The sequence below is a fragment of the Oncorhynchus mykiss genome, chromosome 5 (genome assembly GCF_057628025.1).
Source record: "Oncorhynchus mykiss isolate SJ-2025 chromosome 5, ASM5762802v1, whole genome shotgun sequence".
Taxonomy (NCBI): Eukaryota; Metazoa; Chordata; class Actinopteri; order Salmoniformes; family Salmonidae; genus Oncorhynchus; species Oncorhynchus mykiss.
The window spans coordinates 33598529-33670617 of NC_143026.1; the positions used below are offsets into that span (position 1 = coordinate 33598529).

The 72089-nt window shown below is 41.1% G+C and overlaps 1 protein-coding gene across 2 annotated transcripts; it reads left to right on the forward strand.

Annotated features, from left to right (window-relative positions):
- The first annotated feature begins 13063 nt into the window (after positions 1 to 13063).
- Positions 13064 to 49604, forward strand: LOC110522917 (hamartin). 2 transcript variants are annotated; one of them, XM_036977308.2, is made up of 22 exons: positions 13064 to 13388; positions 27739 to 27985; positions 28143 to 28246; positions 28418 to 28570; positions 28754 to 28898; positions 30057 to 30211; positions 30381 to 30454; positions 30606 to 30784; positions 31091 to 31209; positions 32335 to 32500; positions 33879 to 33994; positions 34110 to 34203; positions 34355 to 34462; positions 34646 to 35270; positions 35922 to 35965; positions 41168 to 41334; positions 41685 to 41867; positions 41980 to 42090; positions 42293 to 42415; positions 43445 to 43632; positions 43857 to 44030; positions 44384 to 49604. In XM_036977308.2, the coding sequence occupies exons 2-22, from the start codon at positions 27877 to 27879 to the stop codon at positions 45057 to 45059; spliced, it is 3813 nt and encodes a 1270-aa protein (XP_036833203.2). In that variant the 5' UTR covers positions 13064 to 13388; positions 27739 to 27876; the 3' UTR covers positions 45060 to 49604. The 2 variants fall into 2 exon arrangements, with proteins under 2 accessions (XP_036833203.2, XP_090090680.1); XM_090234554.1 differs by having other exon boundaries at positions 13368 to 14398.
- Positions 49605 to 72089: the final 22485 nt, after the last annotated feature.

Sequence of the window (72089 nt, forward strand, 5' to 3'; positions counted from 1 at the left end):
GTATAGATAATCCCCTGGTTACCTAAAGAGACCTGCCAAGAGGAAGGATGTTAAGTGACACATCTTTCAATTCATGACTTTGAACACCTTGAAATGCATTTGTTGAAAGAAATGTGCTATATTGATGACTGACATTACTGCTATAGAGGACATGTGCAGTTTTTCAATACACTTAATTGATAACTTGGGATTTTATCACTTGACATATCAATCATATAGTGGGAAGGATCCTATAAATCAAAGCTGTGTGAATGGATTTACCAGTCCAAATAAATAAATACTGTGCTTTTGAAGATTTCACTCTGGTCATGAAACTACAATACAGACTAGATGTCTAAACAAAGTCAATTCTGAATGTCATTAGATTTTTAGATTCATTCTCATCAATGACAACATTCTAGAACTGTTATCACTCAAGTCTGGTATCCGGGGTAATCTGGTTATTGATTATACAGTGCCTTGCGAAAGTATTCGGCCCCCTTGAACTTTGCAACCTTTTGCCACATTTCAGGCTTCAAACATAAAGATATAAAACTGTATTTTTTTGTGAAGAATCAACAACAAGTGGGACACAATCATGAAGTGGAACGACATTTATTGGATATTTCAAACTTTTTTAACAAATCAAAAACTGAAAAATTGGGCGTGCAAAATTATTCAGCCCCCTTAAGTTAATACTTTGTAGCGCCACCTTTTGTTGCGATTACAGCTGTAAGTCGCTTGGGGTATGTCTCTATCAGTTTTGCACATCGAGAGACTGAATTTTTTTTCCATTCCTCCTTGCAAAACAGCTCGAGCTCAGTGAGGTTGGATGGAGAGCATTTGTGAACAGCAGTTTTCAGTTCTTTCCACAGATTCTCGATTGGATTCAGGTCTGGACTTTGACTTGGCCATTCTAACACCTGGATATGTTTATTTTTGAACCATTCCATTGTAGATTTTGCTTTATGTTTTGGATCATTGTCTTGTTGGAAGACAAATCTCCGTCCCATTCTCAGGTCTTTTGCACACTCCATCAGGTTTTCTTCCAGAATGGTCCTGTATTTGGCTCCATCCATCTTCCCATCAATTTTAACCATCTTCCCTGTCCCTGCTGAAGAAAAGCAGGCCCAAACCATGATGCTGCCACCACCATGTTTGACAGTGGGGATGGTGTGTTCAGCTGTGTTGCTTTTACGCCAAACATAACGTTTTGCATTGTTGCCAAAAAGTTCAATTTTGGTTTCATCTGACCAGAGCACCTTCTTCCACATGTTTTGTGTGTCTTGTGGCAAACTTTAAAAGACACTTTTTATGGATATCTTTAAGAAATTGCTTTCTTCTTGCCACTCTTCCATAAAGGCCAGATTTGTGCAATATACGACTGATTGTTGTCCTATGGACAGAGTCTCCCACCTCAGCTGTAGATCTCTGCAGTTCATCCAGAGTGATCATGGGCCTCTTGGCTGCATCTCTGATCAGTCTTCTCCTTGTATGAGCTGAAAGTTTAGAGGGACGGCCAGGTCTTGGTAGATTTGCAGTGGTCTGATACTCCTTCCATTTCAATATTATCTCCTTGGGACGTTTAAAGCTTGGGAAATATTTTTGTATCCAAATCCGGCTTTAATCTTCTTCACAACAGTATCTCGGACCTGCCTGGTGTGTTCCTTGTTCTTCATGATGCTCTCTGCGCTTTTAACGGACCTCTGAGACTATCACAGTGCAGGTGCATTTATACGGAGACTTGATTACACACAGGTGGATTGTATTTATCATCATTAGTCATTTAGGTCAACATTGGATCATTCAGAGATCCTCACTGAACTTCTGGAGAGAGTTTGCTGCACTGAAAGTAAAGGGGCTGAATAATTTTGCACGCCCAATTTTTCAGTTTTTGATTTGTTAAAAAAGTTTGAAATATCCAATAAATGTCGTTCCACTTCATGATTGTGTCCCACTTGTTGTTTATTCTTCACAAAAAAATACAGTTTTATATCTTTATGTTTGAAGCCTGAAACGTGGCAAAAGGTCGCAAAGTTCAAGGGGGCCGAATACTTTCGCAAGGCACTGTATAATTGATCTCTTGTAGAATGTTGACAGCTGTATAGAATGCTTTGTATTGCTAAGATGCTCAAACTTAACTTAATAGCTACACTCACCGACACAGAATAAACGTTATCTCTCACGATGGCCCTGATCAAACTGGTAAGTTGCCACTAAACTATAGCTGTACTTATCCAGAATCCAAGACTTATAGTGGTCTTCTCCCCTTTTAAACCTCTTATGCTCATCCTTAAAAAAAATTCCGGAAGGTCTGAAATAGACACCAAAGTCGACATACTTTACAAACAATTACCTAGGCTAAGTAATCCCAAATTATTTTTTGATCTGCTGCTCTGCTAACTAGCTAGCTATAGTGTAGTTAGTGACTATCTAAGACAGAGAAAGGAGATGGAAGATGTTCAACACTTTATTCACTTAATTTCAATGCAGCACATGGATTCATTATGTATTCGGCACAGCTCTCTGATCGCACTGGTGAACGGTAGTTGACAGTGCTGGCTAGAGATGACATGCAGGAGCATCCTGCAGAAATGTGTGGTCTTGCAGAGGTCTTCTCTGTTGCTAATTAGCATTTAACATTTTTTAGTGTAAATTGGAGCTAATATATTAATAAAACTCACCTTGTCTGAGAGAAAATAACACGGTTATCATGACATCACACCAAGGTAAGCCTACACCAAACACATACTTAATTTGAAGTGTCGTAAAATTCACTATGTGAAAAATGAATGGTGGAAAGATGATTGGAACGATTTCCGTGTTTGACCGCTAGGTTTTATGGGTATTATGACATGTCCACTGTGGAGCTCTTATAGAGCTGTTCTGATCTCTGAACCTCTTCTAAACAGATTTAGTGTCACCAGTGAATTACGCGATGATGATGTGATATGTTTATTTATATACAGTAACTTCACTCAAATTTAGGCAAATTGTAAATTATTTTATTCACACTTTTTAGTTTTGGTTTGGGTAGCAACACGCATCACATGAGGAAGCACATGCCTCCCAGGCAGTAGTTTGGTTAGACCCGATTCAGTGATTAAGATTCCACATAACTATGATTGCATTTAGATCTCATGATATATGTTAGAAATACAGTCTAGAAGCAAAGAAACATCTAAGCACTTTATAAAGGCACAGATCTGATTAAAAGCAGAATCTTATTAATAAAGCCATGATTGGACTTTTGTTATTATCATGACCTATTGTCAAATATGATCATGTATAAGATCTGAATGGTCATGATTTTAATTGAAGAGCTGATTCAAATAGATTGCCAATACAAGTAATTACTTGATTCGTTTCATCTTAATATACAGTATTTATCCCATATTGTAGACTCAATTAAAGTTTAACATACTGTTTCAAATATGTACCATTATTGAACATACACATACATCGCATATGTAATAATTAAGCAATAAGGCCCGAGGGGCTGTGGTATATGGCCAATACATCACGGCTGAGGACTGTTCTTAGGCATGACGGGGCTCAAAGTGCCTGGATACTGCCCTTAGCCGTGGTGTTTTGACCATACACTGTATCACAAACCCCCAGAGGTGCCTTCTTGCTATTATAAACGGGTTACCAACATGTACTGAACAAAAATATAAATGCAACAATTTCAAAGATTTGACTGAGTTACAGTTCATACAGTATACGGAAATCAGTCAATTTAAATAACTTAATTAGGCCCTAAATCTATGGATTTCACAAGGCTGGGAATGCAGATATGCATCTGTTGGTCACAGATACCTTAACGAATTTGCCCTATGCTGCGCAACACATCTCCTTCGCAAAGAATTGATCAGGCTGTTGATTGTGGCCTGTGTAATGTTGTCCCCACTCATCTTCAGTGGCTGGATATTGGTGGGAACTGGAACACGCTGTCTTTCACGTTGCTCCAAAGCATTCCAAAAATACTTAATGGGTGACATTTCTGTTGAGGATGCAGACCATGAAAGAAGTGAGACATTTTCAGCTTCCAGGAATTGTGTACAGATCCTTGTGACATGGGACCGTGCATCATCATGCTGAAATATGAGGTGTTGGCAGCGGATAAATGGCACAACAATGGGCCTCAGGATCTTGTCACGTTATCTCTGTGCATTCAAATTGCCATAGAATCTTTTTTAATTGTGTTTTCTAGCTTATTCCTGCTCATACCATAACCCAAATGCCAGCATGGGGCACTCTGTTCACAACGTTGACATGAGCAAACCATTCGCCTACACGATGCCATACACTTGGTCTGCGGTTGTGAGGCCGGTTGGAAGTACTGCCAAATTCACTGAAGTGGCGTGGCTTATAGTAGAGAAATGAACATTCACTTATCTGGCAACAGCTCTGGTGGACCTTCCTACAGTCTACATGCCAATTGCACACTCCGTCAAAACTTGAGACATCTGAGGCATTGTGTTGTGTGACAAAAACGTAACATTTTATAGTAACCTTTTATTGTCCCCAGCACAAGGTGCATGTGTGTGTAATGATGCTGCTGTTTAATCAGCTCCTTGATATGCCACACCTGTCAGGTGGATGGATTATCTTGGCAAATGATAAATGCTCACGAACAGGGAAGTAAACAAATTTGTACACAACATTTTGAAGAAATAAGATTTTTGTGCAATGGAACATTTTATTTTATTTATTTAAGCTCATGAAACACTTTGCATGTTGTGTTTATATTTTTGTTCAGTGTAAATAGAACAGTAAACAACTATTTTTGTGTCATACCCAAGGTATATTGTCTGACATACCACTGCTTTCAGCCAATCAGCATCCAGGACCCAAACTACATTGTTTATAATCGCATTTATCCCATGTTGGAGACTCAATTAAAACAGTTTCAAATATGTAGTCAGAATTGATTAATAGTAGTTGTTCTCTATGATTAATAGAGAACAACTACTCATTTATCTATGGTATGGACTAGAAGTATTTTTACTGTACCATTTAGAAAGTAAGTACTGACAGCTGCTATAAATAGGATCCCGGATCCGGGTTTGCTCGTCGCAACTGGTTCACACCAACCACCTATCATCATTACCCATACTGTGAATCATTACCTGACTCCTGATCAATGGCTTCAATGTTCTGAGTATACTACTCTATACTACTGCCACTGGAAGGAAGGATGTTTCTGGGTCCTTGACAGTTATTTGTTTTATGTTCACAATGCTGGTGTGGCAGGATTATTATTTGTATTGTTAAATTAATACAAATTTAAAAAAATGTTTGGACGGACTGATGAACCTTAATGATACGTTGACATCCTTCTGCCACACACACACGCACACACACACACACAAACTCAAGCACATTCCTTGGTCATTACACTGCAGGACAACTTGCATCTCATGATAGGGCTCTGAATGGTGGTTTAGCTTACCTGGTACACAGATGTTTGCAGTTTTGTAATAGAAAAATATTTGAAAATAATTTTACACTGAGGTACTTATGTCACTCATATTTGGCAATGTTTTTATCATTGGGATAAGTCTGTTGCAATACTTGTCATAAAAGTGTACTAATACTTTCTTTCTTGTGTTATAGAAACTCTTTAGAAAACAAACTTATCCTCAGGGAAAACAAAGTTCAGCTCATCTCATCTTTTCATGAATAGTGCCTTCGGAAAGTATTCAGACCTTTTGACTTTTTCCACATTTTGTTACTTTACAGCCTTTTTCTAAAATGGGTTAAATAAAATCCTCAACAATCTACACACAATACCCCCTAATGACAAAGCAAAAACAGATTTTTTTGAACATTTTAATACTGGTCTGAATACTTATGTAAATGTGATATTTCAGTTTTTTATTTGAATAAATTAGCAACAATTTCAACAAAAAAAAAAACGTTTTTTGATTTGTCATTATGGGGTATTGTGTGTAGATTGATGGTTGTTGTCAGTTCTTCTGGTGAAGGTATAGAATAGCAAGGATTTCATCTCTGATTTATCTCAACAATCACTACATTATGCTTCAATAAAACAGCATAATATTTGAAACTGACTTTGAATTGTGTCTTGAGTCTTTGAACTTTGAATAATCGATTGAGTTTGCTGAGTAGATATTTGTAACGGCACTTTAATTTAGCATTTACACTGAACAAAAATATAAACGCAACCTGTAAAGTGTTGGTCCCGTGTTTCATGAGCTTCAATGAGTCGGACGGGAGGGATATAATACAAACTCCCGACCAGGCCCAGATCCCCATTGATCCCCAATCCATTGAGTTTGCTGTCAAAGTATTAGAAAGGGCCCTTTAATTGTGTCTCCAATATAGGATAAATGCCATTATCACAAATGCAATGTAAATAGGTTTGGAGGGGTGCATTTCCAAAATGTTAAAGTAAAAATGCTTCTAGTGCATAACATAGATAGTGGAGTACTTGGAACCCTGACTTGTTCACCGGACCTGCAGTTTTGACCTTCTCTCTCGCTCTCTTTCTCTCACTCTCTGTTTTTCAGCTGTCTCAGCTTCTGAATGCTCGGCTATGAAAAGCCAACTTACATTTGCACCCTCTTTAACCACTGTGATTATTATTTGACTCTGCAGGTCATCTATGAATGTTTGAACATCTTGAAGAACGATCTGGCCTTAATGACCATGTACTCTTATAATTTCCTCCCTGCACAGTCAGAAGAGGGAGTTTTCTAGGGAGTTTTTCCTAGCCACTGTGCTTCTACATCTGCATTGCTTGCTCTTTGGAGTTTTAGGCTGGGTATGGTTATAAGCACTTAGTGACAACTGCTGATGTAAAAAGGGCTTTATAAAATAAATGTGATTAATTGAGTAGTTGCTGACTAAGTATTTGAAAATGTCCTTTAATTAAGTCTCCATTATGAGATAAACTCCATTATTACCTATGTGATGTATGTGTATTTTCAAAATAGTACATATTTGAAAAAGTATGCTAAACGTTCATAGAGTTTTCAATATGTGATACATACGAGATGAAACTAACCCAGTAATTACTTATATTGGTAATATATTTGAATATTGAACTCTTCAATTAAAATCATAACCATTCAAATAGTATACAGTATCATATTTGACAATAGTTTATAATCACTATAACAATCTAATCATGGCTTTATTAATCAGAATATGATTTGTATCAGATCTGTGCCTTTATAAAGTGCTTAGATATTTATTTGTTGCTAGACTGTTTTTCTGACCTATTTCATGATTTCCAAATGCAGTCATAGTTATGTGCAATCTCAATCACTAAATAGGGACTATCCGAACTACCTCCTGGGAGGCATGTGCTTCCTACCATTTGGGAGGCATGCAGACCCGGCGTCAGAACGATTCAGTTGGATGGGCCTTTGATTTCCATAGGCGGGCTCATTTTTCCACGCGACCTCCTATGTGTGCACGTGTTTTTGAAATGGATATAATAGTACTGTCACGCCCTGACCTTAGTTATCTCTGTTTTCGTTATTATTTTGGTTAGGTCAGGGTGTGACGAGGGTGGGTATGCTTGTTTTGTATGTCTAGGGTTTTTAGGGGTTTTGTAAGTCTAGGTAATTGTATGTCTATGGTGGCCTGAATTGGTTCCCAATCAGAGGCAGCTGTTTATCATTGTCTCTGATTGGGGATCCTATTTAGGTTGCCATTTTTCCTTTTGGTTTTATGGGTTCTTGTCTATGTGTAGTTGCCTGTCAGCACTCGTTTAGATAGTGTCACGTGTCGTTTGGTTTTGTTTGTCCTGTGTTCATTCGTTAAATAAATAGAATGTACGCTTACCACTCTGCGCCTTGGTCTCCTCCATACAATGACCGTGACAAGTACAAGACAATAGGCAGCTCATGAGTTTCAAGTTTGGGGATTTGATTCATCCTACCATTTCTACCATGCATGCCAGGTATGATTATTTTTATATGCACATTTTTGTGGAACAGTTTCATTTCAATAATAGGGCCTAACATTTTTGTTTCTCAATCATTGTCACGTGGTTAATCTTACAGATCTGAAGTCAAATCTAAAGTAAAAATGCAACTATGGTGAGAGCACTAGACCCTGCCATATGGATGCATTAATCCTCTGTGATCCATTGGCGGCTAAAGAAATGAGAGCATAGAACTCAGAGAGCCTATAGGCCAATGCAGCAGTAGGCTCGTAACTTCCATCAACGAACTAAAATGCATAGGTCTAAAGCTGACAAATAAAAACAGTAGAAAATATCCTGATGAAAGAACCAGAATTTTCAATCACATGCATCTCTCTTCTCCGCCTCCCTTTCTATCTGTCTTGACTTGAGCTATTGCTAGTGAAGTTCAACATTGCATCAAATCATCACAGGGTCCAGCCAGAAGCTGTTGCTAATGAACTTGCAACATTGTATCAACTAGCCTATTCTGGGCTCTCAAAGTTTCCTGCACCATCGGGACGGAAAGCTTTTTTTGTTTTCAATGAGTGGTGACCGTGGTGAGTTAAGACTATCAGAAATGAAACTGCCAAATGGGCATCTTCCGTCATATACATTCTGGAGAGAGATGCACCATATCTTTCCCCCCCACACACCTTCTTGATGCAACATTTTAAATTATACTCAAGCCACATGATCTTCACACATTTTAGATGTTTTTCACTGACAGACGCAACTCAATACTACCCAATTTGCGGGCTTCCCAAACATTTGAAACAATCCACAGCTATTTTTGGGGTGAAATAGGCTAATGAACCTCTGTGGCTAAGTCATGCTCCCTGGTGAAGTATTTTGAATGATTTTATTTAGACAGGAGTAATCATATAATTTTGGTGAACCAATTTACTTTAGGGCATTCCAGCATCCTAACAGGGCACACTGTGCACCCGGCAACTTTCCTTTCTAATTCGCAAGAGGCTGAAACCAGAGATTTTTGTATATAATGAAGAGATGCTCATGTCTCGTTGTCCCAAAGGTGGGAAGGCAGGCGACCTGCTTAAGTCTGCATATTAGTCCTATAAAAATGCATTGGGCTTATACTGGACAGATTTTAGCGGGAGCCTCTTTGTCTCTTCCTCTCTGCTGAAACTATATCACCGGAGAAAGCATCCCAGCGACCGAAACAGCGCCCCTCTATATGTAGCCCATTTATCTGATGCTGTCTGGTCAGAAATGGTATGACATGCCATGATATTTTGGTCCAGACTATCAGATACAAGGTCTACACATACTGAGACGGGCACTTTCGCTTGTTCGGATGATTGAACTGAGATTGAGTCTTTGTCTGCGCACGTCTTGGTCAAATAAATTATCAACATTTTATTTGGATGGGCAAGGAGGTACGGTAGGGTGGGCCAGGCACCCTAAAGCCCACTCTTAACTCCGACACTGGAGGCATGTGCTTCCAGGGATGATGCATGATACTACCAAACTGAAACCAAAAGAGTTTGAATTAAGTCAATACAATTTGCCTCACTTTTTGAATGAAGTTACTGAGTATAAACATCACATCATCATCCCACAATTCACTGCTGTCAATTATAAATTACTCCTGTCAAGCTTATTCCCCGTGATACCATAATGTGCAGTGCATGCGCACACTAATTCTACAGTGCGGATGGCTTGATCGATCATTTTCGTTTGCAGGATTGGTTGACCGCTGTTGGCTATTAAGTGTAAAAAATAAAAATAAAAAATAAAAAAAGATATTTGCTTGCAAACATTTGAGTCTGCTTTATTGCTCTGTGTATAGACTATTGCATTGGTTACAGAGCAGTAGGCCTATAAAGTGAACTCATAGGTTTAAGAGGCTTGATGACTAGTAGCCTACAATTCTGAGTTAGTTGCAGGATGGTTTGACTGACACAATGTCTGAAGAATGTTGGAAGGAAGGATTGTGAGATTAGGCCTTCATCAAGAGATATAGGCCCAGCCTACATGATGTCTTATGTGCCTTCTATTTCTATTGCCCAGTTAGGACATGCCGTGAGAGCACCAATTATCCTGGGTGGTTGATTGTAAAGGTGACCAAGTCCCAAGGGGAAGTGTACGCTATCACAGTATATTACTGCTTAATGCAGGGTTCTACTTAATTGAAGAATAGGGTAATTGTGGATGTGTAACCTTATTTTTTAAATTAAGATTCCATGCTTAAACCAGAATTATTGATTGGTTAATAATGGTATGGTCCTATTGATTGAGTGTTCCAGCTATGCTATTAACCCCAGGTCATTCCCTTTCTGATGAGACAGGGGTAACGTTGCCACACTCAGGGTATGTTTCAGGCATGAATGAAGCCTGTTTGATTTATTGACTGGTGAACTTGTTTTTTAGTTTGAGTGTACTTTCATAGTCCTGTTTGTTATTTTTGTTTTAAGTGTGTAGTTTGTTGCCTTTAATTCTTCACTAATAAAAGCCTTCACATTGGGCATTTCACTGGATCCATCCATTTGTATGCCTCCACTGAAACCTCCACCGCCTAGAGCGCCTCTGTCACAGACTCAATGTTTTTATTGACAATATCTTGATCATCTCGGGATATTTTCTGGTCCCAGAAGAGGGCAGTGCAAGCATATTGAATGGTTTGATTTGGTTTATCAAGGGGCATTTTGGGGCAGTAGCGCCTTATGTGCAAGCCAATAATGTACTATTGGGTTTTGGTATCTTCTGTATTATTTTAAGCTTCTTTTTAAATATACAAATTCATAAACAATATTAACAACATTATGCTGCCATTGTTTGTTCACTAATACATGTAGCCCTTGCCTACTGTGCACTTTTCAAGACAACATTTAGTTAATCAAATGTAATGTCCATAGAAAGCTACTAATAGGCTAGAAAGAAGGGAGGCATTGTTTTATAGGGAGGCAACATCTGATGGAACAGTTCAACAATGCCTCCCATAAAACCATGTCTCCCCTCCAGCAAAACCTGGGCTCTCCTACATTGGATTTATGTTCACAAATCTGTATCTAAACTAATAGCTGTGGTCAAGGAAATCATATTGATAAACTGCTTTGAGTGGTAAATAAGTTAAGAAATGCTTAGTTTGTATAATGTAGTAACACCATCAGCTAACATTTAGAAAATATTTATGTGTTGCACATTTCAATTTGTGAGCACAAGAATCGGCTATAATTCATTGATTGGATATGGATATGTTTTATAAAGAAAGTTTGCCCTGGCTACTATTATGATTATGGTCTTTCCGGTATCCTTGGGATAGCACCATACCCTAACCATAACTTTAACCATTTTACATTTCTACTTCAATGGGAGTCGGAACTAGGAAACTCGTACATTTCCGACTTGCTAACTGCTTGTAATTATACACGTGTGGCGTTCAATCAGTTATCAAGTCTGGAATTTCCGAGTTTCGACTAGCTCGTGAACCCGGCATTACTGAGGGGATTATTTTAATCTAGCCCGGGAGTGTTTTGCAACGGGTGAACGTTGATTGTATTTATTTTGAAACCGGGCTGCCTCCCGGGCGTGAACCAGGTGCCCCGTTCAAATCTCATGGCGAAATTGACTCAAACAAATATGGCGTAGTTAAGAACCTGGAATAGCCTAATTAGTAGGATTCTGTGTTTTCACATGCATGTGATTGCTTTTTATAAAAACGCGTTATCTGCCTTCCTAACGAAAATTAAGTTGAAAATTCAAAGATGTATTTTATGGAAAAGAGATGTTTCAGGACGATGCGGCATGCTCCCCTTTTGACGGAGATATGCAGATTAGGCTACTGTTAGATTTGAGATCGGTGCTCCTCCTTCACCGCTTTGCCTGTACACGTCACGGGCCATTGAACGGGGCCACGAAGGATTGGGTTTTGATGTTGTATATGGAATAATGGGGACATATTGTGTACAAATACTTCTTCGTTTTTAGAATGTTGGTTCCGAAATAATATCCTATTGGTGAGCCAACTTGTAAATGCAGAGGGTCTTTTACTTCATTATAAGGCATTCTTATCACTTTACAAGATCCTTGCAACACCTAAAGATGTTGCAATTGTTTTAGATACCATTCCCTCAGGTGCAACCCTGTTGACTCATCAGTAGGAAAAATGTGTTTTTCTTTAAGTCCATTCAACAACAATAGAGCTATACGAGCCTTGTTTCAACAGGGTGTTGTATCTATCTATACCATATGCTATGCCTTATTGGAATGGTTTTATTGATAATATATGTTGGGGAAAAGTGTGGATGTTGTCACACACATACCTACTTTTTTAAACAACTGAAGGAGGTTTCCTTTAAAATTATTCATAAATATTATCCTGCCAACCACTAAAAACACATAAATTGAAATTGTACCTTTTGTAATGACCACACAGAAATAGTTGCATCTTTTTTTAAACATTGTATTATTGTAAGGAATCTGTGGCATGACATCAGTAGATTTATAATTGAATTCATTTATGAAGAATTGACACTATTATGGAGAGATGTACTGATTGTTTCAATTTATTTCTATCATAAGTAGGCGGCAGAGTAGCCTAGTGGTTGGAGCGTTAGACTAGTAACCGGAAGGGTGCAAGTTCACACCCTTGAGCTGACAAGCTACAAATATGTCGTTTTGCCCCTGAACAGGCAGTTAACCCACTGTTCCTAGGCTGTCATTGAAAATAAGAATTTGTACTTAACTGACTTGCCTAGTTAAATAAAAAGGTAAAATAAATAGTCAAGAATCTTATGTAATTCATTTCATTATTCTTTTGGCCAAATTTCATATTCACTAGAAACTAAACACCACATTTTGTTATCTTGCAAAAATAAATTGAACTATATTTTAAGACAATTAAATACTCTGCCAACAAAAATCTGTTAGAATTATAAATGTGTGTATGTCCCTTAAGGTCCTTGTGTATTGGGATATTGTACCCCCTAGCAGATGTCCTTTGCCTATTCTTTATACATACGTGTGTTCCCCATGTACGTTTTGTATTGATTTGTTGTTAATAAAAAAAAAAAAAAAGGATTGGGAACTATTTCAAAATGGGAAGATTTTTAAATGACACTGCGTTTTAGCATAATCGAATCCGGCCATTGTTAGAAAGTTGCCATTATATTCAGCGCATGCGCTCACTACCTGACTCATGCCCGTCACGCGAAAACCGCAGTACAGATAAATTCATCCCTCCACCTATGAGAAAAACAATGCCAAGTTTCTCGTGGATTGAGGACATGAGTGCGGTGCACTGAAATATGACTGAAGCAGAATGGAAGTATTTAAATGAGCCTAGCTGTAGCATTATTTATGTAAATAGACTAGTCAGTGTCAGATTCTGAATGGCTCGCTAATAAGGGATTACTTTGCGTGCGAGTCAGCGGAGGTTGATTAAAGAGGGATGGGCTGTGATGTGTTCAAGATGGCGGCGCCCTGTGGAGTGTAGAGACTCTAACAGGTAAACAGGTCCATTTTATTGATTTATAGAAATATATACTGGTTAATTTCAAACGGGAAAAAAATCGTTCGTGTAAGGTGTGTGCATTATTAGGAATTTCTGATGCTCTTTCATGACTGTCAAATATATTTTTTTTCTCTAGGTAGTTGTCGGTAATGACTTGTTTTTCTGAATGACAGCTACCGTTAGCTATATGACGTATTTTATTTCTACAGACACTGACAATAATGGTTTGAGTCATCGCTACTTTCATGAACATGCATATGTTGAAATCGTTTTCAGCTTATCAATAATAATTCATGTAAAACAATCGGCTAAAACAACAAAAACCCTGGCCATTGTTCCCCTGAGTTGTTTACGACAGTCAGTGGTCACTCCAGATAGCTGGCGACACAGCCAGCTAGCTAGCATTTGACAGTCATAGTGAGCTTAGTTATAGTGAATGATGTTACTAACCATTTTGTATTCAGCTGCAACTTCTTGAAATGTTGCAGCTGCTTTCTGCGTCACCTCCTGAGCAAATATTGAGGCGTAACGTAGCTACATCATGTCAAGCTAGCTAGCTAGGCTAAAGCTAACCCATTCATAGACGCTAGCTAACTACCTTCAGCGCCCATTGAAGATAACTTCTCCGGCCAGAAGATACTTTAAGAGCCCGATGTTCGTTCTGAACGTCAAAACGCATTGAATTGGTACAGTTTTGGAAACATAAGGAACCTATTTTTCATCATCAGCTATACTTTTTTTATCTCGTAACTGTGCTAATTGGCTATCTGCGTCTTCGAACACCTGTGTGTAAACGAGGACGGATGCCGACTTGTCCCTGAAAAATACTGTGTTAAAACGGCACAGTGGTTTGCTGAGGGGACGATTGCTCATATTAGTGGCTGGAATGGAATTGTATCAACCAAATGGAAACCATGTTAATGTATTGGATACCGTTCCATTATTCCGGTCATTACTATGAGCCCGTATTCACCAATTAAGGTGTCGCCAACCTTGGCTGTACAGTAAGTGTATATTTTGTATTTGTGAAATCATTTTTATGTGATATGGTAGTAGAGTGCTTTGTTTTTAGGACAGTACCGCAATTGACAGTCGATTCACGTTTAGATTGAGTATTAGCCTGTTTTGGCTGTCAGCCAATTCACCTCTAAACAGAACATGTAAGGTCCTTGGACTATAAAGAGTAATGTTAGGCTCCTTTAGTCCATTATTAGGCTAAAGCTACTGCAATCCTAATTTTACTAAGCATCTTCTGTTACCATACCAAAATTCTGACTTCGATACCAGGTTTAGCACTAGGATACTTGATACCACAGCAAAAAAAGAAGGCATATTAGCCGAAGTCACACAATATTAGTTCAATATCATTACATTCTAATTTTTTTGTGTCAACATTTCAGAGGCATGTATGCGTTAATGAATCAATTCAACAACCAATTTGACTTTGTTTTTACTAATCTAACTACAACACCCAATGGTAATTTATTTGAATGGTAAATCTTGTTTTGGCTTATTTCATGGGGCTACAGATGACAATCTGTTTCCCTTCCTTTTGGGTCTTTTATTGTACTGATCAACAACCTTTGCATAGATTTATATAAAAGTGTATGCTGTCTCTTTAACCAGTAATGATGTCATTCACGAGGTAATAGGGGGTGGCCCATCTGAGACCTATTCTCTTTTCACTCTCTCTCTCACACACAGTCTTGTACAGCTAAACTTGTGGGGACACACAATTCCGTCTCATTTAAAATCCTATTTTCCTTAACCATAAACCTAAGCTGTACTCTTACTCTAGCTCCTAACCCTAAAACTAACCCTAGCTCCTAACCCCAAAACCTAACCCTAATTCTAACATCAACCCTTTAGAAATAGCATTTGACCTTGTGGGGACAAACAAAATGTCCCCAGTTGATACAATTTCAGTTTGTTTACTTTTCTTGTGAGGACTTCTGGTCCCCACAAGAATAGTTAAACACGTCCACACACGCAGCAATCATATTGCATACTCTTCTCGCCTCCTTAAAACCCATTGGAGGTGGTCAGAGGAGAGGGACCTGAGGAGGGGAGAGGAGTTGAATGCAATTGAGATTCTCTGTCAGTTCGCTGAGACAATAGATCATCTTTGGAAGAGACGTGAGCGAGCAACTGCAAATTAATATGGTTTTGGTGGCATTTTGCGTTATGGTATCCCAAAATACTAGGATAGTGAATAGTTTTTTTTAGCTTCAGCTGTGAGCTAGCAAGGAAAGTTACCAGTAGCTTCCAGCTTTGTAGGCTGGATTCTTGCATTGTAAAGTAACATTCTAGTACCAAACAGTTTTTTATGTTCTAGTATTGAAAAAGTACCGAAATGTCAGCATACTGTGCAATACTAACTACAGTAGATGACCATACTATAGCTAATTAATTCATTGCATTCAACTGTAAATAAAAGGCTTAGCTAGCTACCATAACATAATCATTTTATTTTATTTGTGTATTTGGGATTGACAGTGCCTTCAGAAAGTATTCATAACCCTTAACTTATGCCACATTTTGTTGTTACAGCCTCAATTTCAAAATTGATAAATACATTTTTTTTCACCCATCTACTCACAAAATACCCTATAATGAAAAAATGAAAACATTTTTATAGAAATTCTAGTGAATTTATTGAAAAATCTAATTTACAGATCTAAATTACATATGTATTAACACCACTGAGTCAATACTTTGTAGAAGCACCTTTGGTGCCTGGATTGTGCAATATTTTCCCATTATTCTTGAGAGAATTCTTCTAACTCTGTCAAATCAATTGTTGATCATTGCTAGACAACCATTTTCAGGGCTTGCCGTAGATTTAAGTCAAAACTGTAACTCGACCACTCAGGAACATTCACTGCCTTTTTTGGTAAGCAACTCCGGTGTAGATTTGACCTTGTTTTAAGTTATTGTTCTGCTGTAAGGGGAATTAATCTCCCAGTGTCTGGTGCAAAGCAGGCTGAACCATTGTTTTTGCTTGTGCTTAGCACCATTACGTGTCTATTTTTTTATCCTGAAAAACTCCTCTGTCCTTAATGATTACAAGCATACCCATAACATGATGCAGCCACTGCTGTGCTTGAAAATATGGAGAGTGGTACGGTAATGTGTGTCATTGGATTTGCCCCAAACATAATACTTTGTATTCAGGACAAAAAGGGAATTGCTTTGCCAGATTTCTTTTTTACAGTATTACTTTAGTGCCTTGTTGCAAACAGGATGCATGTTTTGGAATCATTTTATTCTATGTAGGCTTTCTTTTCACTCTGTCAATTAGGTTAGTATTGTGGAGTAACTACAATGTTGATTCATCCTCAGTTTTCTCCAAATTTGTTATTTGTCACATGTGCCAAATACAATGCCAGCTGATGAACAGTGACTCACAGTGCTGGATTTTATTTGTTTATTTTTTTCCCATTTGTTTTTCAGTTGACATCACTGACATCACTGTAGTCATGCCTTATGCCACCACCGCTTCCCTTTGACACAGACACACACCGTCTCACGACGGTCTAAACTGATGGTCTAAACCCAGCTCACGTTCCCTATTAGTGGGTGAACCATCCAACGCTTGGTGAATTCTGCTTCACAATGATCGGAAGAGCCGACATCGAAGGATCAAAAACAGACCTTACAGTGAAATGCTTACAAGCCCTTAACCAACAATGCAGTTTTACAAAAGAAATTAAGTAAAAAAAATAACAGTAGCAAATAATTAAAGAGCAGCAGTAAATAACAATAGCGAGGCTATTTACAGGGGGTACCGGCACAGTGTCAATGTGCGGGGGCACTGGTTAGTTGAGGGAGGATGAGGCAATGCAAATAGTCTGGGTAGCCATTTGATTAGATGTTCAAGAGTCTTATGGCTTGGGGGTAGAAACTGTCTAGAAGCCTCTTGGACCTAGACTTGGTGCTCCGGTACCGTTTGCCATGCGGTAGATGGAGAGAACAGTCTATGGCTGGAGTGCTAGCGCTAGCGTCCCACCTGGCCAAAAGCCAGTGAAAATGCAGAGCGCCAAATTCAAATAAATTACAATAAAAATCAAACTTTCTTGAAATCACACATGCAAGATACCAAATTAAAGCTACACTTGTTGTGAATCCAGCCAACATGTCAGATTGCAAATAGGCTTTTCGGCGAAAGAAAACGATGCTATTATCTGAGGATAGCACCATAGTAAACAAAGAAGCATATTTAAACTCTGCAGGCGCGACACAAAACGCAGAAATAAAAATATAATTCTTGCCTTACCTTTGACGAGCTTCTTTTGTTGGCACTCCAATATGTCCCATAGACATCACAAATGGTCCTTTTTGTTTGATTAATTCCGTCAATATATCCAAAATGTCCATTTATTTGGCGCGTTTAATCCAGAAAAACAGTTTCCAACTTGCGCAACGTGACTACAAAATATCTCAAGTTACCTGTTACTTTGCCAAAACATTTCAAACTACTTTTGTAATACAACTTTAGGTATTTTTTAACGTAAATAATCGATCAAATTGAAGACGGGATGATCTGTGTTAAATATAGGAGGAAAACAAACTGTAGCTAGCTTTCTGTTCACGTGCCTCTATCTAACAGTACATTTCAAGTTACCCTCGTTCTGGATGGCCGTACTTCTTCATTACACAAAGGAAAAACCTCAACCAATTTCTAAAGACTGTTGACATCCAGTCGAAGCGGTAGGAACTGCAAGAAGGTCCCTTAGAAATCTGGATTCCCAATGAAAACTCGTTTGAAAAGTGACGGGTATCTGTAGCAATGGTTTGTCCTCGGGGTTTCGCCTGCTAAATAAGTTCTGTTATTCTCAGACATGATTCAAAACAGTTATAGAAACTAAATAGTGTTTTCTATCCAAATCTACTAATAATATGCCTATCTTCTGGGGAGTAGCAGGCAGTTTAATTTGGGCATGCTTTTCACCCAAAATTAAGAATGCTGCCCCCTACCCTAGAGAAGTTAACGAAAGCATGAAGATGCTATTATTAGTTACATTGTTTAAGTTTGAACGTGCAGACTGGCACTAAGAGCGGGAACGTTTCCTTAGTCAGCGCCATTATCAGTGCAATGCCCCTTAAAGTGTTGCCAGTGTGGCGGGGTGGGGGTCGACCAAGTACATTTAAACTCAGTTTTTCACAATTCCTGACATTTAATCCTAGTAAAAATTCCCTGTTTTAGGTCAGTTATGACCACTTATTTTAAGAATGTGAAATGTCAGAATAATAGTAGAGTGATTTATTTCAGCTTTAATTTTTTTCAACATATTCCCAGCGGGTCAGAAGTTTACATACACTCAACTAGTATTTGGTAGCATTGCCTTTAAATTGTTTAACTTGGGTTAAAAGTTTCGGGTAGCCTTCCACAAGCTTCCCACAATAAGTTGGGTGAATGTTGGCCCATTCCTCGTGACAGAGCTGGTGTAACTGAGTCAGGTTTGTATGCCTCCTTGCTCGCACACGGTTTTTCAGTTCTGCCAACACATTTTCTATGGGCTTGAGGTCAGGGCTTTGTGATGGCCGCTCCAATAGCTTGACTTGTCCTTAAGCCATTTTGCCACAACTTAGGAAGTACGCTTGGGGTCATTGTCCATTTGGAAGACCCATTTGCGACCAAGCTTTAACTTCCTGACTGATGTCTTGATGTTGCTTCAATGTATCCACCTAATTTTTCTTTCTCACGATGCTATCTATTTTGTGAAATGCACCAGTCCCTCCTGCAGCAAAGCACTCCCACAACATGATGCTGCCACCCCCATGCTTCACGGTTGGGATGGTGTTCTTCGGCTTGCACGCCTCCCCCTTTTTCCTCCAAGCATAACGATGGTCATTATGGCCAAACAGTTCTATTTTTGTTTCATCAGACCAGAGGACATTTCTCCAAAAAGTACGGTGTTATGGTGGTTTTGGAGCAGTTGCTTCTTCCTTGCTGAGCGGCCTTCCAGTTTGTCTATCGGACTTGTTTTACTGTGGATATAGATACTTTTGCACCTGTTTCCTCCAGCATCTTCACAAGGTCCTTTGCTGTTGTTCTGGGATTGATTTGCACTTTTTGCAGTTTGGTGTGAAACAGCAAAAACCGTTTGGAACGCGCCCTTGTAGGGCCCCAGTGTGGAGGATCAGCGGGGTGGAGATATTTCCTACCTTTAGGACCCAGTTGCACAGGGCAGGGTCGAGACCCAGGGTCTTGAGCTTAATGACGTGTTTGGAGGATACTATGGTGTTAAATGCTGAGCTGTACTCAATTAACTGCATTCTTACATGGGTATTCCTCTTGTCCAGATGGGATAGGGCAGTGTGATGGCAATTGCGTCGTCTGTGGACCTATTGTAGTGGGTCTAGGGTATCAGATAGGGTGGAGGTCATATGATCTTTGACTAGTCTCTCAAAGCACTTCATGATGACAGAAGTGAGTGCTACGGGATGATGGCACAGCAGATAGGGATTGATTGAATATGTCCGTAAACACACCAGCCAGCTGGTCTGCGCATGCTCTGATGACGTGGCTAGGGATGCCGCCTAGGCCAGCAGCCTTGCGAGGGTTTTACTCACGTTGGCCACGGAGGAGGAGAGCCCACATGCTTTGGTAGTGACCGTGTCAGTGGTACTGTATTGTCCTCAAAGCGAGCAAAGAATTTGTTTAATTTGTCTGGTGTCGATGTCCGACGGGGCTGGTTTTCTTTTTGTAATGTGATTGACTGTAGACCTTGCCACATACGTCTCGTGTTTGAGCCGCTGAATTGTGACTCTACTTTGTGACACTGCTTGTTTGATTGCCTTACGGAGGGAATAGCTACACTGTTTGTATTCGGTCATGTTTCCAGTCGCCTTGCCATGATTAAAAGCGGTGGTTCGCGTTTTGCGTGAATGCTGCCATCAATCTACGGTTTCTGGTTAGGGCAGGTTTTAATAGTCACAGTTGGTACAACACCGATGCACTTGCTAATAAACTCCCTTACCGAGTCAGCGTATACGTCAATGTTATTGTCTGAGGCTATCCAGAACATATCCCAGTCCACGTGATCGAAGCAATCTTGAAGCGTGGAATCCGATTGGTCAGACCAGCGTTGGATAGACTTGAGCATGGGTGTTTCCTGTTTTAGTTTCTGTCTATAGGCTGGTAGCAACAAAATGTGGTAATGGTCAGATTTGCCGAAGAGAGGGCTTTGTGTGCATCGCGGAATTTCAAGTAGCAATGGTCCGCAATTCTACCAGCTCATGTCACGCATTTGATATGCTGATAGAATTTAGGAAGCCTTGTTCTCAGATTAGCTTTGTTAAAATCCCCAGCTACAATAAATGCAGCCTCAGGATATATGGTTTCCAGTTTACATAGAGTCCAGTGAAGTTCTTTCAGGGCCGTCAAGGTGTCTGCTTTGGGGGGGGGGGGGGGGAAGAGATATACATGGCTGTGACGAATCGAAGAGATTTCTCTTGGTAGATAATGCGGTCGGCATTTGATTGTAAGGAATTCTAGGTCAGGTGAACAAAAGGACTTGAGTTCCTGTATGTTATGATTACACCATGAGTCGTTAATCACAAGACATTCACCCCCGCCCTTCCTTTTACCAGAGAGATGATTCTTTCTGTTGGCGCAATGCATGAATTAACCGGGTGGCTGTACTGACTCTGACAACATATCCCTAGTGAGCCATGTTTCTGTGAAACAGAGAATGTTACAATCTCTGTCTCTCTGGAAGGCAACTTGTGCCCTAATTTCGTCCACCTTGTTGTCTAGGGATTGGACATTGGCGAGTAATATGTTCGGAAATGGTGGATGGTGTGCTCGCCTTCTAAGTCTGACCAGTAGGCCGCTCCATCTGCCTCTCCTGCGGCGACCGCGCTGTTTTGCGTCGGCCTCAGGGATAAGGTCCCATGTCCAGGGTGGAGGTCCGAACAAAGGATCTGCTTCGGGGAAAATCGTATTCCTGGTCGTAATGTTGGTAAATTGATGTCGCTTTTATATCCAATGGTTCTTCCCGGCTGTATGTAATAGCACTTGAGATTTTCTGGGCTAACAATGTAAGAAATAATACATAAGAAACTATGCATTCATTTGTTTTTTTAAGGACCTGAAGCGAGGTGACCATCACATATATATTTTTTTATGTAGCTATTGTGTATTGTCAATTATTTATTTGTTTACTCTATTTAAATGCCACTTTAAATGTGTACATGATACTGCAACATTTCCCCACAGTGACAGTGAAGTACTTAGTGCTACAGAGTTCAGACGCTAGCTTGGTAGCTAGCTCAAGCTGGCAAATGTTAGCCACTAGCCATGCTAGCATGTAATTGCATTTCAGACCAAGTGTTTGTGGTGAGTTACAATCCACCAATCACGAGGAAGTGTGATGTGTCCCATCTGCTCCTTGTGTACGTGCGGCCATGCAGCATGCTCTTCACAGACCTTATGGTTGTGTTGTCTAGTGGGGACCCGTTAGGTCAGGCTATGATGGCTTTTTGCCATGGGCTCACAACGGAGAAAATCATACCTGCTTGCTTTAAATGTGTAGTACCTAGTCTGTTCTCCTTTTTTGTTTTGTCTGCTTTTTGACATGTTCTCTGTGAAGTAGGCTATGGGAGTTTTGTAACTTTTTCCACCTTGGACATCTGGAATCTATCTATTTTGGATTTCCCTTACTCTTTCAGCCCGGTGGGGTGCCCACCCCCCTGCAGTGGTAGCTAAATCAACCTGCGCTCCTTTAACCTCTCTGGGATATATGGGACGGTAACGTCCCACCTCGCCAACAGCCAGTGAAAGTGAAGGGCGCCAAATTCAAAACAACAAATATCTCATAATTAAAATTCCTCAAGCATACAAGTATTTTACACCATTTTAAAGATAAAATTCTAGTTTATCCAGCCACAGTGTCTGATTTCAAAAAGGCTTTACAGCGAAAGCACCACAAACGATTGTTAGGTCACCACCAAGTCACAGAAAAACACAGCCATTTTTCCAGCCAAAGAGAGGAGTCAAAATAAAGCACAAATAGAGAAAATGAATCACTAACCTTTGATCTTCATCAGATGACACTCGTAGGACTTCATGTTACACAATACATGCATGTTTTGTTCGCTAAAGTGCCTATTTATATCAAATCTCATTTTACATTGGCGCATTACGTTCAGTAGTTATAAAACATGAGGTGACAGTCCAGAGAGACGCATCAATTTACAGAAATACTCATAAATGTTGATGAAAATACTAGTGTTATACATGGAATTAGAGATACTTCTCCTTAATGCAACCACTGTCAGATTTCACGTTAAGGAAAAAGCAAACCATGCAATCTGAGTACAGCGTTCAGACTACAAAGCAGCCAAAAAGATATCTGCCATATTGTGTAGTCAACATTAGTCAGAAATAGCATTATAAATATTCACTTACCTTTGATCTTCATCAGAATGCACTCCCAGGAATCCCAGTTCCACAATAAATGTTTGATTTGTTCGATAAAGTTAATCGTTTATGTCCAAATAGCTTCTTTTGTTAGGGCGTTTGTTAAACAAATCCAAATGCGCGTTCAGGTCCAGCCGAACGTAGGACAAAAAGTTATTACAGGTCGTAGAAACTTGTCAAACTAAGTATAGAATCAATCTTTAGAATGTTTATATCATAAATCTTCAATAATGTTCCAACCGGAGAATTCCATTGTCTGTAGAAAAGCAATGGAACGAGAGCTAACTCTCTCGTGACCACGCCTCTCGAGCCTGTGGCACTCTGCCAGACACCTGGCTCATTCCCCTCTCATTCGCCCCCACTTCATAGTAGAAGCCTGAAACAAAGTTCTAAAGACTGTTGACATCTAGTGGAAGCCTTAGGAAGTGCAATATGACCCCATTTACACTGTATATTGGAATGGCAAAGAGTTGAGAAACTAAAAACCTCAGATTTCCCACTTCCTGGTTGGATTTTTCTCAGGTTTTACCTGCCATATGAGTTCTGTTATACTCACAGACATCATTCAAACAGTTTTAGAAACTTCAGTGTTTTCTATCCAATACTACTAATAATATGCATGTATTCGCATCTGGGACAGAGTAGCAGGCAGTTTACTCTGGGCACCTTATTCATCCAAGTTACTCAATACTGTCCCCCTGTCACCAAGAAGTTAAACATTTTGCCATGGGATAGGCCCCAGCCATTAATCTGTAAGTCTCTGTTCTCTCTTTGCTTTTAATCTGCGGTTATGTTTTTGTTGTGTTCTAGCTGGTCTCATGTAGTTGGGCTCTAGATTGCTGACCATAACTGTGGTGGTTGGCTAGGCTAAGATGCTGGCTAAGATAACTGCATATAGATAACACTCTTTGATAACTGGTATGATGGAGTTATGCATTTCCAAAACATTGGTTTACTTTAATGTAGCTGTAAGCTAGGGGTTGATAGCAACTGTCTGACTCATGCACTGCTAACATATCGTTAGTAGGCTAGTTGGCTAGCGACTTTGCAAGTTGTAACAATAAATTCATAATTTAATTTATTGAAACCAGTAGTCATGAGTGAAGTTACATATTTGAAGTTATTTCTATTGGAGTTTATATTATAGGGAATAAGCTTCTGACATTTTCCGACATGACTTTGGCGTTCAGATCAGTTTTATGTAGTAACTTGAAAAATAGAGAACTTGAAAAATCCATATGTTACATGTGGTTGTTTGTGCTACCTACCCTTTAACAGCTTGTACACAGCCAAATTTAATTTCCGGTGTTTATATGGAAGTTCATGGGGCTGCAAAAAGGCTCTTCCTGAGTTTCCCGGAGCCACTGCTGCTGCTTGAGGTCACTGAGGGTTGTTCCTGTTTGTGCCACTGATTGTGGCCCTGGTCCTGCAAGACGTTAAACATTGAAAACACTCAAATTTAATTCAACACACCCAGCCCAACACTAAGACTAAGGAGCTAATTGACCCCTTGGAGACTAGTGGGGGAGTGCCTCAGAACAGTGATGTCTAACAGTTGTGGCTGCCTGTCAACCTTCTCAGCAGGTGCACACACTGACTCACAGTAAAGAATCAAACAGGAGAGTAGCCTAGTTACAGGATGGAGGGTAAGACATAGGCTTAATGTTATAATGTCACTGGAGTGGGAATACGAGTTAATAATAATGCTTGCCGTTTTGTCCAAAATATTGAGACCAGGGGTGTGGCCCGATTTGAGAATAAAGCTTCAATGAACGTATTATGCACTACTGATTTTTAGGTTCTTTCTGCTCCTGTTGGTTGTGTTGTGGCTTGCCTTCATTACTGTGTAGGCTAAATGTTGAGGGGAGAGCGGTGTTAAGACCTCCCCTGGTGATAATGACCTGTCTATTATGATTATTTATGGCCTCTTTTCCTTTGAAAGGTTGAGTCACTGGGAGGAGAAGTTCTGTGAAAACACTCACAGAATATTATGGCAAACCGTTGTGGTAGATGGTGGGTGCAGATATCATAGAGATCATTAATATTATGTTTTTGTCTGTTCCAGTGGGCCAAATGTGGTCAGAGTGAATTTCTTCAAATTTGTCACTGCTTTAGAACTAGTGTGGTAGATTTCACATGGCGTTATCAAAACTACCATTGGTACCTACCGGTTTCCTTATTTATACCCTTTGCACATAGGAACTGCATTCTAACAAGCCTAATAATACCAATATGTGTGTAGCTAGTCTAAAGGCTATTTAGAACATTGCTCATGTCCTACATTTTGTCAGTACACTATGACTTTTTAGATTAGGCTATGTGAGGGTCATAATCATGTGGTATTGGGCTGCAATTGATGCTTTTCTAGAATGTTTTATCTAATAGCCTACATGCACTACATGGCCAAGAGGATGTGGACAACCCTTCAAATAAGTGGATTTGGCTATTTCAGCCATACCTGTTGCTGACAGGTGTATAAAATTGAGCACACAGCCATGCAATCTCCATAGTTAGACATTGGCAGTACAATGGCCTAACTGAAGAGCTCAGTGACTTTCAACGCAGCACTGTCATAGGATGCCACCCAACAAGTCAGTCACATTTCTGCCCCGCTAGAGCTGCCCCAGTCAACTGTAAGTGCTGTTATTATGAAATGGAAATGTCTACGAGCAACAGTGGCTCAGCCGCGAATTGTAGGCCACACAAGCTCACAGAACGGGACGCTGAAGCGCGTATCGATGTAAAAATCTTCAGTCCTCGGTTGCAACACATACTAATGAGTTCCATACTGCCTCTGGAAGCAACGTCGGCACAAGGACTGTTCGTTGGATGCTACATGAAATGGGTTTCCATGGCTGAGCAGCCGCACACAAACTTAAGATCTCCATGTGCAATGCCAAGTGTCGGCTGGAGTGGTGTAAAGCTCGCCGCTATTGGAAATGCATTCTCTGGAGTGATGAATCACACTTCACCAACTGGCAGTCCAACAGACAAATCTGGGTTTGGTGGATGCCAGGAGAACGCTACCTGCCAGAATTCATAGTGCCAATTAAAGTTTGGTGGAGGTGGAATAATGGTCTGGGGCTATTTTTCATAGTACGGTCTAGGCCCCTTAGTTCCAGTGAAGGTACTAGAGGTTGACCGTTTCTGATTTTTCAATGCCGATACTGATTATTGGAGATTTAAATAAATAAAAATTATTTGTAATACTGACAATTACAACAATACTGACTGAACACTTAACTTAATGTAATACATCAAGAAAATAAATGTAGCCTCAAATAAATAATGAAACATGTTCAATATGGTTTAAATAATGCAAAAACAAAGTGTTGGAGAAGAAAGTAAAAGTGCAATATGTGCCATGTAAGAAAGCTAACGTTTCAGTTCCTTGCTCAGAACATGAGAACATATGAAAGCTGGTGGTTCCTTTTAATATTCCCAGGTAAGTAGTTTTAGGTTGTAGTTATTATAGGACTATTTCCCTCTATACCATTTTGTATTTCATTAACCTTTGACTATTGGATGTTCTTATAGGCACTTCAGTATTGCCAGTGTAACAGTATAGCTTCCATCCCTCTTCTCGCTCCTACCTGGGCAAGAACCAGGAACACACCGACAACTGCCACTCTCGAAGCAGCGTTACCCATGCAGAGCAAGGGAAACAACCACTCCAAGGCTCAGAGCGAGTGAAGTTTGAAACGCTATTAGCGCACGCTAACTAGCTAGCCATTTTACTTCGGTGACACCAGCCTCATCTCGGGAGTTGATAGGCTTGAAATCAAAAACAGCGCAATGCTTGACGAACAACGAAGAGCTGATGGTAAAACGCAAATAAAGTGCTGTTTGAATGAATGTTTACGCGCCTGCTTCTGCCTACCACCACTCAGTCAGATGCTTGTATGCTCAGTCAGATTATATGCCACACAGGACACACTAGATAATATCTAGTAATCTCATCAACCATGTGTAGTTAACTAGTGATTATGATTGATTGATTTTATAAGTTTAATGCTAGCTAGCAACTTAACTTGGCTTACTGCAATTGCGTAACTCCTTGTGGAGTGCAACGAGAGGCAGGTCGTTATAGCGTTGGACTAGTTAACTGTAAGATTGCAAGATTGGATCCCCCGAACTGACAAGGTGAAAATCTGTCGTTCTGCCTCTAAACGAGGCACCGTTTAGAGGGCCACCGTTCCTAGGCCCTCATTGAAAATAAGAATGTGTTCTTAATTGACTTGCCTAGTTAAATGAAGATTAAATAAAGGTGTAAAAATATATAATTTTTAAATCAGTGCCCTAAAATACTGATTTCCGATAGGTATGAAAACTTGAAACTTTTAATCGGCCATTCCGATTAATCGGTCGTCCTCTAGAAGGGACATCTTAACGCTACAGCATACAATGACGTGCTAGAAAATTCTGTGCTTCTAACTTTGTGGCAACAGTTTGGGGAAGGCCCTTTCCTCTTTCAGCATGACAATGCCCCTGTGCACAAAGCGAGGTCCATACAGAAATGGTTTGTCGAGATCGGTGTGAAAGAACTTGACTTGCCTGCACAAAGCCTTGACCTTAACCCCATCAAACACCTTTGGGATGAGTTGGAACGTCGACTACGAGTCAGGCCTAATCGCTCAACATCAGTGCCGATCTTGCTAATGTGCTTGTGGCTGAATAGAAGCAAGTCCTCGCAGCAATGTTCCAACATCTAGTGGAAAGCCTTCCCAGAAGAGTGGAGGCTGTTTTAGCAGCAAAGGGGGGGACCAACTCCATAGTAATGCCCATGATTTTGGAATGAGATGTTCGACTAGCAGCTGTCCACATACACTACATGACCAAAAGTATCACTGAAGTTCTCTGACTTGTGCTGAGTCAGGTTTGACCCTTTACTGTCCTGTTGCTTGCCCTGTCCTGTAGTGGTGCCTGGAGACTGTATTGGCCGGAGGCCCAGGGAGCCCTCCAGGCAGGACGCTGTGAGAGAGACGACTGGGACACCCCCTGCCCTCCAGGCCTTGACGGAGACTGTCTGCCACCACCTCACCCTCCGCTGTCAACATGGCCAGAGAGCAGCCCAACGTTGGGGACCTCCTCCCTCTCCTGGAGTCCTCTGACATACGCCAACTGGAGGAGATCAAAGGCCTTATCAATGAGCACCTCAGCACTGGTGAGAACTCTGCTTTTAATATGGTGTTTTTGGACTTGAACAGTCATCCTTTTAACCTGTACTCTGTAATATAGGGCTATGGCAAATGCTATTTTGAAGCCATATTGTGGGCCTTAATGTGGATGTTGGAACTATGTTCATTCTCCTCTCTGTGCAGAGCGGGGGTCAATGCTGCTGAATGGACTGGTGGACTACTTCTTGGAGACTAACTCGGCCCAGGCCATGCATATCCTCTCGTCAGTCAGAGAGCCACATGATAAGGTGAGACCTGCCTTACACCCCCATCCCCTTAATGTACTCCCATTTTTCATCCGTTGTTAATTAAATAACTTTAATTCTCCATAATTGATCAAAACAAATCATAAAACATTAAGTAACAATGAATAGAATGAGTCTTAAAGCCCAATTATGTTTCTAATTTGCCCACCACAGCACCTGCTGGACAAGATGAACGAGTGTATGACCAAACAGGCCTGCCGGCTGCCCACCCTCACTCTGCTTGGCCACGTAGTCCGCAAGCAGCCGTCCTGGATCCATAAGATCGCCCGCTACCCGCTGCTGCTCTCGCTGCTCAAATGCCTCAAGGTATAAAAAAGAAAAATACTGAATGTTTTATTCTAGGTAGGAGGGAAAGATAGCCACAGAGGTCTCTTTTAATATATGTTTTTTGTTCTAGAAATACAAAGAAGCACAGGCGTATTATATCAAGTGTCTTGGACCTCTTTTAATTTGTATCATGTTGAATGTTTCTCTTTCCTTGGTGTCCAGACGGATTCAGACGTTGTGGTCCTCATAACTGGAGTCCTGGTGTTGATCACTCTGCTACCCATGATCCCCCAGGCTGGCAAACAACACCTGTATGAGTTCTTTGACATCTTTGGACGCCTGGCTTCCTGGAACCTGAAGAACCCAGGTAATAAAAAAAGACTGAGGAGCTGTTTTATGAAGTCTTAGCCAGGGGCAGTACTAAGCTATATGGAATTGTTTTAAGAAGATCATACCAAGGATAATTTTGCTATTTGATTTTAAAGTTATTTGATAAATAGTTTTTGACCATACTGCTATTGGACCATACAAACTCATTGAATAACAGATTCACTATATGGAACAACAGTTCCCCCCCCCCCAAAAAAAAAAGATCTAAAGGAAGTTTGTTCTGAATTGTCTGAGCGATATAAGACAGATCGGGGAACATTTTTTGTATTTAACCCCTTATATTTTTCACTAAACGGTCACCATATATACTGTACTTCCATAAATGTTTTCAACTGGTTCCGGGGGACCTTCAGACAAGTCATATTTCCATAAAGGGGTCATAATAGTTTGTAGGTCAAACTGTTCGGAGGCTACCGCCGATTTTGTGAGAAGACTGATTTTCGGGATGTCTCAGAGCAGTGTATGTCAGACGATCTCTGACACCTTTCACCGCAGATGCAGAAATATTACATTGACAGATGTAGTGGTTTGAGACGCCTCCAATGCCAAAAAAACAACACCTCTAGCTTAAAGCGGCGGATTTTTGTATTATGTGAATTCATTCTCTCAGAGAATTTTTCTCACTATGAGAATATTGGAAATGGTAGAGTGTTAGGGTTTCATTCCTTACGTCCGTCCGTCCTTGTCAATCATTGGTGAAATTAGCATTATGACATTATCTTAATTTAAATCGTTCAAAACCTTAATTAATGCAATTGCAGACAGAAGTTGACAAACAGGAACATAGCACAAATGTTTCCGAGTAAGTTCTGCATCCAACAAAAGGTCTCCAGTGGTTTTATTAAACCCTGAGTCACACCCTGGTGATGTCACTGCCTACATCATCATCCTCTACTCCTGGGACCAAAACCATGCCTAGAAAGCTGTATAAACAGGGCCTTTACTGTTAGCTAAACACTTAGCAGTAAATGTCCCCTCCCCCCAAAGTTGATTTATTGTGGAATGTTTACCTAGTCTTATCTCTTTCTCTTGAACCCGACAAGAGCCAGGTGTGGTTTTGGATGGACTGTTTTTGTTCACGTTGCTGCCCCTGACCTGACATCATGTTCTCTCCTGTTCTTCTTGCCTACACCAGGCCACGTCTCCGAGGTATACCTCATCCACCTGCACGCCAGCGTCTACTCGCTCTTCCACCGCCTCTACGGCATGTACCCCTGCAACTTTGTGTCCTACCTGCGCTCCCACTACAGCATGAAGGAGAACATGGACACCTTTGAGGAAGTGGTGAAGGTGACAGATCACAGCTGTTTCAATTGATCACAGCTGTTTCAATTGCTCAATCTTCAATGTATTATGTTGATTTGTCTTCAGGAAGAGATTCTACCCATAGAAATATAATACGAATGTGTATCTAAATGGTTCTGTAATTATTTTTTGTTCTTTCCCATTTTCTTTGCAGCCAATGCTGGAACACGTCCGTATACACCCGGAACTAGTGACTGGAACTAAGGACCATGAGCTTGATCCCACCAGGTCAGTCAATCACAGCTCTCAATCTTCACTCTTGTTTATATACCTTTTTTTTGTTGTCAACCAAATCAAGAGATTATCTGCTGTATGAACAAATGAGAAATTATTATTACATTGTTTTCTCAATTGGATTGACGGTTCTGTCCCTCTGCAGATGGAAGAGATTTGAGATCCATGACATCGTCATTGAATGCGCCAAAGTGTCTCTGGACCCCAAGGAAGCGTCGTGTGAGGAGGGCTATGCGACCATGCCCGAGAACCTCTACCCCCAGATGCAGCTTTGTCCACAAGACTCAGCCTCTAGCCCCTACACAGACTTCCACAGCAGCTTCGGTGAGATCACCCGCCCCCCCACCTCTCACCTCCCTTTGGTGGATAGGAATGACATACATTTGTTTGGTGTTCTCACTGAGTATTGTTGATGTTCAGAATTTGTTTCAATTTTTTTCACTTAGTCGTGTGAATTCTAACTATCAGTCATCTGAAAAAATGTGTTTCTAGCGTTGTTTGGCTGCCGGACTGCATAGTTGGTTTGTAATGAGGAGATTATGGTTTTGTTGATAAGTGGAGAAAGAATGGAGATTTATTTAACACATCAATGTAAGAGTGAGTCAGACTGTTCCTCTTCTTCTCCCACAGGAAGCTCCTCTTTGACCCCCTTATCTGCCCCACGCCAGCCCCAACCACCACCCCTGTCCCTGCCCCCTCTGTCAGGGACTCAGTCCTCCTATCGCAGCCCCCAGACCTCCAGACGTCAGGTAACACAGACATACACAGCATTTCTGTTGCACATATTTTCACGGCACTAACCCATAGCAAATGTGTCCAGATTAGTTCCTAGATAGAAAGTGTTTGTTGGAGGCCAGTGTCAGCCAGAGTGAGCAGCCGCTGATTGCTGCTGCTGCTACTTCTTCTCTATGCATTTCTTGTTGTTTTGCAGAGGGTGTTAACACTTGATATATTGGCTGTGTCAGATGTTCTTAGTCAATCGCTTGTCCCTGAACCCACTGGCCTCCCCCTCTCCCCTCCGAGCCTATGAATCGCCCCCTTGTTTTTGGAAAGGGAGTGCTTTAGCAAGGAGAGCTGAGGGAGGAGCGGCTTTGAGTCATCAGAGTGGGCAAGACTGGCGGGCGGTGGTGTCAGGCCTTAGAAAACAGAAAACATGCCCTTACGCCCCCGTCCTGCCATCCCAATATGGTCTGTCACATGGGCTGGTTGCCCTGGCGACGCTGTCTGTCCCTCTATTTGTGTGCGGCCCACGCAGGGGGTCCATGTGTTGTTCAGCACTCTGAGTCTGTCTGTCTGGCTGAGGATTTGTCTGTAGAAACCTGAAATCCTGTAAAAAATAATGTAGCCTAATTTCCAGTTACAATTAATAGTATACCACATCATCAACAATTTGTGGAATTAATTCTTAAAGCCCTGTGCAGTCAAAAACATGATTTTCTTGCGTTTTTATGAGGTTGGAATAATACTGTGAAATAAAATTTTGATAATGCCATTTTAGTGTAAGAACTGTTTGAAAAGACCACCTGAAATGTCAGCCTGTTTTGGTGGGATGGAGTTTTGGCCTGCCTGGTGGCGTCACCAAATTAGTTAACAGACCAATAGAAAGAATTCCAAACCTCTATGCCAATAACAGCTAGTTTTCAGTTTTCACTCAGACCACTTTGACAGTCCTAGTAAAATTATTGCATGAGAAAATGCTCTTTGCTAAGAAGCTATTGGGATTGTTATTTTTTAAGCTATTGTTATTTTTGACAATTTTAATTGAAAGCAATCCCAGTAAGGTGCTTAATTGTTACCTAGACATGATTTGATATTGGGATAAAAATGGCTGCATTGGAACTTTAACTGGTAACATTGTGAATGTCTTCCTTCAGAACTCTAGCTGTGAACTCAACTCGACCTGTGGGGGCAAAGAACTGTGGAGCCCCTCCTCCCAGTGTGGAATGGCCACACCCCCTTCCTCCAGGGGCATGTCACCTAACCCAGAGCTCTCCCATAGTGCCTCTTACCTCTCAGGCCACCGCGTCCACAGCACATCAGGTGAAAAGGGATAATTAATCTATACAACATACTGAACAAAAATATAAACGCAACATGCAATAATTTCAACTATTTTAGAGTTACAGTTCATATAAGGAATTCAGTCAATTGAAATAAATTAATTAGGCTCTAATCTAATGGGTTTTTGACTGGGCAAGGGCACAGCCATGGGTGGGCTTGGGAGGGAATAGGCCCAGCCAATAAAAATGAGTTTTTCCCCACAAAAGGGTTTTATTACAGACAGAAATACTCAGTTTCATCTGCTGTCTGAGTGACTGGTCTGACGATCCCGCAGGTGAAGAAGCCGGTTGTGGAGGTCCTGAGCTGGCGTGGTTACATGTGGTCTGCGGTTGTGGGGCTTGTCTAAAATTACGTTGGAGGCAGCTTATGGTAGAGAAATGAACCTTAAATTCTCTGGCAACAGCTCTGGTGTACATTCCTACAGTCAGCATGCCAATTGGACATTGTGGCATTGTCTTGTGACACAACTTCACATTTTAAAGTAGCCTTTTATTGCCCCCAGCACAAGGTGCACCTGTGTAATGATCATACTGTTTAATCAGCTTCTTGATATACCACACCTTTCAGGTGGATGGATTACCTTGGCAAAGGAGAAATCCTCACTAGCAAGAATGTAACCACATTTGTGCACAACATTTGAGAGAAATAAGCTTTTTGTGCATATGGAACATTTCTGGGGTCTTTAATTTCAGCTCATGAAACATGGGACCAACATGTTACGTTTTTGTTCAGTATAGATTTCATAAACAATATTGACTTTTATGATATAACCAACATGCTTTAGAAACCTTTAAAATATGTTAAGCACTATTTGTCTTCGACATCAGATTTTAAATATAACTTTTTGCACTCCTTACATAGCTTCATGTGTCTGCACCATAGAAATAGAATGGTGTCGGAAAACCATTGTCTTTACACTATACCACTCAGAGGGGTTATGTGGTGTAGAAGTGTGTCCCCCAAACTACGTCCAGATGTGGCTTGGGGAAGTCAGATTGGAAACCAGATCGTTGGCGGTGTTTAACTGTGGGTTGTCTGTGTAATCTTTTTTTAACAAATTGGTCTTTTGACAAATCAGATCAGCTCTTTTGCCAATAATTGGGCATAAGTCACAGTTGGACTGCCTGTGTATATGTAGCATATGTGTCATGAAACCGGTTTCAAACCGGTGTAGTGTAAAAAGGCCTATTACAATATCTTGTGTTTTTAATATGGATTTGATAAACAATATTTATTAATATAACGATCATGCTTTAGAAACTGATCCCTGCATGTATTGGTGAGGTTTTGCCATGTGATTAATCCTACAAGACATTTCCGTTGGTATTTGTTCCTAATTGCTGAATTCTGTAAGCAGGAGGGAAAGGAACACCTGCCTCAAGTACTCCTGCCACCACCTCCCCGCCCCCCACCCTCTCTGATGAGTTCCCCACCATCCCCCTGACATCCAACACCGCTAGTCCACCACGGAAGGTAGAGTATGACATCCATGCCCACGATGAGCATTATTGGCCTTTGTAGTGTAGTAAGAAGAGAACTTGGTTAAATAAAGGTTTAATACAAATTACAATAAACTGTTCACTTTCAGCATGGCTGCCCTGTAGAAGCATCCAAACCTAGCCTGGTGAGGCAAGAACCAATCCGAGATCCTGAGAAAGATGAAGAGGTCATCAACAACAGAGGTCAGTCATCATCAAAAAATGTGGAGTTGGATATTACATTTGTATGCTTTTTATCAAGTCGTTGGTTCTTAACCGTTGTCGGTCCATGTTCTCTGGTGGAAGATTGTTTTATGTAAAACTGTATGTTTATTGGCTGTCTTCTGTTTACTAGATGCAAGTGGTGGTGGGACCATTTCCATGACGCTGACAGAACTTTCAGTCTTTATGCAGGAGCAGGAGCTGGAGCTTCAGCTGAGGACAGAGAAGGAGAGGGAAGAAGGTGAGTACACTGTCTGAGAATAGGAGTGTGCTGGTCTAAATGAGACTGACATAAAATGTCAGTTGAATGAGAGGGAACCATATACATTTCATAGCAATAGTCTTAATGCACCAATGACTCAAAAGCCTGTTTCACTACAAGCGTCCTTATGTCCCCTGTTTTACCTCTCCAAAAACACACCAGCTGCCATCACAGAGGAGCTCCTGGAGATCACAGAGGACAAGCGAGACTTGGCTGCCCTGAGGGGCTTTGACTCCCCCTTCTACCGCACCACTGAGACCCTGACAGGTACCCAGGAGAAGGCCCTGCCCAACCACCCACTGGGTGGCCTCATGCTACCCCGGGACCCCCACCATGCGGTGTCCACCCCAGACAAGGCACTGGAGAATGCCCAGGGCGCTAATGGTGGTGGGGACAATAGTAGGGGCTCGGCCCTAGAGCAGTCCTGGTCTTTCCAACCCATGTGTCCCTTCAGCCCCATCGAACACCCACTCCACCGGAGCCCCTCTGCCCCGGAGTATGAGATGGCCAAGTTCGGTGGCCTGTTCTCCCCCAGCCCCTCCATCAAGAACCACTCCCTGCCCTATGAGGTCCTGTTTGATCTGGCTCTGCCCCGGGCTGCATCCCTCTTCGTGGGGAGGAGGACATCAGAGGCCCTGGGCAGGGCTGCTCTCGAGAGGCTGTGCCAGAGGCAGGAGGGGCTGGAGGACAGGGAGGAGGGTCAGGGGAGGGTGTCGGCTTCCCCCCTGGAGGTGCTGGATCGTCTCGTTCAGCAGGGAAGCGACGCCCACGACAAGGTGCTCAACAGGTGAGGGGTCCAGCTTTTAGTGTCTGTGTGAGATCACAACTGTCTGACCAACTTTATGCTTAGCAGTCTCCATCAAAACCATCTGATTATGGGTCGTCTTAGTACCTAGTCCAAGAACATGGCTGTCAGTGAGCTGTAAGTGTTGAAGGCAAAGGAAAGCCAGAGTATGTGATGTGAGCTCACTGTAGAACTGGGCTGGGTCCTTTCCACTCCATTGCCCTGGCCCACGGGTAAAACTCAGTTGAACAACTACAGGCACTGTCTGACCCCCCCCCACACACACACACACGCACTGTCCTCGCTCCTAAGCCAATAATACAACAACAGAAGGGACCAGTGTCAGCAGAGTTGGAGCTCTGCACAGAACAATCTGGCTCTGCTCATTTCATCCCCCGCCGCCCCCACCTCTTTAGTATCTTCCCCAAAGCTCAATAGCAGGCCATACCCTGCTTGAGGGATATAATTGACTGGGACAGAGGCCCCGTACACAGAAAGGTGTGTCTCCAAGCCCAGATAGGTCCAGAAGACTGGGATCAACCATTCAGATTTTTCTATGGTGGTGTCTGAGTCTGATATACTGTCCCAATGCTGACTCTGTTGAACTGACCCAGTTTTTTTAAATAGTCATGACTCTCCCTCTCTCTCTTACAGATTACCTTTGCCAAGCAAGTCAGCTGACTGGACGCATTTTGGAGGTAAACAACCACCACCAGAGTACAGCAGCAGCACTGTACTTTCAGCTAGTGCAACAGTGGAACACTGATAAAACTTTCAGGACATTTAGGCCTCATGATGTGTTTACCCTACATCAGGCATAAACTGAGGCTATTTGACAGTGTTCTCCCACTCATAAGTGCCTTTGGAGGTAGAATTAGTGATGCACCGATATTACATTTTTGGTCGATACTGATCTAATATTTTCCTAACCAAAAAAAACGATACCAATATTTTACATTTTAGCAGCATTTTAAGCATTCTAGTACAGTTAAATAGTTAACACACACATGGACGCAGCGGTCTAAGGCACTGCATCTCAGTGTAAGAGGCGTCTCTACAGTCCCTGGTTCGAATCCAGGTTGTATCACATCGGGCCGTGATTGGGAGTCCCATAGGGTGGTGCACAATTGGCCCAGTGTCGTCCGGGCTAGGCTGTCATTGTAAATAAAATAAAATTCTTAACTGACTTGCCTAGTTAAATTAAAGGTTACACACCACACTGACCAAAAACTTATTTTGTTGGCATTTACGTATTACCAGTAAAACATAATCAAAACCTTTTTCTTTCACTTACTTGCTGTGCTGTTTCGTTGTTCAGTCGTTTCATTCTCAACCAGGATTTCTCTTACTATGGAATGCCGTTTGGGTCTTGAGTGTCAATAACACTATTTGACGTGTCAAATAAGCTGTTGACCAATCAGGACCTGAATATGACTGCACGTCACATAATTTAACTCGTTCATTAATTTGATGTAGTTATTACACATTGATTACACCATCACTCGTATGTCACAACGATTCATCAATACGTATGCTGTGATGCTGGTAAAGTTGTCTCGCGAACCTACAGTGCTGGTCATAAAAAAAAGAAAGCTAGCTAGCTCATAGATGCAAACAATGTTCTTCCCCAAAAACATGGCAAAAAGACCATATTTCAGTAGCTATAGTTAGCTAGCTAACTATATAGCTCGGTGTCATCTAAAATAAACCCTAATTTATAAGACAGTTCTTATTTGATTAATGGTGGGCGAACTCATCTATGTGACGCTAGCCACAATAGTGGACTTTGCAGTTAGCCTTCAAAATAAAAGTGTGACAGTGATGCAAATGAATACAAATAGTAGAATTATGCTATAATTGAATAGATAATGCTAAACGAGTTTGGAAGACAAAAGACAATTTGTTCATTTGACATCTGTTGAAATCATACTTAAGTATGCCCCCAATGCAATTCTAATTTCACTGTACAGCCTTACCTATGGATTATGGATCAATAACATTGGGTATCAGTCTACTCAGTGACACCCAGAGAACATTAGCGTTGTAGGTCTTATTGCGGGACTCTGAAACAATTGAATTGAGCCACATTTATTGTCAACCAATGTGTGCTGAACACTGATAACTCTGAGGAGGAAAAATATCTTGGGTGTTGAGTTCACTGATACCCCATTTGATCCCAATCCTTAGGTAAAGCTGTACAGTGCAAGATGAATGTCACTACACACAATAGGCTGACTGGGGAGGTGATTTCACAGTCACAGTCCCGCGATAAGAGCTACAACGCTAATATCTGCGTACATTTTTCACAGTTGTGTTCTGTGGGTGTCACCGAGTAGACTTATACCCATTTCATTGCTACACATTCCAATCTTGGTTAACATTACCTAGTCTAAATATGGCATGTTTCCACCAATTGTAACCTTCTGCAGCACTTTCAAAGAGGTACTTTTATTTTGAAGGCAAACTCCAAATTCCCCTAGTGCCTAATCCATATTGTGGCTAGCTGCACAGCACAACTTGGTCTGGTCGAGCCTCACTAGCCAGATGAAGCTAGCTGGCTGCTTATAACGTTAGCTTTGGGCAACAGGGTTAAGTAGCTGGCTAGCTATTTTCATGAACTGAAGTTCAATTTCAATAGGCGAACCGCAAGTGACAACCTAGCTAACACTTACTCACAATGATTCCTAAATCGTTGCTCATAATCAAAATGACTGCAGTTTCTACTGGGCATTGTTTTCAGGCAGGTTGTACTGGTGCTAGCTTGGTACCAAGCTAAAGATAGCTACCCCAGAAGTTGCGGTCAAACAAATAATGCTTTATTACCAACGCTGTATTGTAAACGCATAGTTTGTGGCCGGTGTTTGCAGACTTTTTGTACAGCTTTGACAGTGCTACTTATAGTAGTGGTGGCACCTGGCTTGCACGTGCAAATTCAGCCCACACAACATTCTATGATAAAACTGTAATTTGACATGTCAAGTTAAAAGCTTATTTAATGCCTCAAATAGTGTTATTTGACCAAAGACCCAAACGGCGTTCCATAGTGTGTATGTCGTGAAGCTAATAGCAGTGACGCTATTACTGTATAACTCCAGTAGGGCAACGTGTACTGGTGCCCAACCAGTCGGCGAAAGCCAACATCACCCACGACAGAGAACGGTTGATTGTCAAGGGCCATGAATTCCTTTATCTTGGCTTTAATGGATTTTGCCCTTTGAGTTGTCTGAATGAAATGTAATTACTCTTTCAAATGACTGCTCGACTTGTTGACTGCTCAATCCACACAGCAGACATTGTGGGCTAGGTTAGGAATGCTGTGTTGCACATGTAGCTTTGACATCGGCTTTGCACATCAGTGTTAAACTAGACATCGGGCCGATACCAATGTTGGCATTTTTAGCTAATATGGTCTGATTCCGATATCATGTATTCCTAGGTAGAATAGTATTAAAACGGTACAGAAGCAGTTGAGAGAATCCTAGCTGCTATGTGACGTTTTCCCTGGATGGGAACAAAAGTCTCTGTCTTAACCATCTCCAGCTGCTGATCACTGTATAACAGCCTTGTGTATGGGCCAAACATCCCTCTCTCCCTGCCAAGTTAGAGCATTGGAATTGAATAAGTTTATATAAGTCATGTATTTTTGATTGTGTGTGTGTGAAGCCAACTCCACAAAGAGCTTGTGGTTAACTTATGTAAGTTCCCTCATGACTCTGAGAGGCCTTTGTGTAAAGTTCTCAGATTTTATCTGCCGGTTTTATTTTATATACACCTACTCAGTTCCCTTTTTTCTGTGTTAGTGTGACTACATACAGTGAACTAGTCATACCACTTTCATACATAACTAAAGGATTATGAATAATCAATGTTCAAGATATTACTTTATGTAGGTGTTATGTACTGTGTATGTGGGCCTGATGAAATTAGTGCTAATGAACCATAGAAACAAAGCTATATCTACATATTGAACATTACTACTGTTTGAGCCCAGAATAGCATTAGGAGAGGGTTAGAAATACAATCAATCCATCATATTGAACAGTACTACTGTTTGAGCCCAGAATAGCATTAGGAGAGGGTTAGAAATACAATCAATCCATCATATTGAACAGTACTACTGTTTGAGCCCAGAATAGCATTAGGAGAGGGTTAGAAATACAATCAATCCATCATATTGAACAGTACTACTGTTTGAGCCCAGAATAGCATTAGGAGAGGGTTAGAAATACAATCAATCCATCATATTGAACAGTACTACTGTTTGAGCCCAGAATAGCATTAGGAGAGGGTTAGAAATACAATCAATCCATCATATTGAACAGTACTACTGTTTGAGCCCAGAATAGCATTAGGAGAGGGTTAGAAATACAATCAATCCATCATATTGAACATTACTACTGTTTGAGCCCAGAATAGCATTAGGAGAGGGTTAGAAATACAATCAATCCATCATATTGAACAGTACTACTGTTTGAGCCCAGAATAGCATTAGGAGAGGGTTAGAAATACAATCAATCCATCATATTGAACAGTACTACTGTTTGAGCCCAGAATAGCATTAGGAGAGGGTTAGAAATACAATCAATCCATCATATTGAACAGTACTACTGTTTGAGCCCAGAATAGCATTAGGAGAGGGTTAGAAATACAATCAATCCATCATATTGAACAGTACTACTGTTTGAGCCCAGAATAGCATTAGGAGAGGGTTAGAAATACAATCAATCCATCATATTGAACAGTACTACTGTTTGAGCCCAGAATAGCATTAGGAGAGGGTTAGAAATACAATCAATCCATCATATTGAACAGTACTACTGTTTGAGCCCAGAATAGCATTAGGAGAGGGTTAGAAATATAATCAATCCATCATATTGAACAGTACTACTGTTTGAGCCCAGAATAGCATTAGGAGAGGGTTAGAAATACAATCAATCCATCATATTGAACATTACTACTGTTTGAGCCCAGAATAGCATTAGGAGAGGGTTAGAAATACAATCAATCCATCATATTGAACAGTACTACTGTTTGAGCCCAGAATAGCATTAGGAGAGGGTTAGAAATGCAATCAATCCATCATATTGAACAGTACTACTGTTTGAGCCCAGAATAGCATTAGGAGAGGGTTAGAAATACAATCAATCCATCATATTGAACAGTACTACTGTTTGAGCCCAGAATAGCATTAGGAGAGGGTTAGAAATACAATCAATCCATCATATTGAACATTACTACTGTTTGAGCCCAGAATAGCATTAGGAGAGGGTTAGAAATACAATCAATCCATCATATTGAACAGTACTACTGTTTGAGCCCAGAATAGCATTAGGAGAGGGTTAGAAATACAATCAATCCATCATATTGAACAGTACTACTGTTTGAGCCCAGAATAGCATTAGGAGAGGGTTAGAAATACAATCAATCCATCATATTGAACAGTACTACTGTTTGAGCCCAGAATAGCATTAGGAGAGGGTTAGAAATACAAGCAATCCATCATATTGAACAGTACTACTGTTTGAGCCCAGAATAGCATTAGGAGAGGGTTAGAAATACAATCAATCCATCATATTGAACAGTACTACTGTTTGAGCCCAGAATAGCATTAGGAGAGGGTTAGAAATACAATCAATCCATCATATTGAACATTACTACTGTTTGAGCCCAGAATAGCATTAGGAAAGGGTTAGAAATACAATCAATCCATCATAAACTTCACATCTACCCAGTGAAAAAACCCACAACTTGTACAATGTGGAGTTAACAGTTAACTCCCGCAAACAATGTGCTCAAAGTTCCTTGTTGACATTGCATGAGAAGAACCAAATTAATTCAGTATTATCATTTTATGACTGTCATCATTTTCCTGGTTGTTGCTTTGTGCCTGTCCCCCCCAGGCACGGCGCCGCTGGACGAGCTGCACACGTTGCGTAGCCAGCTGCTCCTGCTGCACAGCCAGCTGCTGTACGAACGCTACAAGCGAGAGCAGCACGCCGTCCGCAACCGACGCCTACTGCGACGCGTCATCAACGCCACCGCACTGGAGGAACAGAACAACGCCATGGTAATAAATGCACCAGATCCTCCCCTCCTGGATTTGTCCTGTAGCTTCTCAGAACTAGTGTGAATTGGTTGGGAGGTAGTGGTGTTGGAATCGTGGCTTTCTAAGACGGTTATCTTTGAAAGTATCACGAAGTAGATGTTTTGATAAGTATCACAAAACAGGAGCCTGCTCTTGATCCATTTCGCTCACCGACTTTGTTGCTTGTAGTGGCTCAGTAGAGTAGGTTTTCCTCTGTTGCATATGGTGAAAAAAAGTTTCCCAAATGAGCTGTTTTATTAAATCCTATGCCGTTGTAGATTTCGTCAAACGGTGAGTGGTCTGTCATCCTCTCTCACTGTATCTGCCTGCAGAAGGACCAGCTGAACCTCCAGAGTGTGGACATCATGTCTCTGAAGGAGAGTCTGCAGGTGGAGCAGCAGCGCTGCAGACAGCTGTGGGACGACCGAGAGACCGTGGTCACCAGACTACACAGCCAGGTCCGCCAGCTACAACAGGGCCGGGACGACTACTACACCAAGAACCAGGAACTACAGGTAGACGCATGACTACATTTACACATGCATGTGCGCACACACAAACGCATAGAATAATGTATATCAAATCTTCCATACACTATATTGTACCCTCTCTGATGATCCTTTCCAGAGTCAGTTGAATGAGTATCAGAAGAAGATGAATGAGCTGGAGGCAGATCTGCAGAGGTCCAACAACAAGGTGTGTCACACGGGGCACCTTCTCAACCAGATGACTACCAAGGTGAGGCACCTCATCTAGTTCTACTTGCTCTGCTGCTGTAAAATCAATCAACATGGATAAACGGCTTGCCACTTGTAGTAAATCAGATGCTGTATGTGCAAAGATAAAAGGACTAAGAACATAGTGTATCCATAAATAAACCAAACCGAGGGCTTTGTTGGGTTTGTCTCCATTCTGATTGGTTGTCCCATGTGTCCTACAGCTGAGCACCAGTGAGCGCACCCAGCAGCAGATGAGCTTCCTGAACAAGCAGCTGCTGCTCCTGGGGGAGGCCCACAAGCTGGCTGAACAGCGGCAGCAGCACACAGGCTCAGACAATGCCATGGTAAGGGAGCAAGGGCCACTGAGAACATATAGGAGGAACTTAGGGTGAAAAGAGGAACAGAATCAGTACTACTGCATGGGTAAAAGCTGTATTAATCAAAGTTGCTATCGATGTCTCCGCCATGACAGAACACCTGTCTTCCATATTGTGTTCCATTGCATTCTGGTAAAAGTTGTCAGGGACGTATGTATTTGGAGAGGAACAACAACCTGTAGAGGCCCACGGTGGATGTGTCATAGTATGTGTGGTAATAAAGCCTAGCAGTCAAACAGGGAAATGGTTCCAATAGTTTTTCCACCTTTAATTTTTCCGTTGGATTTGATAACCGTGTAAATCTCTCTAAGACAAGATGGCTGTAAAAAATATATATATATTTATTTTATTTATTTATTTATTTATACTCTTGGGTTTGAAAATGCTCATTAGCATCAAAGTAGATATCATGCAAGACTACAAATCCCTACAAGCTCCTGCATGTCATCTTTAGCTGACACCTTTGCTAAACAGGTATTGTGTAATTTTAAAACCTACCCAAGACAGTTCACAGAATTGTACATTTTATAGAAGTTGCCAATTTATTCATTACTACATTTAGTTAACATTAGATAGTTAACCCAGAGATTCTTACCTTTGCCTCGATTTGGCAGTCTCATCCAGACATGGCATTTGTAGTTCTGTATGATGGCCACATTAGCAGCTAATTAGCATTAAAACATTTTTGGGGGGTGTAAATGCAGGCAAATATATTGACATAAGTCACCTTGTCGGAGAGAGATTTACACGGTTATCAAAACGCCACGCCGGGGTAAGCCTACACGAAACACAGCCCTTATTTTAAGTGTTTATAAAATCCGCTACGGAAAAATGAATGGTGGACAATTGGAACTATTTCCCTGTTTGACCGCTAGGTTTTATGGGTACTATGACTCTATGCATACCAGATGATACCTCTCATGGAGGCCACTGGCCAAACCCTGGCCAGACTAGTTTAACAGTTCCCACACCAACACCCTCTCTTTCTCACTGTAGGAGGCCCAGATGGTGCAGGTGTCCTGGGGGAAGGAGGTGGAGAGGCTGAGGCAGAGCCTGCTGCAGCAGGGCCAGAAGCTGGAGGCAGCGCAGCAGCGGGTGGGCGAGCTGGAGACACAGCTCACCAAGAAGGAACACCTCATCGTGGAGCAGAAGAAATTTCTGGAGGACGTCAAGGGCCGGGCCAAGTATGAGAATTCTGGGTTTAGAGGTGGAAAAGGCCTCTAGACTTATTTAGAAGCTCCTTTAGAATGGTGATTTAGGTTCATTGTGTTGTTTTTAAGGTGTTGACCTTTGGATCAACGCAGTTGGTTTGTGGGTTTTTATGCACAACTGTGTGTTTGCACAGCAGCTAGCTCTGTTTTTGTCTCTTAAGTGTGTAATATGATCATGTCCATCTGTCTCTGTGCAGGGGCGAGCTGCAGGCGTCAGACAGCAGGTACCAGGCCCAGAGGAGAGTGACCCAGCTCCTGCAGACGGAGCTGCTGCAGCTCTACAGTAGACTGGAAATGGAGGGTCATGCCACCCTGACCACACCCTCCGCAGGGGGCAGCAGTACCGATCCTGGCCCTCCTATAGACTCTAGGTGAGATGGCAGTCGAACTGTTGACGTTTATGGAATGCACATGCAGAATGGTGTATGTGCCATTAGAAGCTAAATGTATATTTAAGCAATAAGGCCCAAGGAGGTGTGGTATGTGGCCAATATACCACGACTAAGGGCTGTTTTGCATGCCGCAAGTGCCTGGATACAGCCCTTAGCCTTGGTATATTGGTCATATACCTCAAACCCTGAGGTGCCTTATTGCTATTATAAACTGGTTACCAATGTAATTTGAGCTTCTGATATGCCACCAGTATTCAGGGCTTGAACCACCGTTTATAATTGAAAGTAATCCCCTTCCATGTTTTCCTCCCTTGTCTCCATGGTAATGGCAGTATCATGGAGCCAGATGGACCCGTCACATCAGGAACCAATGAGTGGTCAGATAACGGCAGACCACCTCAGTCCCCACGACGCAACGGCAGCACTTTATCTCCAGGGCAACCTATGGCGAACAACCCCCCTAAGAAGCTCCCTGTCAACTCGGTCAACGGCACCCAGGAAGTCCCCAAGCCTCTCCTTGTGGAGCCTTCCTGTACCCATGCCCCCCCACTGCCCCCCGACGCCACCCCCCTTACTGTTGGCTCCTACCCCAGCGCCAAGAGCTTCCTGGGCATGCGGGCGCGAGAGCTGTTCCGGAACAAGAGCGAGAGCCAGTGTGACGAGGAGCCGCCACCCCCCCGCCTGGCCGGCCTTTCACAGGGCCTGAAGACTGAGCTGTGTGTGGAGCCCTCATTTCCTCCACTGGGGAATTCTCTGACGTGTCCTGTCTCTAACCCTGTCCTTAACCTTACCTTTTCCCCTGCCCTTGCCTCTATACTGGGTGCCCCTCTCACTGTGCCCGTGAAGGAGCACCTGCCTGAAACCAAGCAGAGAGCTACCAAGCAGGAGAGTACCAGACGGAAGATGGGAGGAGCAAGGGGAGGGGGAGTGGTGGCGGCCAGTTCAGCACGACCTAGACAGCAACTAAGGATCATGGACTACAACGAAACGCATCACAAGCACAGTTAAAATACAAGAACTGAGAGAGGATGGAGAGGAGAGTAGAACAAGTGCTTGGCCGGAGCAAGAGCTCCTAACAGTAAGAGGTTTGAGACGAAGCTCTTTTTTAAATTCAGTGTTATTTATCCCATTCCCTCAAGTGGACAACAGGATTTGAACCAATGATTTGATTTACTCCCTTATCAAATGCAAAGTTGGGAAGGAAGGTTTAAATAAGGACGTAATGTCACAATATACCAGCAGAGACCACTATCTTTATCTGCTTCGATTTCACTTATACATTTGGGAGTTTTTCAAACTATTTCATATAGAGACACCATATTTCCAAATCCGTTACTTGACGTTATAAAAAAACACATCAAAACAAATTAGTCTTGTAGGGTGTTTCTGAAAGCCTGGTTTTGGTTAACTAATGTCCCTCTTGAGCACCTGTACTGATGTTGTGTGAGGAGGGGGGTGGGGTGATCCTCAAGGCTTGGAGAGTAGATGTACCAAGCATGGGATTGTTGTCTGTAATTCCAACTCCTCTGCTGTTCTTGGGGAGGAATCAGGGATTTTGACTGTTGCTACAGTATAGTTTATATACAATGCAAGAGGATTGCTTTTCCATGCTAATTTCATTAGGCCTGAATTCCTGACAGAAATGTCCTTTAGTGTGTGGGTCGTTCCACCAATTCGGTGTAACCATGCCAAAAAAACGTTTGAATTTCTCCTCATTTTAACATTGTCATAAAGAGCACATGTTAAATTAAAGAGATAAAATAATTACTATAGTAAGTGCCAAATAAAGTAACAGGGTTGACTATTTCATCTTAAATCAGCCATAAATCCCCTTGTGACAGGAGGAATGGAAGCTTGTTGTGTGCAACAGAGTAGTAATTGAATACAAGCTTCACATTTGTACTTTTTGTTAAAACATTTCTAGCCTGTCTATCTAAGGGTGACAGGGTTGATGTGTTATGCTTGACCCACTCAATTTTCCACCACAAAAAACTGAAAATGACAAAAGAGTAGAACCAATTCAACTGCTTTTACACTGTATTGACTTACATGTTCAATGTTTCTATTGAAAAAAAAAAGGAAAGTTTCATATTAAAACGAGAGTTCAGTTCACGTAACAGGGCTGACCTTAAAATGCGGGACAGATGTAAATGAATCACCAATCACATTAAATACACTGCTCAAAAAAATAAAGGGAACACTAACATAACACATCCTAGATCTGAATGAATTCAATATTCTTTACATAGTTGAAAGTGCTGACAACAAAATCACACAAATGATCAATGGAAATCAAATGTATCAACCCATGGAGGTTTGGATTTGGAGTCTTACTCAAAATTAAAGTGGAAAACCACACTACAGGCTGATCCAGCTTTGATGTAATGTCCTTAAAACAAGTCAAAATGAGGCTCAGTAGTGTGTGTGTGGCCTCCACGTGCCTGAATGACCTCCCTACAACGCCTGGGCATGCTCCTGATGAGGTGGCGGATGGTCTCCTGAGGGATCTCCTCCCAGACCTGGACTAAAGCATCCGCCAACTCCTGGACAGTCTGTGGTGCAACGTGGCGTTGGTGGATGGAGCGAGACATGATGTCCCAGATGTGCTCAATTGGATTCAGGTCTGGGGAACGGGCGGGCCAGTCCATAGCATCAATGCCTTCCTCTTGCAGGAACTGCTGACACACTCCAGCCACATGAGGTCTAGCATTGTCTTGCTTTAGGAGGAACCCAGGGCCAACCGCACCAGCATATGGTCTCACAAGGGGTCTGAGGATCTCATCTCGGTACCTAATGGCAGTCAGGCTACCTCTGGCGAGCACATGGAGGGCTGTGCGGCCTCCCAAAGAAATGCCGCCCCACACCATGACTGTACCACCGCCAAACCTGTCATGCTGGAGGATGTTGCAGGCAGCAGAACGTTCTCCACGGCGTCTCCAGACTGTCACGTCTGTCACATGTGCTCAGTGTGAACCTGCTTTCATCTGTGAAGAGCACAGGGCGCCAGTGGCGAATTTGCCAATCTTGGTGTTCTCTGGCAAATGAAAAACGTCCTGCACGGTGTTGGGCTGTAAGCACAACCCCCACCTGTGGACATCGGGCCCTCATACCACCCTCATGGAGTCTGTTTCTGACCGTTTGAGCAGACACATGCACATTTGTGCCTGCTGGAGGTCATTTTGCAGGGCTCTGGCAGTGCTCCTCCTGCTCCTCCTTGCACAAAGGCGGAGGTAGCGGTCCTGCTGCTGGGTTGTTGCCCTCCTACGGCCTCCTCCACGTCTCCTGATGTACTGGCCTGTCTCCTGGTAGCGCCTCCATGCTCCTGACACTACGCTGACAGACACAGCAAACCTTCTTGCCACAGCTCGCATTGATGTGCCATCCTGGATGAGCTGCACTACCTGAGCCACTTGTGTGGGTTGTAGACTTCGTCTCATGCTACCACTAGAGTGAAAGCACCGCCAGCATTCAAAAGTGACCAAAACATCAGCCAGGAAGCATAGGAACTGAGAAGTGGTCTGTGGTCCCCACCTGCAGAACCACTCCTTTATTGGGGGTGTCTTGCTAATTGCCTATAATTTCCACCTGTTGTTTATTCCATTTGCACAACAGCATGTGAAATGTATTGTCAATCAGTGTTGCTTCCTAAGTGGACAGTTTGATTTCACAGAAGTGTGATTGACTTGGAGTTACATTATGTTGTTTAAGTGTTCCCTTTATTTTTTTGAGCAGTGTAAATGATCTTCAGAAATGACTTTGTCAAAGCAACAAAATAACTAGGGCTTTACAATGATGATGGAAATTTGGAGAAATGTTGGGATTTAGTGGATTAAAATCTTCCTAGAAGTCACATGGTGCACGGAGGGACATGTCAAAATGCTGAAAAGTATTTATTCATATAAAAAATGGGATTTATTGAATTCTCCATTTGGTCTATAATAAAGGGCACTTCATTTAATATAACAGGCTTTTGAAATTCAATATCGGTGCAAAAGAATGTCTACTTAAAATATCAAAGGGCACCCTTTGCAGAACAGCCCATGTGTTGAAGACAGACAGACTGAGTTTGTTTGTTTGCCGAGTTTGTATGTATGCAAGTGTATGCTGTTTAAGTCCAGTTGCAATAAGAAAAATGTGCAACATTTAGAAATGCTTTTTTATAAGTTATTTTTTTTAAACAATTTATTTCATGATCACTCCCATCCCTAAGTTGTCCTAGCCTTGCGAGGGGCTTTGCTACCTGTAAGGAGAAGGATTTTGGGGATATATTCCATATACATTCCTGTTAGTGTTGATGAACGTTACTGAAACTTTCAAACATTTATTATCAAGCTGGAATATTGATATCACAACAGCATTTTGTTAAGAGTTCAAAAATACCTGCAAGGTTCTGCAACTTATGTTGCTCACGATATCCACATCTTGAAATTAGGTCACACTCATGCTATGTTCGTTTCAGCAAATTATTTGCAAAACATCTCACTGAATAAAGCAGTGTATTCTGTTCAAGTTCACTTACAGAAAGATACTTTGAACGTGCCAAACATTTTAATCAGATACTAAATACAACCATTTCAGAATGACACGTTCACCTCAAGTGTTTCTATTATGTATCTGGGCAGGGCTGGGTAGGTTCCTTTCTAAATGTAAGACGTTACTCGTCACTTGTTCAAAATTGTAATCAGTAATGTAATTTTTGGATAACCCAAACTCCGTAACGTAATCTGATTACTTTCCCCATAAGAGGCATAAGAAGAATACAAAAAGGATCCATTGAACGCATTTGTGTCATAGTGGTCTCTGACTTGTGGTCAGATTTGCTCCAGAGGAACAAACTTTAAATTGAGCCTTTTTTTCAATGCTGAATTGAAACAGAAAGATGTTAATGTTTTACACAACATCCTTTTTAAAGTAATCAAGTTTTTTTTTTTTTAGGTATCTGTAATCTGATTACAACATTTTTGCCAGTAACGTAACTGATTACAGTTCATTTTAAAAAGTCACTCCCCAACCCTGTGTCTCGGTATCCCTCGAATGCTGCATAAAAGGTTTACATGTGTCATCTGTTTTCTGAGAACAGAACAAAAACAGAAGTCTCTGCCAATTGATTCTTATTGGTCCTACTGACCTTTGGCAGTCAGATTTGCCTCTATTATATATATATATATATATATATATATATATAATTTTTTTTTTTTTTTTTTTCAGTAGAAAGTGGAAGAATTTTACTTTGTGGACATTGAAAGTTGGGTCCTTCCATGTGTTGAAATGGTTATAAATCCTGTTGTCCACTGAACTTCAGCTGTCATTCCCTCTGCCTTGCTATCTAAAGCATGTTCAACAATCCACTTTAATGCCAACAGTACAGTATAGTAGTAGGAACTACAACAAACCAAGATGGATCAAGCGTGAACTGAATGGAAAGCTTGAGTTGGGACTCCTTTTGGAGTTGGAGATTTTGAAAAAAGGCAAAAAACAAAGTTATTTAAAGCAGTTGCTTGTGTTTTAACTGTGAATAATAAAATAAAATCATCTTCAATGTTTTGCACTACAGATCCTCTTAATGTTTTTCTTTTTCATGAAATGTTCTATAATCATAAAACTAAGGGACAGATTGCAATTTACTGGGGGGGAGGGTAGTTAAAAAAAACAATGTATTGGGCACAGGGGAGGGTAGTTTGTTTTTTTCCTCCCCCTTGTTTACATTCGCTCTTTTGCAGGGTTTACCATATTTCTCCCATCCTAGCCACATTTTTGAATCTGCTTACATGCGCCTCCCCTATATCAAGGTGCTTTGGTACTTCCCTAATGCACTATGCTTTACCATGTGCTAACTTTTTTTACTACAGTAAAGGTCAATATAGTCTAATAGTCCATCCTGCCCTCTTTACACCATTCATAGTGGCAATTGTGGTTGGTGGATTGTTTGTCCATATCTGCAATAGGCTGCCTAGCAGTCATACTACACAACATTCAAAGCTGCATAATTTTTTTATATTAATCGACAAGAACCAATAGGAATAACTGATAGGCAGCGGAGAGGCCAAGTGCACCATTGCGCATGAAAGAACAGTGAAGACATGAGACGCACAGCTCAAAAATCTAGACTAGCCTACAATACCACAATGCAATGAAGAATTGCATTATTGCTTTCAAGTGAGTACAACATTCGATCCTACTCTAGGCACCAGTGAAAATGTCATTTGAATAACGGCGCCAAAGGCCCTGTGATTTGAATATTTCATTCAATTTGGAACAGTCGTTGGTCTACTCAACATTTTTATAAGGACTAGAAAGGCACAGTAGCAGGCCAGTGACTATGTTTACTTCTGGTACCGAATGTTCTGTCTTGCAGATCATTCTCACAAGTCGTCCAAAAATAATGTGGCCACATATGCTCCCGGCAGGCCCAGTTATTCAGGAAAGCTTAACACCTGCTCTGCCTCCTCTCCAATCAAAGCGGCTATTCGTAACGCTTCATTATAGCCTACATATTTAACATTTCACTTTAATGTATTACCTTTTTTATAAGTGGCAAAAACTCGACCAGTCACAATGTTTGAATCTGATAAGGCTACTTCAAAAGTCTCCTGTAGCCATGAACCTGTTCATCCAAAATGTCATTCCGGCGTCCTCAAAATGGCTTGACCTTAACCAGGTTTCAATCAAACCTTTATGTAACCTACATGTCTGATAAATGTCACATCTTGGGAAAGCATGCAGTTTATTAGGCTACAGATGAAATAAGTTATGAACGTCACAGGGTGGCGAAAGTGCGCAGTGATAATGTTGATTCTCCTTTCAATAAATATCAAGGGTCTTATTCTGGTGACATGATGATCAATGCTTGGCTGCCAATTGACAATCTCGCACTTTTGTCTCATTTTGTTATTAATTTAATGTAGTAGGCTATACATGTACTACAGTGCATTCGGAAAGTATTCAGACCCTTTGACTTTATAGCATACGTTACATACTTATTCTAAAATGTATTAAATAGTATTTCTCAATCTACACACACTAACCCATAATGGCAAGGCAAAAAAGTTTTAGACATTTTGGCAAATGTATAATTTAAAAAAATTACATTTACATAAGTATTCAGACCCTGTACTCAGTGCTTTGTTGAAGCACCTTTTGGCAGCGATTACAGCCTCAAGTCTTGGGGATAACGCTACAAGCTTGGCACACCTGTATTTGGGGAGTTTCTCCCATTCTCCGCAGATCCTCTTAAACTCTGTAAGGTTGGATGGGGAGCGTCGCTGCACAGCTATTTTCAGGTCTCTCCAGAGATGTTCGATCGGGTTCAAGTCCGGGCTCTGGCTGGGCCGTTTCAAGGACATTCAAAGACTTGTCCCGAAGCCACTCCTGCATTGTCTTGGTTGTGTGCTTAGGTTCTTTGTCCTGTTGGAAGGTGAACCTTCACCCCAGAGGTCCTGAGCGCTCTGGAGCAGGTTTTCATCAAGAATATCTCCTGTACTCCGTTCACCTCAACCTCAATCCTGACTAGTTTCCCAGTCCCTGCTGCTGAAAAAACATCCCCACAGCATGATGCTGCCACCACCATGCTTCACCATAGGGATGGTGCCAGATTTCCTCCAGACCATTGGACTCTGGAGCAGTGGAAATGCATTTTCTGGAGTGATAAATCACACTTCACTATCTGGCAGTCCGATGGACGAATCTGGGTTGGCGGATGCCACAGGCAGGGAGAGTGAGCTCCTCTGTGGTGGATGGCAACCCTCAACCGTCTGGCCCGTACCCCTATGTGGCATCAACTGTTCCACAAAAGCAAAGTGGATATCCATGTTTATAAACACAGGATCGCTATAGTTGTTATTTGTGGTCGTAAACATTATTTAAGTCTATGAGTGGGGAGAGTGTTCAATTTATTTTACAGTACAAGGGGAGGGTCATGTGAAAATATTTATGTTGGACCAGCCCCCCACCCCCAGTAAATATAGATATGTCCCTAACTTCAACCAAGGGTAAAAGTGACCACTAAACATAATTCTCTATCTTATTCCCCACTAGAGAGCACTGTTGTTCCAAACACTTAGCCTTTTTCCTGCAGTGGTTCAATCAACAGGTAAGCCAAGCTGGTAGATGGGATGTATAGTTGATGATTGGAGCTAACAAGTCCTTAGACAATTATTGCCAAGTTCAAAATACTGTCAGTGGTAGCTACAGGATATATTTAAAATGTTCGATTCTGTTATTTAGCTGTTGCATTATTCCTGGTCTAATCTATGGTGATGGTTAGTGGTACAAAAAGACAGCAAAGAATGTAATAGCCATGTTTCAAACTAGCTCAATTGTATAACACTTCAACCTAAATAGTTTAATGGCTGCTCAGCCTATTACCTATTTCTACATTTCTCTCCTTCCTATTAACCAAAACGTGTTTTTTATTTTGTACATTTCTAGTCCATATTTTAACATATTGGGCAAAGAGATTAACTGAATAGTGACAGTTGTTGTGTGCAGATATTCAGTGTGTGTGTGTGTCGTCGACAAAGCTCAGTTTTATGGGTTAATGCTACGGTCCTATGTGTATATCGTTTCGGGAAAGGAAAGGAATCATTGTGGGTATAACTGAGCAAGTACAATTCGTTTATCAAACGCGTGCCTATGTATTTCATGAGTGAATATAAAACAAAAATGGTCTGATTAATTTACCAGTACTCGGCGGGGTCAGGCAAATTGATGCAGGATAATTGGGCACAGAGGGAATCCTTGGCAATTTGTGATTTCAGACTGTACTCAAGAAATTAGATGTCAGTGCAAATGTGAAATTGCTCCTCAATGTTCTCAAAGATTTCATGAAAATTTAAATATAAATCTTAAGTATTTCCAGCAAAGGGATTTTTCTCTTTTTGCCAACTTGAAATGAGCCCTGTGCAAATGATCTGAATGAGGAAAAGGGGTGCAGAGAAATAAACAGCAGGCTATGCAAAGTAAAGATTGGGCTCCAAGGAGACTGTCTATCTCTTGGCAACAGTAAAGTCCTGTGGTTTCATTCCTTTTAAGAGAATTATTTGGAAATGATTTCATATTTTCAGACATATACACCTGCAATGCAGTGTACTGTATTTCTGAGACTTTGCTACATTTCCTATAACACACAGTTGATTTTCAAACCTTAATTTTACACAAAATTGCAGATCTTTCTTAAAAGGTTCAAACACAGGTGCTTGAGCAACAGAAAACATTGATGTATAAAATTGCAGGCAGACAATGAATCTTTAAATACGGGACGACGTCTCTCTTTTTACAGCAACTATCTCATGCATGATATCCACATTTTCAAACTGGTGAGTCTATTAGATTCATGTGGCCAGTGAAGTTTACAACTTAGCAATACTTAAATTCCTCCTTTTCCTAATGATATCATAATGGGATATTTAATGACCAGGAAAGATGATTTGAAGCAGTCCAGAAGTAGGGTTTCCTCAAGTAAGACTGTTTGAAAAGTCTATAGGCACTTGACAAAGTCCTGTCTCATTATAGTAATGAGTTTGAGATGGTTCATTCTCTCAATTGCACTGGACATCAAACTCAGTTGTACTAATTTGAGCTTTTTTTCTTAAATGATTTAAATAATCTACGTTCATAGAATGTCATTGAAAGACAGAACATACAGTAAGTATCATGATTAGAGCCGGATCAGAATTTCTAGGGACATTTTGAAGATAAGGAATTTATGCAGGATCAAGTTAAAATCATGAATGTTTTAAGTCTCCCTCCAAAAGTCTAGTTATATTTAAATGTTTGTGTTTATTCCACATGGACACACACGGGAAGAAAAATGCTAAACAAGAACATTTTTGGTAAGCATACTACATTCTGACACTGTGGAAAACGGCTTCATTTGTCCTCATTAAAAGCTTAAAAGGCCATGAATAAATAATCTTTAAAGAGGATAATTTTTCATTTTTTTTAAGCGAGGCCTTATGCAAAACACACTACAATAGACTAAATAAATATGCACTATAAAGTCTTTTTTTTATTACACATGCCTTTCCTCCACTATCACATTTAGACAGCTGACATGCACCTCTGCATCAGACTCTACATTGGTTGCTGTTTTTGGTGGAAAAAATTGGACCTCTGAGAGGAGAGTTAATGCAATTAAATGAGGGTGGTGAGGCTCTCCCACTTTCTCTCTCTCTCGAATCAGTAAGCAAAGCAGATTCAAAACTTAAAAAAGGAAAGAAGAAAAGAGAAGAGGAGCATGCACAGGCCAATCCCTATGGTTTAATTATTTTAATTATCTTTCTTCTTTCAGCTTTCCTAAAAAAAAAAGAGGCCATTAAAGGATGCCCGTTTGGGTTAATGTGATTAAAAAAACAAGATGGAGGGGAAGATGAAAGGCTGCAGATGTCAGAGCTAATCAGGGGAGTTAAAACTGCTATTTGTGAACTGGGACGGTTGTTAAAGTGAGTAGAAAGTGTTTTTTTCCTTCACTTCAAAACACCTATTTCCTCATTCTCTGTTAAAACTTCAGTCAAACAGAGAAGCTCTCTTCACTCTCCCCACAGCACACTGCCAGTGTATTGACTGACACAGTGCTTGATATTCCAGTGTGCTCTAGAACACTGAGTCTTGGCAGGAGGGAAGATTGCTGAAAGATTGAGTTTTTCCCATAATGATACTGAGTTTTCATTTAAAAAAGCAATTATATGGGCAAGTGAGTAATATTAGCTTAGCAATTAGCATCACTGAACTATATTACGTTTATGACAGCAGCATTATCAAATGGAGTGTACACCCCTTCATTCAAGTTCTCTCCAACTAATGAGTAAGTTTTCCAGGCTGTAATGTTGCCTCTGCAGCCAAGTTACATGTTTGGTTCAAGCCCACTACCAAGTTTTGTAGACATACTGTTCATCTAGTAATCAGAACATAAACATCTAGTCAAATGAACTATTTGCTGTTATGCTGCATAATATTAGGTCTTACTAAAGATATTCTGTTTTGAGAGCTTGACATTTGTTATTGCCAGAGTGAACACAAAACCAGCACAGGTGTTGAGCCACAGCACGGAGAGGAAAAAAACCCAAAGATCTACTTTCAAACTAAATCAAGCATAAGGAATGTCCTGTGTGTGTGTAGAGAGATGGATGGGAGCCCATGTAATATTAAAACGCCGTGTCTGGCAATGCCAACAGTGCCACTCCTTTCCACGGCTCCCGCCCTCCCTGCTTCCCGGCCATCGGCTCTTCCCTCAAGGTGACACTTCAAAGCAGGCACACAGACGTGGCAGGCCTTGCTGCCGGCATGGAGCCAGCCCCCACCCTTCGCCTTACTCCCTCCTGCCCCCCTCTATCCCCTCCTCTCCTCAAAGACGCAGCGCGTACCCCCGCTGGGCCAGGTCAGCGCCAAGATCCACACCGATTGCCACTCGGGAGCCGCTGTCAAAAACTACCCACAACCTTAATTAATAACAGTCCATTCCTATTGCAAACACTTGGAATCTAGCTGCATTTTATGGGGGATGGTTTGTGGGATGGATACAAACCATAAGAATTTTGATGATTGGATTCTATAGAGTATGCATTATTCTCAGTGTTTCCATTGCCTACAGTATTTTACATGTCTGTGCCTTTAGTTGTTCTCTTTGGGGTGTCCTCTGGATGATTGGAACATATTGGGTAGCAGCATCTAAGATTGAATAAAAGAATAAGGACTGCCCTCCTAGGCTTCTCTTTCTGACACAAGGAACTTCAGATTGTCATTGCACGCACACACACACACATACATACGCACGCACACACACACTCACTCACCACTTTCTGCATCAGCTGGGCTTGGGCCTATAATCACCTCTCAAACCTGGAGGGAGAATTTTATGGAGCACACCATGATCGATATTTGACGATCCGTCCTCCCACATCAACCCCAAATAAAAGGAGAGAGCAGGAGACAAGGCAGTGGAGGGAGGTCGCGGGGAGGTCTGCCGCGGCCTGTTTGATGTTTGTGGAAGTGCTCATCAGTGTGTAGAGTGGGCCTCACCTCTGCTGTGAAGGAAACAGCAGGTCACTCCTGTCTCACCCCGCGCAGTGCACGGCTGATTGTCTCACTGTTGGGGCGTGTGGATTGGTTTTTCCACGACGAGAAGACATGCATCCTTACGGCAAGCTGGGCTCCAGTTTTAATAGGGCCTGGGCTCCAGCACCTTGGTTCTTGCTCAGACCTGCAGGTTGATGAGGGGGAACTCGTACAGTTTTGGCTGCCTCCCTCCTTGTAGCCTGGAATCTGTATTTTCATTCACTGCATGTGGCGCAGCTACCTAGAAATTCTTATTTCATTTTGCCTTTTTTAGGCTCCATTGAAAGGCTCAATGGAAATGGCGCTCATGTGAATCAATAGTCATAGTTAATAGTGTCATGACCTATAGAGGCTACCTTTTCACATGACAACCAAAAGGTTGGCCATGAGAACATTTACGGTAGTTAGGGCAGGATGTTGGACATTTAGACACCTTATGTTTAATTAGGTTGTAATACGTGTGGCAATATCAGCTCAGCTAATGGAGAACCTCCACCTGATAAGGACTCGATGTCCCAATTCCACAGCCATTCAGCCTATCAGGCTGCATTCTCAGCTCGTCCACTAGCTAGTGCACTGCAAACAAACTGGGGAGACTGTAGTAGGCCCAAATCATTGCAATTAGTACACTTACTGCACAGCTAGGGCTGGCATGACAGAGACAGATCCACCCCTGCACTGCAGTGTCTTTTATACTAGGTCCATTTTAGCCAGCATGAACACTAAGGAAACTATTGACTTAATTAGCTTTTGGCATGGTCTGTTTGGAATGTATGCTGTGTTATGAGAAATAGTATAATAGTATTTACAGTATCATTTCACACATGTTCTCTGTCATTATCTCACGTTAGGCGACCTAACAAATCAGCCATGGCTTTTTAATAAACAGAGCTTTACCCACAGACATCCATCCGTCATTGGCACCCATGTTGAAGAAGAGACCTAAAGCACAGCCATTGATTCATTGGGCTCAGCCCATATCCGAGGGAATGAGGGGATGCCATAGACTTATGATCAAGTGTGGTGACAAAGGGAGGAAGAGAGCATGCATATGTTAATCCTCTGGCTGAACGTTGATCAAAGGCTGGAACAAGCCTGGCCCTGCTGATTGCCTCGGGGCAAATGATGCTCCTCTCCTGCACTGGGATGGAGTGGAGACAGACGAGGAGTAAACAGAATCAATACATGACGTTTGGGGCCGCAGCACGGGTGAAGGTCAAAGGGGGAGGACGGCGGAGGCATGTGGCGAGGGCTGGAGACCCAGGGTAAGTTGACGGCCAATTTAAGGGAAGCTTCAACTTATGGAAGAGTTGGAGCTTTATTGGTCAGTTCATTGAGAAAAAATATATACAGTACCAGTAAAAAGTTTGGACAAACCTACTCATTCAAGGGTTTTTCTATTTATTATTTTCTACATGGTAGAATAATAGTGAAGACATCAAAACTATGAAATAACACATATGGAATGATGTAGTAACCATAAGTGTTAAACAAAATCAAACTGATTTTTCAAAGTAGCCACCCTTTGTCTTGATGACAGCTTTGCACACTCTTGGCATTCTCTCAACCAGCTTCACCTGGAATGCTTTTCCAACAGTCTTGAAGGAATTCCCACATGTGCTGAGCACTTGCTGGCTGGTTTTCCTTCACTCTGCGGTCCAGCTCATCCCAAACCATCTAAACTGGGTTGAGGTCGGGTGATGGTGGAGGCCAGGTGATCTAATGCAGCACTCCATCACTCTCCTTCTTGGTCAAATAGCCCTTTCACAGCCTGAAGGTGTGTTTTGGGTCATTGTACTGTTGAAAAACAAATGATAGTCCCACTAAGTGCAAACCAGATATGATGACGTATTGCTGCAGAATGCTATGGTAGCCATGCTGGTTAAGTCTGCCTTGAATTATAAATAAATCACAGACAATGTCACCAGCAAAGCACCCCCACACCTCCTCCTCCATGCTTCACAGTGGGAACCACACATGCGGAGATCATCCATTCACCTACTCTGCGTCTCACAAAGACATGTCGGTTGGAACCAAAAATCTAAAATTTGGACTCATCAGACCAAAGGACAGATTTCCACCGGTCTAATGTCCTTTGGTCCTGTTTCTTGGCCCAAGCAAACCTCTTCTTATTGGTGTCCTTTAGTAGTGGCTTCTTTGCAGCAATTCGACCACAAAGGCCTGATTCATGCAGTCTCCTCTGAATAGTTGATGTTGAGATGTGTCTGTTACTTGAACTCTGAAGCATTTGGGCAGCAATTTCTGAGGCTAACTCTAACAAACTTATCCTCTGCATCAGAGGTAACTCTGGGTCTTTTTTTCCTGTGGCGGTCCTCATGAGAGCCAGTGTCATCATATCGCTTGGTAGTTTTTGTGACTGCACTTTCAAAAAAACATAAAGTTCTTGAAATTTACCGTATTGACTGACCATGTCTTAAAGTAATGATGGACTGTCATTTGTCTTTGCCTTTTTGAGCCTTTTTCTTGCCATATTATGGACTTGGTCTTTTACCAAGTAGGGCTATATTCTGTATACCACCCCTACCTGGTCACAACACAACTGATTGGCTCAAATGCAATAAGAAGGAAAGAAATTCCACAAATTAACTTAACAAGGCGGAAGTTCATGGATCCGGAAGACATGCTGCACCATAAACTGGGCCATCTCCTTGGCTGAGGGCAAATTGGGAAGGGGAATGAAATGTGCGGCTTTGGAAAACCTATCCTTAACCGTAAGGATGGTGGTGTTGCCGTCTGATGTGGGGAGACAGTGACGAAGTCCAGGGATATATGGGACTGGGGCGGTGAGAAACAGGGAGTGGTTGAGGCCAGCTGGAACTTGCCGCTGAGTCTTATTCTGTGTGCACACACTGCAAGTGGCGACAAATTCAGAGACATCAGGAACCATGGTGGGCCACCAAAAGCGTTGTCGGATGAAAGTCAGGGTAGGATGGGAGCTGGGATGACAGGTAAGTTTAGTGGACTGATCCCATTGATCCTTATGGTCAGGGTTATGAGGGGGTTGAGATCCATAGGTAACTCCCAAGCTGCAAGCTCGCCTTTAATTTCCTCTGATAATCCATGAAGGAAGATGTCTATCAGGAACTCCATGTTCCAGGCATACGTGCGAAAGTCTACCACACTATGGAATTCTTGACATAATTGAAGTAGCTTCCGAGCCACGCCTCTCCCGGACACCGGAGAATCGAACACCTTTCTCACCTCCGCTACGAAATCCTCCAGATGAAGGCAAATGGTGGATTGTTGCTCCCACTTCACTTTCACTGTAGCCCAAGCAAGAGCCCTTCCAGACATCAAATCAAATTTATTTATATAGCCATTCGTACATCAGCTGATATCTCAAAGTGCTGTACAGAAACCCAGCCTAAAACCCCAAACAGCAAGCAATGCAGGTGTAGAAGCACGGTGGCTAGGAAAAACTCCCTACAAAGGCCAAAACCTAGGAAGAAACCTGGAGAGGAACCAGGCTATGTGGGGTGGCCAGTCCTCTTCTGGCTGTGCCGGGTGGAGATTATAACAGAACATGGCCAAGATGTTCAAATGTTCATAAATGACCAGCATGGTCAAATAATAATAATCACAGGCAGAACAGTTGAAACTGGAGCAGCAGCACGGCCAGGTGGACTGGGGAAAGCAAGGAGTCATCATGTCAGGTAGTCCTGAGGCATGGTCCTAGGGCTCAGGTCCTCCAAGAGAGAGAAAGAAAGAGAGAATTAGAGAGAGCATACTTAAATTCACACAGGACACCGGATAGGACAGGACAAGTACTCCAGATATAACAAACTGACCCTAGCCCCCCGACACATAAACTACTGCAGCATAAATACTGGAGGCTGAGACAAGAGGGGTCAGGAGACACTGTGGCCCCATCCAATGACACCCCCGGACAGGGCCAAACAGAACATCATCGTTATGAGATAAGCTGTCTACGAACGATCTGAAGGAAACGGAGAGGGCTGCAGCTCAAAGATGAGGGAGAACTGGGAGAGAAACGCCAAGGCAGGTTCCAGGATCCCCAACGTAGCGCTTTGGAGAAGGTAAGCTGGGTTCTTGCGAAGCTGGGGAAAAGCACCGCTGGTTGCGGGGTTACTGAGCATCCGGGAGGTTTCCGTTGTGGCTTGCTGCCCGATAGATAGTCTGCGGAAAGTTGACACCCTGGTCATGGCATTCCACCAGGGTATAGAGTCCTTCCATCAGGTTCTGAAGTAGCGCTTTGTGTCTTCCAATGGTGGCTCCTTGCAGGCAGACTGACTAGATGGTCCTAGTCTGATGGGCCAGTTGGTACTATAAAGACACAGGATGAGACCCAGATGCAGATGGTTTGAGTCTCAGATATGTATTATATACAAGGGGCAGGCAATTGACAGGTCCAGGACAGGGAGAGAACAGTGATCTTTAAAAACGTCAGGCAGGCGTAGAATGGCAGGCAGGCTCGGGGTCAGGGCAGGCAAAAACAGGTCGGAACCGGAAAGACTAGAACACAAACTAGAGAGAAGGAAAACCACGCTGGGATGACTTGACAAGACAAACTGGCAACAGACAGATATAAATACACAGGTATAATGGGGAAATAGGAGACACCTGGTGGTGGGTGGAGACAAGCACAAGACAGGTGACAGATCAAGTTGTGACAATAACCTCATTATTGTTATTTTATTGTTTCTCTTAAATTTGTTTTACTTTACTTTATGGGCTTGTAAGTAAGCATTTCACTGTTGTATTCAGCGCATATGACAAATAACATTTGATTTGGCAAACACTGTATGGGGCCCATTTATTCATTGTCTGTTTTTTGTTGCATTCTTCTGTGGACTGACCTTAAGTATTCCCTCCAGACTACTACCTCTGGTCTCTTCAATGGCAGACTGCTCAGGGAGTAAGGAAGGTTTTGTAGTCCACCCCCCAATGTTGTACCTGAAACCACAGTAAAGGCATGATGGATATAAGGTCTGTCAGTAGCACTCGTCTGTCAAGAATAATCATCATCCGTCTGGTGTCTAACTCTCTCTGTTTAGAGAATTAGCTGTCATTTAATTTTACCCATGTTGCTTTTTGTGGTTACATAATGAAATCAGGGCATCGTTCTCACAGAGTTAAATAATTAAGACAAAGACGATTTACCCCTAAGCTTGGCATCTTTTGACTTTTTCTACTTTTGAAGAAGATTGCTTTGTTTTTACTTATTTTGTTTAGTCTGGTAATGATGCTATCGCCTCAGGATATGAACTTGATAGGAGGTATCCTTTTATTTCATTTTAAATTGTTTATCTACATAACGACATGGAGCTCCCACAGAATGATTCTCTGATGTCTCTTTGTACCTGGCAATCACAACAGGCAACTCTCAGCGCAATGGCTACATCTTCCCTGTTCTCACCCTATCAGAGCAGAGGTCAGTCTGTCAGACCCCACCTCTCCTCCCTTTCTTATCACACACCGAGGGAGAGACACATTGAAGGAGAGATGGACACACCATTGATTGTCTAGCTTTTTGTCATTATCACATTAAATCAACCTTACAGTACTTACGGAATCTAAGAGATGTTCAGCTCAGAGAATTGACTGATTGAGTAAAGGCATGAAACTTCAGACAGACATGAGTAGTGAGGAGAATTTACAATAGCCTACATTGCGTTAAATGTAACTGACTGGCCCTCCTTTCTGACAAGCAGCCTAGTCATTAGTTAATCCCCAAGATGTTGTCAGAAACCTGCTATTTATTGTGGCGCTGCTTGCCGCTAGCCCCTACAGCTGGCCTCTGGTTATTTCATGTACATTTTTCCAAATGAAGTGAATGGGAAAAAGAAACAGCCTCTGACTAATTGTGACTGATAAAAAATGCATGGGGTGATGGATTGACTTGCTTTGCGCTTGCTACCTCCGTGGTGCGAAAGTTATCTCTCATTACCCACACTGTGATAATGTGCTATAGCCCCTTCCCCAGCTACTGTATACTGTATGCTGCTGTATCTAATAAAGGTTGCTGCCCACAATACACATACACTGGCACTTGTGCACCATTTGTGCTGGTTTGTTATTGAGGAGAAAGAAAGTAAGGGACTAATTCTCTCTCTCTCTCTGGGGTTTGATGCTTGTCTTGATAGTTAAGAATCACTGCATATGAAGTCTGAATGTTTTATTCATGGTTCATGGTGAAATGTAATATATATACAAATGTGTACGCATATAGCCTCCTACTGTATGTCAAGCTTTCCTAATTATACCACCTCTGAAACAATGTTTTTTGACAGACAACCACCATGCTTTCCACCATGACTTTACTAATGAGCATTGTGCTCTGTCCTCTTGTTGGTATGTTACCTCATCTGTGCAAATGCTAGACCTCTGTCCTCCTCCTATCCCTCTCCTCTGTGTCAGAAGAACAAGCCCTTATTTATTCTGTCATGGAAAACAGCTGTTCGGAGTCAGGGCTCCATTGTGTGGCAAAATAAATGGTAATGAGGACAACACAACGGCTGTCTCTGCGTGCACCGCGGAGTGCCACAACTCCACCAGACAAGTACCGAAAACAAAACGTATGGAAACAGGCGAGGAGGATGAAGGACAGTGTTGTGGCATAGTTGAATGTGCTATGTAATTTCATCCAGCTCTCTGCTGCAGTAGGAGTCTGTGGAGGAGCGATGGAGGGATGGAGGGAAGAGAAGGGAAGGGGGGATATTTGGCTGGTCTCTCTGGCTCGGACCTTTGGGGAAAGGTCAGTCAAGCAGGTTTGCCCTTCATGCCCATTGAGCAGCCTGACCAGGCCTTCCCAAACTTTCAGGATTAGATACAGTAGCCTACTTTCCTCTGTAAACAAGTGAGTTCAGAGACTAAGCACTCCCATCATGAGTCCAGAAATGGTAGCCACAAAATATAAACTGAATCACGTAGCATGATTTAGTTACCATTTAGGCTACAAAAGTGGTGTACATGTTGGGAACTCTGTAGAAGAAACAAAACCTCACTCCAGACCAGTCTTGTGGTTATTTTTGAGCAGCGTTGGGTAGGTTACTTTCTAAATGTGATTGGTTACAGTTACTAGTTACCTGTCCACAATTGTAATCAATAACGTAATTTTTGGTATCCCAAACTCATTCATGTAATTTGATTACTTTACGTTACTTTTGGATTACTTTCCCCTTAAGAAGACGACAAAAAGGATCCATCAATCTCATTTGTTTTTTTATCATAGTGGTCTCTGACTCATGGTCAGACAAGCTCTGGTAGAGTAAACTTAGACTTGTCCCTTTTTTAATGCTGAATTGAATGTCATTGAGAAAACAGAAATGTATGTGTGTCATAATGTATTTTTTACTGCAAACATCCTTTCTGAATTTAAAAGTAATCCAATAAGTGATCATCTAGTTTTTCAAAAGTATCTGTAATCTGACTACAATATTTTTGCTGATAACATAATTGATTATCAGTTACTCCCAACCCTGCTGTTGAGAATAATACCCCCCTACGAGGGGTCGGCTCCTGCTCATCCCAGTAAGAGCTTTTCTCTGTCCTGGCCCCCAAATGGTGAAACAAGTTTCCCCCTAATGTCCGACAGCGGCTTTATTGAGAAAAATGTTTTACTTAGGTGAGAGTGGGGAAAGTCGTGCCGAAGGGTTAGTTGAGCCACCCCTTGTTTCTAGGAAACCATACTTTTTTTTCTAGGAAATCATGAGCTCCCAAGTGGCACAGCAGTCTAAGGCACTGTATCTCAGTGCTAGAGGTGTCACTACAGACCCTGGTTTGTTTCCAGGCTGTATCACAACCAGCTGTGATTGGGAGTCCCACAGGGCGGCGCTCAATTGGCCCATTGTCGTCCGGGTTAGGGTTTGACCAGGGTAAGCCTTCATTGTAAATAAGAATTTGTTCTTAACTGACTTGCCTAGTAAAATAATGTAAAATAAATATCATAGGAAGAGGTAGTCATTTCATGGAGTCTGTGAAGCAAGAAACCACATGGAAAAAGTGGTAAGCAATTTAGGTCCAAAAAACGGTTTAGGTTTCATGATACTTGTATCTAAAACAAAGCAGATAGTTTTAAGACATCAGTTGTGGTCTCTATAAGCTACAATATGAGGTCCTGAACCTAGCTTGAAAGTGCATCCATGTAGCTGTGTTGGCTAATAAATTCAAAATGGTTGCTTTTGGGTAAATTGTGCAATTTGTCCAGGGGCAAGTTGAGCCAAGGGCTCAACATGCCCCATACAAATGATGATACATTTGGTCAGTTTTATGCATAATATGCATAGTATTTTTGTAATTTGTCAAGCATTTGAACTCAAGATTGTGCATTTTTATTATTACAGAGCAGACATCATCATGCCCTGTGTATACAAATGGAAGCAGGGGTCTAGACCACCTTGAGGTTCTTGACAGAGCAGCCAAGGAAGTGAGAGAAAGGAAGAAGTCCATTTGAGCAGCAGCAAGGGATGACACTGAATAGGTGCATTGATAAAAAAAAAAAAAAAAGCTATGAAGAGCGATGTGCGAAAGAGCTATGAAATTTAACCCTAACCCCTAGCTTAGCTAAGATTAGCCACCTAGGTAACATTAGCCACAACAAAGTTGAATTCGTAACATATCATACGTATTACAAATTTGTAACATATTGTTGGGGAGACCGGGGTTGGTTGTCTCAGTAATTATTACTCAAAATCCAGCATCATAATCTAGCATCATAATCAGAGTTAGGGGGTGGTTGGGGATGGTTGTCACATTGATGTTGGGGTTGCTTGTCACAATCTGTCAACCCTCCCCATTGTAACAATGTACCCAGTAAGCTAAATTACGTTGACGTTGAAAAGATGTCTATGTTTCACAAGTTTGGACAGCACAGTACAGCACAGCACAGTACAGTCCAGTAGAGTTTAATTCAGCAGAGTACAGTGCAGTGCAGTGCCCCTGGACAAATAGTATAGTATATTCAAATAAAGTACAGTAGAGCAAAGTAGAGTATGGTACAGTTGAGTTTCATTCAGTAGAGTACAGTATATTCAAGTACAGTAGAGCAAAGTAGAGTACAGTATAGTATAGTTGAGTTGAGTTTAATTCAGTAGAATACAGTAGGATACAATACAGTACATTATACTGTATTCTATACTTCTGTGCTGTACTCTATACTGTACTGTGATATACGTTACTTTACTTTACTGCAGTACTGTACTGTACACTGCAGTGGTCTACTATATACTATGCTGTCCAAATGTGTAAAAAATAGACGTCTCTGATTGGTTCAGATTTGGTCCAGTCCGAACCTGCTTGTCAAATCTGTGAGTCATACGACTCCAACTGAGAGTGAACAACATTCACGCACACACACACACACACACACACACACACACACACACACACACACACACACACACACACACACACACACACACACATACACACACACATACACACACACATACACACACACACACACACACACACACACACACACACACACACACACACACACACACACCACACACACACATACACCTACACACACACACACCTACACACACACACACACACACACACACACACACACATACACATACACACACATACACATACACCTACACACACATACACACACATACACCTACACACACATACACACACACACACACACACACACACACGTTCCTCTTTGAAAAAGCCTTTCTTGTTCAAAAATAACATTTGTTGACACAAATGTTTACAGCTTTACTTTTTCCACTTTCACTTTTATTTTCATCCAAATATCAGATGGTTACTGTTGTTTGTTTTAGAATTCATATAACGATTTGAGTGGAGTAAGAACTACAACGTCAAAGCAAATATTCAACAACTATATGTTGAATTTTTTTTAAAGTGCTTTTATGAATTATGTTCGATAGAAATACTGTTCAATAATTGAAGGCTTTACATTTTCTAATACTTAGTAAATTGCTTCAATTGTTGCTGAAAAACAAATGTCAGACACTGTGACAACCAACCCCATACTGTGAGACAATCATTCCCAGGATGGGGCTGGTTGTCACAAGTGGACAGAGTGTGTTTAATGGCTTTTACCTCCATGTTGGTAGATGATATGAGGATAAAATGGGTCCTCATTTCAATCCAAGACCTTATTTTTTCTCCTAATATTGAAAATAGTTTTATAAGATATACTGGTGTGGAGAAATACATGAATTAGTCAAAAGTGTGACCACCAACCCCGGTCTCCCCTACAAATTGCAATTTGTAACATATCATACTAATTACAATTTGTAACAAGCATATGAAACGTAACAAATCATACTAAATGGAGGAAGACAGATTTACATTTACATCTATCCCTGAGTCCAGGTTAAATTGGCACATCAAAAGGTGTCTCAACTTACCCTGTCCCTATGCTCAATTTACTCCATTCCTGGGATAAGCTATATTTTCAAAACTTTTATGTTTACATGAATTATGATTATTTCCAGGGACACACTTCCTGAAATATATTTAGATATCTTTGTTAGAAAGAATACTATATTTCCTTGATTTAGTGATGCTGAATGTAAAAAATGTCTCAACATACCTTCTATGACTGTGATCTGTGGTTGTCCCACCTAGCTACCATAAGATGAATGCGCTAACTGTAAGTCACTATGGATGAGAGAGTCTGCTAAATGGTTCAAATGTCATGTAAAAATGAGATGGGACCATTTCAGAAGGGAGTGTTGATGCATTTGCCTGCATTTATTGTAAGTGACATTTTAATGTTGCAGGCCCATGCTGTGTCTTGTGTAAAGATGCAACATGCTTCACCTGGTGTTAACACTAGTGGAATCGTTGACGTCAACCACTACTTTTAACAGAGCTCTTTGATGACTCATTGACAGCGGGGAAATGCCAGTGTTGCACAGGGCAGATCATAGTGAACTCACTCTCAGCTCTGGGGCTGCCAACAAGGACAGACAGTGATGACGAAACAGTCCTGGTGTTAATGGATGTGAGAGCCACTCTGACCCTCTTCAAAGAGGAGTATCTTTGTCTCCATTAAAGGGTGGCCTTTCTGTGTGCTGGTGGATCAGTGTTGGCTCTGTGCCACAGGGAATGCTGAGACAAAGGCCCTGAGTACGTCTATCTCTGCTCCGCCACCTCTATGTCCCCAGTCTCCCCACAGCCCAGCTCTGTGACAGGATCCCCACCACCTCTATGTCCCCACAGCGCAGCTACGTGACAGGATCCCCACCACCTCTGTGTCCCCACAGCGCAGCTCCGCGACAGGACCCCTACCCTCAGGGAGCGCCCACGGAGGACAAGGCTTTTGTAATAAAAAAAAACACACAGATAATGATTAGTGCCGGGGTGACTAATTACCTAATTGTACTGTCAAATAGGGTAGAGGGACGGGGGCCTTGCTGGAGGGCCGGGAGGGGTGTGTGTGACAGGACTGAGGGGTCTCCCCCCTCTCCTTTCTCTCTCTCTCTCTAGAATTGGCTAGAGGTGGGTGGGTGGTGACACAGTCTCTCTCTCTCTCCCTGCGGCCTTTCCCCAACCTGCTGTTCAGGTCCCAATGACATCTGCTCTGCACTCGGCGTGTCTTACCCCCCTCCCACCCCCTTCGGAGGCCGGTGTCCCGCACTCACCTCCCTGTGCAGATGTTGCAGTCCCTGGGTCCTGACCGCATGGCGCGGAGAGCGTCAGGCCTGTTTGATGTGTGATGAAACGGAATGGAGCGAGCCGCTCAGGGGCTCAGGGAGATGTGTTGGGGTGTGTGTGTGTGTGTGGGGGGGGGTCGGTTGGGAACAGTGCGGTATGGACTGGGTTACAGGGAGATGTAGAGAGGATAGTAAAACTGGCTCATTACAATACCAATCCGACCCCAGGCTTAGGGCTCAGGGCTGGGACATCCCTGCACTGCAGGTCAGGATCCTGGGTCTCCCTGGAGAAGAGGAGAGAGAGGTGTGAGGAGGAGAGGAGCTGGCCACCACTCTACTCTCTCTGTCCATCTCTCACTGTCTGTCTCTCCGCAGTCATTTCTCTCCACTCTTTCTCCATTCTCTACAACTCGTCTATCGCTGCGTACAGTATAGTATATCCACTGGTTCCCCATGCAGCATGTTAATGATTGGTGAGGAAGCAAGCAAGGAAAATAATTATGTTAATGATGATGATTATCATTTAGCACGGGCAGTGCCATTGCACACTAAAAAGTTGGATATAGGAGGAAGTGGGTAAAGCGTTAGCAGGGGATCAGGTGAAACGATGGATAGGTAGGTTAGCAGTTAAAGATCAAAGTGAAAAACAAAGGCAGATTTCAAACGGCCCGGAGAGCTTGGCAACAACCCGCAGCTCCTCTGATAATACTTAGATCTATAAATGTTTCCTTTTTTATTTATTTATTTCCTTATTTATTTTTAAAATTATTCATCGCCATAATAATTTGGGCCTAACAAGCACTTGAGGGAGACGGCTTCCTTTTGCATCTTTCTCCCCCATTTCTCTATTTCCCACTCCATGTTGCAGGGAGCTTGGGGATTTGGGGGCACTATTAGAGAGAATTTCTTTTATTTGCTGCTAATGAATGATATGCATGCTATTTTCTTTTTTCTTGTGAAGTTTGTGGGGGTAACTGCAAAGGATTTGGGGCAGGAGCTAGAGAATTAGACTCTTTTTCAAGGTTTTGTTTAACCCTCTTCCTGCCTTTCCTGCGAGTGCTCAATGTTGTTATCATCACCTTATTTTATTACTTTATATTCTTTATTTTGACGTGGGTAATATGTTACAGTTTGTCATTATTTATCTTCATGTTTTCCGATATTATTATTGGAGTTGTAAATCATTCGGAGATATTAAACACACGGGTCTTCAAGAGGAGGACATTATTTGTCACTATATACTACATCACTATATACTACATCACTATATACTACATCACTGTATACTACATCACTATATACTACATTGGAGGTATTTGATTATAGTCTAATACAATAAATAAGCCATTTGAAGTGACTTGTTAAATAATTGATCTATTTAATTGCTTCCAATTATCTGTACCAGTGTGTAGCAGACCTAACCAAGCAATACTACCCTACATGCATAGTATCATTCTATATTGTGATTAGTATGATTATAGTATCATTCTATAGTGTGATTAGTATGATTATAGTATCATACTATAGTGTGATTAGTATGTTTATAGTATCATTCTATAGTGTGATTAGTATGATTATAGTATCATTCTATAGTGTGATTAGTATGATTAAAGTGTTATTCTATAGTGTGATTAGTATCATTCTATAGTGTGATTAGTATGATTATAGTATCATTCTATAGTGTGATTAGTATGATTATAGCATCATTCTATAGTGTGATTAGTATGATTATAGTATCATTCTGTAGTGTGATTAGTATGATTATAGTATCATTCTATAGTGTGATTAGTATGATTAAAGTGTTATTCTATAGTGTGATTAGTATCATTCTATAGTGTGATTAGTATGATTATAGTATCATTCTATAGTGTGATTAGTATGATTATAGCATCATTCTATAGTGTGATTAGTATGATTATAGTATCATTCTGTAGTGTGATTAGTATGATTATAGTATCATTCTATAGTGTGATTAGTATGATTATAGTATCATTATATAGTGTGATTAGTATCATTCTATAGTGTGATTAGTATGATTATAGTATCATTCTATAGTGTGATTAGTATGATTATAGTATCATTATATAGTGTGATTAGTATCATTCTATAGTGTGATTAGTATGATTATAGTATCATTATATAGTGTGATTAGTATGATTATAGTATCATTATATAGTGTGATTAGTATAATTATAGTATCATTCTATAGTGTGATTAGTATGATTATAGTATCATTCTATAGTGTGATTAGTATGATTATAGTATCATTATATAGTGTGATTAGTATAATTATAGTATCATTCTATAGTGTGATTAGTATCATTCTATAGTGTGATTAGTATGATTATAGTATCATTCTGTAGTGTGGTTAGTATGATTATAGTATCATTCTATAGTGTGATTAGTATGATTATAGTATCATTATATAGTGTGATTAGTATGATTATAGTATCATTCTATAGTGTGATTAGTATGATTATAGTATCATTCTGTAGTGTGATTAGTATGATTATAGTATCATTATATAGTATGATTATAGTATCATTCTATAGTGTGATTAGTATGATTATAGTATCATTCTATAGTGTGATTAGTATGATTATAGTATCATTCTATAGTGTGATTAGTGTGATTATAGTATCATTCTATAGTGTGATTAGTATGATTATAGTATCATTCTATAGTGTGATTAGTATGATTATAGTATCATTCTATAGTGTGATTAGTATGATTATAGTATCATTCTATAGTGTGATTAGTATGATTATAGTATCAAACTATAGTGTGATTAGTATGATTATAGTATCATTCTATAGTGTGATTAGTATGATTATAGTATCATTCTATAGTGTGATTAGTATGATTATAGTATCAAACTATAGTGTGATTAGTATGATTATAGTATTATTCTATAGTGTGATTAGTATTTCTATAGTGTGATTAGTATGATTATAGTATCATTCTATATTGTGATTAGTATGATTATAGTATCATTCTGTAGTGTGATTAGTATGATTATAGTGTCATTCTATAGTGTGATTAGTATGATTATAGTATTATTCTATGGTGTGATTAGTATTTCTATAGTGTGATTAGTATGATTATAGTATCATTCTATAGTGTGATTAGTATGATTAAAGTGTTATTCTATAGTGTGATTAGTATCATTCTATAGTGTGATTAGTATGATTATAGTATCATTCTATAGTGTGATTAGTATGATTATAGCATCATTCTATAGTGTGATTAGTATGATTATAGTATCATTCTGTAGTGTGATTAGTATGATTATAGTATCATTCTATAGTGTGATTAGTATGATTATAGTATCATTATATAGTGTGATTAGTATCATTCTATAGTGTGATTAGTATGATTATAGTATCATTCTATAGTGTGATTAGTATGATTATAGTATCATTATATAGTGTGATTAGTATCATTCTATAGTGTGATTAGTATGATTATAGTATCATTATATAGTGTGATTAGTATGATTATAGTATCATTATATAGTGTGATTAGTATAATTATAGTATCATTCTATAGTGTGATTAGTATGATTATAGTATCATTCTATAGTGTGATTAGTATGATTATAGTATCATTATATAGTGTGATTAGTATAATTATAGTATCATTCTATAGTGTGATTAGTATCATTCTATAGTGTGATTAGTATGATTATAGTATCATTCTGTAGTGTGGTTAGTATGATTATAGTATCATTCTATAGTGTGATTAGTATGATTATAGTATCATTCTGTAGTGTGATTAGTATGATTATAGTATCATTATATAGTATGATTATAGTATCATTCTATAGTGTGATTAGTATGATTATAGTATCATTCTATAGTGTGATTAGTATGATTATAGTATCATTCTATAGTGTGATTAGTATGATTATAGTATCATTCTATAGTGTGATTAGTATGATTATAGTATCATTCTATAGTGTGATTAGTATGATTATAGTATCAAACTATAGTGTGATTAGTATGATTATAGTATCATTCTATAGTGTGATTAGTATGATTATAGTATCATTCTATAGTGTGATTAGTATGATTATAGTATCAAACTATAGTGTGATTAGTATGATTATAGTATTATTCTATAGTGTGATTAGTATTTCTATAGTGTGATTAGTATGATTATAGTATCATTCTATATTGTGATTAGTATGATTATAGTATCATTCTGTAGTGTGATTAGTATGATTATAGTGTCATTCTATAGTGTGATTAGTATGATTATAGTATCATTCTATAGTGTGATTAGTATGATTATAGTATCATTCTATAGTGTGATTAGTATGATTATAGTATCAAACTATAGTGTGATTAGTATGATTATAGTA

Bases quoted from the DNA above. Each gene is read 5' to 3' on its own strand.
- LOC110522917 (XM_036977308.2), top strand. From the start codon at position 27,877: ATGGCCAGAGAGCAGCCCAACGTTGGGGACCTCCTCCCTCTCCTGGAG. The intron at 30,212-30,380 runs GTGACAGATCAC...TTTTCTTTGCAG, and splicing joins CCTTTGAGGAAGTGGTGAAG to CCAATGCTGGAACACGTCCG. The intron at 33,995-34,109 runs GTAGAGTATGAC...GTTCACTTTCAG, and splicing joins CCGCTAGTCCACCACGGAAG to CATGGCTGCCCTGTAGAAGC.